The 72,089-nt window shown below is 32.3% G+C and overlaps 1 protein-coding gene and 1 long non-coding RNA gene across 2 annotated transcripts; one reads left to right on the plus strand and one right to left on the minus strand.

The window, feature by feature from the left end:
- Positions 1 to 5,248: 5,248 nt before the first annotated feature.
- On the minus strand, positions 5,249 to 5,853 carry LOC123302112. Its single transcript, XR_006535486.1, has 2 exons — positions 5,718 to 5,853; positions 5,249 to 5,464 (listed from the first exon to the last, which is right to left on the minus strand). It is a non-coding gene; the product is annotated as an uncharacterized LOC123302112 (long non-coding RNA).
- A 26,585-nt stretch (positions 5,854 to 32,438) lies between these two features.
- On the plus strand, positions 32,439 to 34,487 carry LOC123302537. The gene is made up of 4 exons (XM_044885507.1): positions 32,439 to 33,186; positions 33,246 to 33,547; positions 33,617 to 34,371; positions 34,466 to 34,487. Exons 1-4 carry the CDS (start codon positions 32,439 to 32,441, stop codon positions 34,485 to 34,487), a joined length of 1,827 nt encoding a protein of 608 aa, XP_044741442.1.
- The last annotated feature ends 37,602 nt before the right edge of the window (positions 34,488 to 72,089 follow it).

Here is a 72,089-nt window from a genome sequence, read left to right on the forward strand (position 1 = left end):
GACAATTGAAATTGTTTGAGAGAATTTAATTCCTTTATTAAAGTCGTGGGCGTAGTAGAGTTAAGCCGATCCTGGCACAAGCTTCAAGATTTGACCACCAGAGTTGTAAGTGGCGCTGCAGTCGCTAATATTGGTTGTGTCCTCGGGTAAAGTCCTCTGAAAGTTGAGGGATGGCGCTGACGTCGCTTATATTGGTTGGGCTTAAGTGACGTCATTAATTTGGGTGTGGATGTTTGAATTTGTGCGGGGAAAAATAGGGCGTAGTTGGAATGGGTGGGGGTGTCGATGTTTCCATCGGGTCCTAACTTGTTTTGAAATTTCGTAATTTTAATTGGATGAATTCCCAGAATTCAGATATCAATTTCCGGTCGAACGATAACATTTGTCTACAATTGGAAAAACCGTTGACTCTTATCTGCATAGTGATGCTTTCATCAAGTCCTAACTTCTTTGAATCATGATCTAAATGATAAGTCGACAAGTGTTGTGAGATTAGATACTAAATTTTTGGAGGTGGAGGTAATCATATAAAACTATTGTTGATCGTTGTCGGAGAAAACCGTTTTTAAATCATTCATAGTAGTTAATTGTAGAGAGCTTTACTTTGTGGAACTCCATAATTAGGATAAGAAATAAAATTTCCACTTTACTTTGCTAAGTCCACTTATTTTAATAATTTAAAATATTAAATAAATAAAACTGGACTTAGCAAAGTAAATTGGAAATTTTATTTCTTATCCCATTCATAGTAGATTTAAGTATCTGAATACCATTTATTTAAACACCCTATATACTTTATCTTAAACATTTTGTATATTTGAATTACATATATAATCATAGAAAAAAATTTTTTTTTAAGTTATATTGAACGTTCGGTAACGTATATTTTATTAATTCACGATATAACAGTGAGGGTATAAATTTTTGAATGTCATTGTGGAATTTAAATAAAATTGTTTCGAAATATGGATACATACGAGCAACATGTTATGTAGACGGTAAACGCTATACCCCAAGGTGGGAACATGGATATGATGAAGAAAATGGAGAGAGTGTTGAGGCTGATCAAGTCGGCAGACGAAGCTGAGCATTGGATAAGATTAAATAAAATAGATTTACGGTTATTTAAGCGTATACTTGTTTTAAAGAAAGAAAATCCTCTACGCCTTGATGCAATTATTAGCTTTTGTAAATCATACCAGCGGTTACTTCACCGATTACGTTAAGATTTAGTTAAACAAGGAGGTTGTGTAGGAAAGAAACAAAATCGACATTTAATTTGGGAGACAATAGAAACCACCACCAGGGCAGGATGAAAACTGGTATGATTACTAATTTGGATTACAAATATCCAATAGTCTTTTTCAACAGGCTTTCTCAAGGTAAGTAAAATTTATATTAAAATAGTCTAATGAGATCCTTAATTTTTTTTCAGGTGTATATTGTGTTTACGGGTAATTTGATAAAGCCCATCACAAAAGAGGAGGATGCGAAAACATACATAACGCCAGCCAAGGAAAAGTTACCTGTTGAAGAAATTCGAAGAATTTCAGGAACGAGACAGCGGATGGGCTCTTTATATATTCGAGTACACATGAATAAGTACACTTCAATCACAGCCGGAACATTTTGTGAATTACCCTCAGTCATCAAAAACAAAAAGGGTGTGATAAATGTCCGTAATTTGGATCACCAATGTTTTCTGTAATCCATAATGTCTGCATTATTCCCGGTTGAAAGAAATCCTCAACGTTGTTTTGGATGATTCGATGGACAGCCTGATATATGCAGTACGTAAAATTGATGTCTATAAGGTTATGAAGCAGGATATTGATCGTTTTGATACGGCTGACTATGCACCCGACAACGTCTATGGTATACCACTTCGCAATAAGAAAGTCAAAATAAAAAACAGCCTAAACGATCCAAGGGTCTCAAAAAGTCAGCTATCCGAAAACTTACTTTTGAGGACTATAAACGCAGTTTGCGTGAGAATCTCAACTTTTATTACGTTCAGCAAGGTATCCGATCAAAGCGACACCGGATACATAAATCATCAAACAGCAAAAAATCGGCTTATCACCATACGATCAGAAGCGAAGTATTTGTACGTATTTTTGTAAATTTAGGATAATATTAAGCGGTAATATTATATGAGATGCGGGTGTGTAAATTTGGTAAAAGTCCTACATGTTGATGCTTAGTCCCAAAATCTATAAGAAAACCCATTTGAAAGTCTGGCAGAGTGAACCATACTGTATTTAAGTTTAAGGATAATTAACATAAAAGTGGAAGGTAATCGCTGCGCCCGCCCGATTCGTTGCACAGGTTCGTAAATCTTTTTTGCTTAGCGCTTTAAAGATACATATTGGATCTGAAAGGATATATAAGAAAAATAAGACTAAAAATATATTTGATTGTCACTATACTGCAACAATAATAATTTATTTATATGAGAAAGCTCTATCAACTTATTTTGGCTTGTTTTATCTTTTAAACAAGCAAATATTAAATATAAAAATAGTTTTTTGAATTCAAAAATACAATATAAATACATAAATAGCGTACATATATTATTATAATCTATAAATATAAAATATTACATTTCGGTGGACTGAAGACAGTTTACACTAAATTTAGATATTTGTATACCAAATAACACATTAAACGAATGTCAGATCATCTTTAACCTCAAAATAAATCTATATACATCAAAAACAACTATCCGATATAAAAAGTGAAAATACATTCACAATATTAAATAAATGTAAGTAAATAAGTAGAAAATTAATTAAATTATCAAAATAAGAATGATGTACTTAGAATCAAATAAAGTTTCATTTTAACATCTCTCGTAAAAAATCTCAAAAATCAAAAATCTTTGAATATTACAGGATTCGGGTATATATAAAAAACCATACATCGTGTATAACCCCAGATAAAATTCAATAATAATTGCTTTCGACAAAACAAACAATGTTAAAAGGATTACTAAATTAAATTACGACAAACCATAATTGATAAGTTAAAATCTATATCGATAATTATTTAACCATACTAGAAAATATCTTTTGATTAAATAATTCTAACAATGTTTTGATTATTAATACGATTAAATTAAATTAAATTAAATTAAATCGCAGAAGCTATTTGCATAGTAACTGTGTATAATGAAAATAGTTTTATTTTACTAACCTTGATTAATTTCAGAAAATTATTAATGAAATCCAAAAATAAGATAAATTGAATACGTACAATTTCAAAGATGGATGTAGTTGATAGGAATATCGAATTAATAATGACATAATTTAAATATCCCAAAAGGATACTTGATCGAATCAAAAACGTGGTACTATTTACGAAAATATTTTTGGTTGTGGTATTAAAATTTACAATGATGTAAGCATTCGAAGCTGTTCTTACAATGATGATGATGTTACTAAATTTCGATGTTGACCCGATCAAGTTCCAAATTAAAGTCCGTTAGGATTAGTGCGCGTAGCAAAAATGTACTATAAAAATAGAGAAGTTACGCACTATATTTTCTATCTTTTACTAGGTAGTGATTTATGTTAGTTTTTTTTAATTCAAAATTCCACCAAAACATAACGAATTGAACATTGTACATATTCATTTTATTGTTAATGTTGTTCATATCTATCTAATTTATTATTTTTAATTGTTTTGTGACACAACCATTTATCACATTTAGCTAAGACACTAACCATTATTTAATAATTACTTTACCGACACACAGATGTCAGATATATATATATATAAGTTAAATTCTTTTTCTTAAAAAAATCCTTATAATTATGTTTTATGAAAAATATTAACATTTTCTATTTTCATTTTCAATTTCTGAAATATTAAAAATACTTACAGTAATTTTGTATGTATTATATTTTGCATAAAAAGGAAAAAAATAATTAATTGTTGGACAAGGAAAGATGTATACATGGTTAACATATAAATAATAGAAATAGATATTTAAATTCAGATATAAAAGCTAGTCACTGAATATCATACAAGCAGAGAGGAAAAAATGTCTTCAGTCTAATTTAACTCAGCAGTAACCAAAATCAACACCATGGAATAGAGGAAACTATATATACATCTTTCTTCGAGCAACAAGGATATGTATAAACTTCATTTACTTTATATTCTATTTCAAATGTAAAGGTGAGAAACAAAAAAAACATGCATTAAATATTTTAATTTAATTTTGAACTTTATCTTATTTTATTTAATAAATTTGATAATAGTTCTTTTAATTCAATCTAAGTGTGAAAATGATTATTTTATTGATTAGTAAGCTACTTTAGATAGATGATATACGATTATTATTTTATATAGTACGGGAAGATTTATGTAACTTTTGGGTAATTCATGTGTTCTTTGGTGTGTGATGAATTTAACACTCCAGTAGCGCGATTCACAAACATTCGTGATAATTACCACAAAAATGATACTTATCATTTTTTGACGTTTGCACTAACGCCTTAGTGATTCACAAACACTCTATGTTAGTGAAAAAAACGTTAAATTTCTTATCGACTTTATTCACAGACTTCTATATGTATTAAAAAATTATTAAATAAAAGTTAGTTACTTTTTGTTACAAACCAACAAAAATTACTAAAAAAATAATAATAACTACATTCACATTTATTTTCAACTAAATGTCAAAAACCTAATATAAAAATAATAATAATGATAATTTTTAAAATATACTATTTTTATTTTTAATAATCATTTAATTTCGTGTTTTTGTGCGTATGTGTGTTTTGTTTTATACGTTTTAGTTAAGTTTTGAAATTAATTAGAAAAAAGAACATAATTTTCACCAACTCATCGAGGAAGAAATAATTTAGAAAAGAATTAGATAAACAATAATGTTGAATTAATATATATTGAAATGTAAATATTTTTATTAATAAAGTTTTGAAATAAAATGAATTTTTTTAATTTAGTTGTAACCTAAATACCGGTATTATCATCGTCATTTCAAAAACCTAATTTTACGAATCGATTATTTATATCTATCAATTAGGTTAAGACATAATCGTCTGTGATATTTTGAAAATGAAATATAATTTATTAACCACGAGTTAAACTTAAACATCCGAAAACTTTTAACATTAAGGGCAATTTGAGTTTTTAGCTCGATGTATCTGTAAGTATTCTATAATCATCAAAACAAAGATAATCTAATTGGTTGTGGGTTGATTAAAAAAAAAAACAATAGTTGGAAAAATATGAATATTTATTATATGTATTAAAAAATATTATAAATATGATGCATCCTACATCTCTCCCATAATCAAACGATTTTAAACTGACACTGCCACATCATGAGGGTTGTTATATTATACCATCATCTTCGTCATTATCAATTAAAATGTACCCTGACTCTTATTATGGAAATCGAGGAGGTCCGCTGCAGCTTCTGTGTAAGCCATTGCTATAAAGATCAAAAAATTTATATCAAAGAAACTTTAAATATCAAAACTTTTTTAAATAAAACAATTAGTCTGCAAATATCATCTGCAAAACCATCTTGCAAATATCAGTAACATTTTTTATAAACAACGCTTAAAATAACTTTAAGAAATTTTTTTGTAATTTAAGAAATTCTGAGATAACAATATACATTGTTACTGAAATAATATCATTTTAAGAATACGAATAGAATATAACGAAAGAAAATTACTTACCTAAAATCTAACTATCAAATAAGAACACCACACAGCACAGAAATAAATAAAGACCTTATGCTAAACTAATTAATTAAAGTATCTTTTTAATATTAATTAAATTAAATATTTAAATTTGAGAAATTTTATTATGCACTTTGCAATTTTAATAGAAAAAAATAAATAAATAAATAAAATCAATTAGTATGGTTATAACATTTATTTTGTATTCATATTTGACATTTGTTTACTTAAAATCTTGTCATTGCGCAAGCGTCAGAGACGTTACATACTTACCACGAGAATAAAATTTGTTGTTAAGTTAACGCCTGGAGACGATAAGTATCACACCGCCACCGTCGGTAAAAAATGTTTGTGAATCGCATTTGACGATAAGTACCGCTTTTTGTGATAATTACCACGAAAACGATAGATATGAATGTTTGTGAATCGCCCTACAGGATGTAGTTTAACATGAACTTTTTTTGTTGTTATATTGTTTTGTCAAATGAGAACATTATAACTAATATTTTTTTTTAATGATGTTGCATAAATCATCCCTGCTAATTTTTTTTCGAAACAATTTGTTTCCTTTAGATATGACTAACTCTTTATTTTAGACTATGTCATTTATATATAATTTTTTAAAAGTTTTTTAAATAAACTTTGGATTTTTCTAATCCATTTAATATATGGTTAACTCTCTTTATAGAGACGATATCATTTTGTATTTTTTGACCATGTCATTAATATGTATTTTTTTTTTTCTTTTAAAGTTTATTAAATAAACTTTGGATTTTTTCTAATCCATTTAATATATGGTTAACTCTCTTTATAGAGACGATATCATTTTGTATTTCTGACTATGTCATTAATATTTAATATTTTATAAAGTTTATTAAGTAAACTAAGGATTTTCTTTAATCCTTTTAAAATATGATTAACTCTCCTTTATAGGGACGATATCATTTTGTATGAACTAAAACGGTCGCTTGGTCTGACAAATTGTGTAGGTTAGGTATGCATTTATTGTAATATGTTTTTTTTTACTTAACTATTTTTGTATTTGTTAAATGCGATATACAATTTGTTGAATCAAGTCACTTGGATTTATAAATTTATTATTCTGTTCTTTGCTTTTGTATGGACTATCTTTTTGAATAATTGTGAAAGAATACTGGTTACGAAATTGAATTAGCTTTTTTTTTTATTGAAGAATAAAACTCAAAATTATTAAAAATTTAATTACTGATTTTTATTATTTTCTCTTAATTCAGATCTATATTTCAGATTAATTAATTTTCACGCTTCCACGTAAATATTTATAAATGAATTGAACTTGTTACATATATGAGATTGAGTACGGTTAACTCGTGGCTAGAGTAATCTAGTTCGAGAGAATATCTCGGTTAACTACCATTCTTATTAGTACTTGTTCATTTCACCCTAACACAACGTTTCCAAATTCATTACCCAAAGTCAACGTCTCAATATTGGTAGCAGACAAAACAAGATTTACACCTCTGAAATTCGTAACAATTTCTTTCATAATTTTTCTTAAACCTTAACAGGGTATTTAGACTATTGTTCACAGATTTATGAACTCAGATTCGGATAATAGTGTTGAGGAATTTTATGGATTTTCTCCTGAAGAGCAAAGGGACATCCAGTATAGATTCAAACAACTATTCAAAATCACAATGGACAAAGAAACTTTAGATGAATTATGGACAAATTTAGGAGTACAATTGGAGGAAACCTCAAATTTGATCCAGGAAACCAATGTGGTATTAAATCAAATTTCCGAAGCAACACTTCATAACACCAATCAAATTTCAGAGCTAAGTACCAAAATTACTTTAAAAAGTTCCATAGATGACAAATTTCAAAAAATTGACTTAAATATAATTACAAAAGACATCCCAGTATTAAACTTATTCTACCCTGACAGTATAGTTAGCTTCACTCTTGAAACTGACAATCTAGCAAAATTAAATCTCGTTTCAGAATATTTTCTTTTAAAATTTTTATTTACTAAAATACATAAAAATGCAAAAGATTTTTGGGCAAATTATTTAGAACAAGCAAGAACTTAAAGGTCCAAGTTAAAAAAAGATTTAATTGAAAACTATTTATCAACTTCTCAATTAACAATAGCAAAAGATCGTTTTGTTAACAGACGACAAAAAGATGATGAAACCTTCTCATCATTTATTACTGATATTACAAAATACGCAAAACTTTTACAACCTGAATCTAATGATTCTAGTATAATTCATATAATCTTTGCACATGTAAACGCCCAAACCTTTGAATTAATAAAATTAATGGATCCACCCGATTCAATCGTAAAATTAAATGAATTAGGAAGAAAAATTTCTGAAATCACAGCTAGATCAAAGTTTTATAAAAATCAAAAATCAAATTTACATAATTCTATTACAAATCCACAAAACACACAAAAAACAAACACCAATAATGGTGATAAACTAAAGCATAAAAGTCAGTATAACTGTACTCACTGTAAAAAAGCAGGGCATACAATTAAATATTGTTCTTTACTAAAAAACCAAAAAGTAAAAACTGAAAATACTAACCCCTTTGTAAATAATATCACTACCCTAGCTGATATTAACAAATCCGAAAGTGACATTTCAAAAAACTAGTAAATCTCACCAAACATTTGCCTGTTATAAACATTAACATCGGTAACTTTAAATTTCATGCATTAGTAGACTCAGGTAGTTCAATAAATGCTATTACAAAAAAGGCCTACAATAAAATTAAAAAAATTTTCGCAATTAAAATTATAAATTCACCCTTAACAGCATCCTTGCCAGGATCTAATAGTTTAAAAATACATAATAAAATTAATTTATCTTTTAAAATTGATCATCTAACTTGGAAACAAGATTTTTACATCATTGATTCATTACCATATGATATTCTTTTGGGTATACCAACACTACATAAATGTGGATTTTTATTGAATTTCAATAGTAATTCATTATCATTTCATCACTTTAATTATCTTAATATTCCATTTATTTATACTGAACCTAAGATTACCTTTAATACAATATGTGAAATTCAAATAAATTTAGATAAATTAAATCAAGATAAATTAAATGCATTATTAAATAAATATAAAATAGTTTTAACAAAAAAACCGGGACGTGCGCGTAATTTTGAATACACTATATTTATTAAAGACAATGAACCAATTCATAAGACTCCGTATTATCTACCACCAGATAAAGAAATACTACTGAAAAATCATATTAATGAACTGGTAAATCTAGATATTCTTAAACCGGCTCAATCTCCTTGGGCAAGTCCGGTATTTTTTGTCAAAAAAAAAACTAATAATGAATTTAGAATGGTGTCGGATTATCGTTTCTTGAACAAAAAGATTGTTTTTGACCCAATAAGTAATGTATCAATTAATCATATATTTTCAAACTTAGGAAACGCCACAGTTTATAGTTTAATAGATATGTCAAATGCTTTTTATCAAGTGTCATTAGATGATAGCAGCAAACCTTATACGGCTCTCATAACACAATTTGGTCAATTTATGTTTAATGTTATTCCGTATGGTCTCAGTATTTCAAGTCAAGCCCTTTGTAGGCTCTTACTAAAAGAATTTGCGGACTTAATAAATAAAATTATGGTAATCTATTATGATGATATAATTATTTTTTCGGAAAATATTCAAGAACATCACAAACATTTACAAATAGTACTAGTAATTGATCCAAAAACTAACGAATTAACTAGAACACATGTCACACACTTAAAACGTGCTGAAGTGTTATAAGATGAACTTTTTTTAGAGGTGGTGAGTGTGACACAACCATTTATCACATTTAGCTAAGACACTAACCATTATTTAATAATTACTTTACCGACACACAGATGTCAGATATATATATATATATATATATAAGTTAAATTCTTTTTCTTAAAAAAATCCTTATAATTATGTTTTATGAAAAATATTAACATTTTCTATTTTCATTTTCAATTTCTGAAATATTAAAAATACTTACAGTAATTTTGTATGTATTATATTTTGCATAAAAAGGAAAAAAATAATTAATTGTTGGACAAGGAAAGATGTATACATGGTAAGTAATGTATCAATTAATCATATATTTTCAAACTTAGGAAACGCCACAGTTTATAGTTTAATAGATATGTCAAATGCTTTTTATCAAGTGCCATTAGATGATAGCAGCAAACCTTATACGGCTCTCATAACACAATTTGGTCAATTTATCTTTAATGTTATTCCGTATGGTCTCAGTATTTCAAGTCAAGCCCTTTGTAGGCTCTTACTAAAAGAATTTGCGGACTTAATAAATAAAATTATGGTAATCTATTATGATGATATTATTATTTTTTCGGAAAATATTCAAGAACATCACAAACATTTACAAATAGTACTAGCGCGTTTTAAAAAACTTAACCTAACTATTAATCCTAATTAAGCAAAATTTTTTATGCAACGTTTGAAAATCTTAGGACACGTAATTTCTTCCGAAGGTAGGATACCTAATCCTGAAAAAGTAGAAGCTATTAGAACTATGCCTATTCCTAAAAACCTTAAGGAATTACAATCATTTCTTGGAATGGTAGCCTTCTTCGCTAGATATATACAGAATTTTAGTACTATAGTGGCACCTTTAAATGCCTTAAAAAAGAAAGATGCTAAATTCATTATAACGCAAACACATGTGGATGCTATTAATAAACTTAAAACAGTGCTCACTACGGCACTAATTTTACGATTCCCTATTTTTGATGACAAACATCCTTTCATAGTAACTACAGATGCAAGTTCTATAGGTGTAGGTGCTTGTCTAATGCAAAAATTTGAAAACAAACTACATCCAATTGAATACTGTTCGCGAAAACTTAATCCAGCAGAATCTAAATACCCAGTATACCAACTGGAATTATTGGCTGTTTTACATGCATTAAATACATTTAAAGACTACCTTTTAGATCGAAAATTTATATTACGTACTGATTGCAACGCTTTGGTGTATTTATTTAATACACCACAACGTTTTAAAAAACTTTCCAGATGGTTATTAACTATCTCGAAATTTAATTTTACAACTGAACATATTAGAGGCACAGAAAACGTAGTAGCCGATTGTTTAAGTAGATTATTTTGTGAAAATGAAACAAATATTGAGGAAAATATTCAATCAAATAACATAGAACCAATTACACTTCTTAATCAGATATTAACTGATCCCAAAGGTTTTTTATCTATAAAAAAGGAACAAAAAGCTTCTCCAGATTGTAGACACATTTACCAATTAATTAAATCCGGTTCAAATGTACAAAATTTTGCAATTCGCGATGGCTTATTAGTTCGTTTTGTTGGGCGCAATAGAAATAAACGTATTGTTCTCACAGATTCTTTATTGGACTATGTATTGGATTACTTTCATTCCTCAGTATTTGGATATCATTCAGGCGTCACGAAAACTTTTCGTGAAATAGCTAAACGTTTTACATATCCTGACTTATATAAAAAAACTGTAGATTATGTTAAAAAGTGTAGTGTTTGTGCTACCTGTAAACCAATAAACTATAAAATCTCAGCACCTGATGCATCAATTAGTGAAAAAAGTGTGTACAATAAACTATATGTAGTAGGACCCCTAATACCTTCTGCAGATAATGGCTTCAAATATATTTTTGTTATTACAGATGCTTATAGCAAGTTTTGTTGGGCCTACCTCACTAGGAAAGCAACGTCAGCAGTGGTAATTAAAATTTTACATCAACTCTTCATGGTATTTGGATTTCCAAAAGTTTTAATTAGTGATAATGCTAAAAGCTTCAAGTCCAATAAATATACACAATTTTTATTTTTAAATGGAATTCGCATTGGATATACCTCAGCATACCGTCCCCAAGGAAATATCACAGAAAGAATAAACAGAAACATAAAAATAAATTTAACCTGCGTAATTAAACAATACCAAATGAAACATAAGGACTGGAATAAAATACTGCCATTTATAATATTCAATTACAATTCGACATATCACTCAGTTATTAAAGCTTCACCAGCAGCAGTTTTTTTGGGTCGAACTTAGAATCAATCATTGGATTTATTACTAAATACCACGGATATTTTGGCTATGGAAAAACCTCCTAGTGTGGATATGGTCCAGCAGGCACTGCATAAAGCTACTGTAATGCGAAAAGCACGACAACATCAAGCTCCAACTGATGTTAAATTCCACGTTAATCAACTTGTACGGGTTAGACTACCACCTACAACATCAAACATCAACGAAGACAGAAAATTTTCACCTCGATTCAGTGATGTTAAAAGAATCGTCCGTTTTACAACTCCAGTTAGTGTAGAATTAATTGATCCAAAAACTAACGAATTAACTAGAACACATGTCACACACTTAAAACGTGCTGAAGTGTTATAAGATGAACTTTTTTTAGAGGTGGTGAGTGTGACACAACCATTTATCACATTTAGCTAAGACACTAACCATTATTTAATAATTACTTTACCGACACACAGATGTCAGATATATATATATATATAAGTTAAATTCTTTTTCTTAAAAAAATCCTTATAATTATGTTTTATGAAAAATATTAACATTTTCTATTTTCATTTTCAATTTCTGAAATATTAAAAATACTTACAGTAATTTTGTATGTATTATATTTTGCATAAAAAGAAAGAAATAAATAATTGTTGGACAAGGAAAGATGTATACATGGTTAACATATAAATAATAGAAATAGATATTTAAATTCAGATATAAAAGCTAGTCACTGAATATCATACAAGCAGAGAGGAAAAAAATGTCTTCAGTCTAATTTAACTCAGCAGTAACCAAAATCAACACCATGGAATAGAGGAAACTATATATAATAATAATAATAATAATAATAATACTTTATTCATTCTCTTTCGATATACAATGGATACATAGAATTCGTCAAAAAAAAAAAAAAAAATATAATAATAATAATAATATTAAAAGATAATGCGGTGATGGCCGACTTTTCGTAGACTATCCCGGTATTCACCTTAAACATCGTGGAAAACCATCAAAAACTCACGAGTAGGATAGCTGACATCCTTAAAAGTAAGAATGTCTAAAATAAATAAATATGAAATTTGTTTACCTAAAAACAAAAAATAATATATTAATTAAAATTCTTTTTCCGGTGATAAAAAAAAAATCTACCGGAAAGTGTCAAATATTATAAAAAATAAATAAATATTGATACCGGTGTATAAAAATTTCCACGGTACATGTTATATAATAAAAAAGAAAAAAAAAATGATTACCGGTGTATAAAAAATTTCCACGGTAAATGTCATTTAATTAAAAAAATATTGATACCGGTGTATAAAAATTTCCACGGTACATGTTATATAATAAAAAAGAAAAAAAAATTGATTACCGTTGTATAAAAAATTTCCACGGTAAATTAAGTCATTTAATTAAAAAATAAATAAATTAATTAATAAATTAATATAAAATTATCGAATTCCGGTGATTAAGATCAACACGGAAAGTGTCAGAAATTAAAAATTATAAATACAATTACTTAATACACATATTAAGTTTAAAAATTACTTTTTAGTCCTTCCTCCAATGAATAGAAACACTGCTGTTGCAGGTACCTACGAACTGCATTGATCGGAGCCATTCTATTATCTCTCATAATGTCATTAACGGTTGACCCTTTACTGATTTTACCATAAAAAAGAATTGCAAGATACCTCGTATTTTTTTAAAAAAATGAATATTTACACCTGGGATTAACATATTCAGATGGATTTCGAATCATATAACGATTGCCCTGATTTATATTAATTTCGAACACATTTTTATTTTGGATAAAAAATTTGTAGATTTCAAAAATATAATGAGAGTGAAATGTCAGTATTCTGTTGTTCAGAAAGAATATTTTACAACTTTCAGTTCTTTTTAAGTTAAAAATAATTCTAATTGCTCTTTTCTGTATTTTAAATATTTTTGAGGCATTTACTGAAGCACCCCATATTACTATGCCATATGTCATAATTGAAGCAAAATTTGCATAGTAAACTGACAGTAGTGTCTTTTGGTCAACTCTTGATCTTAACGCTCTTAATTGAAAGCACACTCTGCTCAATTTTACACATAAGGTGTCAATATGGGATTTCCAATTCATTCCTGAATCTATTTCAACTCCTAGAAATGTCGTTTTACTTACAAACAGATTATGAGTAAAGGCGACTCCACTACCAAAACACACAATTGCTGTTTTGTTACGATTTAGAAGCAAATCGTTTTCATGGCACCAGCTGTCCATTAATTCCAGTACATTGTTAATGACTTTCATAAGCTCATCGGTATCTTTATGTGAAACGACGATGGTCGTATCATCGGCAAAGAGTGCAACTTTACAAAATAATTTACTAAATGAATTTGGCAAGTCATTAATAAATAGGAAAAACAGCAATGGCCCAAGAATAGACCCTTGTGGGACCCCAGACCTGATTGCACCCCAACTTGACTTGAAAGTATTTCCGTTTATGTTTAATTCAACAAATTGAGGTCTATTAGATAAATATGACTCTATAAGTTTATAACATTGGCCACGAATACCATATGCATAAATTTTGGAGAGGAGTAAATTATGATTCACGCGATCGAAGGCTTTAGAAAGATCAAAAAATAAAGAGGCTACTTTAAAGCCTTCATTAATTTTCGTGAGAATATGATCCGTGACGGCAAAAATTGCATTTGTAGTTCTTGTATTCTCTCGATATCCAAATTGATCGGGTGGCAATATGTTGAATCGAGTTAGAAAATTTGAAATTTTATTAAATATAATTCTCTCTAGAACTTTGCTGAAGATAGGTAAACATGATATCGGACGAAAATTACTGACATCCATATTATTGGGTTTCTTTTGAAGGGGTACTATTCGTGCTAATTTGCCACGATCAGGGAAGATTCCCTCCCTTAACATACAATTAACAATTTCGACTAGAGGAGCCAATAAGGTTTTTGAAACCGATTTTAAAACATTACTGGAAATGCCTAAGTAGTCCATGGAGTCTTTGGATTTCATATTTCCAATAATTTGTTCTATGTCACGGGAATCGATTTCATCAATAAAAATAGTTTTTTCAAAATTTTTTATTTCAATTATGTTTTTGGCGTTATTATCCTGACCAATAGCAGAGCCCAAATTAATAAAACACTCATTTAAAGTGTCGACCATGGACATAGGGTCGCATATTTCAATATTATTTATACTTATGTGTTTAATGCCCCTAGATATGTTTAAAGTTTCATTTTTTATAATGTTCCATACAACTTTGGGATTGTTATTCGTGTTTTTTAATTTTTTGATCAAGGAAATTTTCTTGGCCATTGTAATAACTTTCTTGTATATTTTTTTGTACTTTTTGACATAATTTAAGAAATTTTTATTTTTTGCCGTTTTTTTCCGAATATTGAGTACTTTCAAGTTTTGGGACGATTTTATGATACCAGGGGTGATCCATTCAGGTCTGGAATAATTAAAAATTCTAACATTTGAGGAAGGACATGTCAAATCATAGTAGTACACGAAGGTATTTAAAAAACTATTCAATTTATTATTAATATCGTTACTCTCAAAGACTAGCTCCCATTTTTCCGTTTCCAAATGCCGGTTGAGTTTAACAAGATTTTCCTGAGTTATATGACGCTTTTGAATTATTTTACATTTCTTAGATTGTGGTTTCAAAGCACTAAATTGCAGAACAATGGCGTCATGATCGGAAAATATACATCTATTCTATATACATTTACATACTATTCTGTATACCTCTACAGATATACATCTTTCTTCGAGCAACAAGGATATGTATAAACTTCATTTACTTTATATTCTATTTCAAATGTAAAGGTGAGAAACAAAAAAAAACATGCATTAAATATTTTAATTTAATTTTGAACTTTATCTTATTTTATTTAATAAATTTGATAATAGTTCTTTTAATTCAATCTAAGTGTTAAATGACAATCAAAAATGATTATTTTATTGATTAGTAAGCTACTTTAGATAAATGATATACGATTATTATTTTATATAGTACGGGAAGATTTATGTAACTTTTGGGTAATTCATGTGTTCTTTGGTGTGTGATGAATTTAACACTCCAGGATGTAGTTTAACATGAACTTTTTTTGTTGTTATATTGTTTTGTCAAATGAGAACATTATAACTAATATTTTTTTTTAATGATGTTGCATAAATCATCCCTGCTAATTTTTTTTCGAAACAATTTGTTTCCTTTAGATATGCCTAACTCTTTATTTTAGACTATGTCATTTATATATAATTTTTTTAAAGTTTTTTAAATAAACTTTGGATTTTTCTAATCCATTTAATATATGGTTAACTCTCTTTATAGAGACGATATCATTTTGTATTTCTGACTATGTCATTAATATTTAATATTTTATAAAGTTTATTAAGTAAACTAAGGATTTTCTTTAATCCTTTTAAAATATGATTAACTCTCCTTTATAGGGACGATATCATTTTGTATGAACTAAAACGGTCGCTTGGTCTGACAAATTGTGTAGGTTAGGTATGCATTTATGGTAATATGTTTTTTTTTTACTTAACTATTTTTGTATTTGTTAAATGCGATACACAATTTGTTGAATCAAGTCACTTGGATTTATAAATTTATTCTTCTGTTCTTTGCTTTTGTATGGACTATCTTTTTGAATAATTGTGAAAGAATACTGGTTACGAAATTGAATTAGCTTTTTTTTTTATTGAAGAATAAAACTCAAAATTATTAAAAATTTAATTACTGATTTTTATTATTTTCTCTTAATTCAGATCTATATTTCAGATTAATTAATTTTCACGCTTCCACGTAAATATTTATAAATGAATTGAACTTGTTACATATATGAGATTGAGTACGGTTAACTCGTGGCTAGAGTAATCTAGTTCGAGAGAATATCTCGGTTAACTACCATTCTTATTAGTACTTGTTCATTTCACCCTAATACAACGTTTCCAAATTTATTACCCAAAGTCAACGTCTCAATATTGGTAGCAGACAAAACAAGATTTACACCTCTGAAATTCGTAACAATTTGACTGTCATTGTTTGAGCAATCTTTCTATAATATTTTGACATCAGATGAACATTGTGATTATGTGCAGGTGAAAGAAATTGTTGAAAATTATCTAATAAAGGAAGATGAAGCTGATGAAGTTTTTGTTTTGGAAAAAGCAGAAATTACTGAACAAAAATTATACATGAAATATTTAAAGAAAATAATATTATAAAAATAATAATAATAATAATAATAATGATGTAAGGAAACTGGTCTCCGCCACTAGGTGCAGAGCGTGCAAACCTCAGAAGAAGACGCTGATGCACCTCATCTCGGCATGTCTTTATTATTCCTACAACACCTATACACATCGCCATAACGCTGCTCTCCACGTGCTATACTACTTTCTGAGACACAAGTATGAAGTGGACCCTACGCCATTCCTACCATTCGATCAACCATTCGAGAAATGCATTATATCTTGGAAAAAAATGCAGGGATGGAGCCTGCTTGGTCAGGACGTAGGAAACTACGATCTCTCCTGCTGAGCAACCAAATACTGGTTTGGAAGCGTTAAAAAAACAGTTTCAAAATGCCCTGTTAAAAACCCATAAAAACCTCTCTAAACGCAAACGCCACAAGGATCACAAGACGTTTCACAAAGCACAAGACCCTGCTTTGATCAATAAAATCTATGCTGCAAAGTGTGCTTCACCTCCTGTCCCCACGTCTACTAAGACAGCTGAGGAGAAAACATGCAAGCGTGCAAAGCAACTTGACACCCAGTTGCTCCTCTTAGACAGAATGTATCACGTATTGAATGTGTGTTAGAATACCAGAAAGGCACCAACGCGCGTGAAGTCAGGCACCAACGTCAGACACACAACAAGGGTATCCTGCTCACCATCAAGTAGAGAGACATTACGAAAAGTTACATGTACTAGTTCTCGCCCGAAAAAAACTTTTTTAGCGTGAAAAGTGTATTCAAAACAACAGATCTCCGTATCAAATCCTTCTCGATTATTTGCGAAACTCCCTTCTCTCGTCAAGATTCCACCTTCAATAGAGCAAATCGATAGCTACTGGCGTGATTTGTATGAAAAGTCGACTAGTGTAGAAAGAAATATTAAACCAATCAAACTGTTTGACAGGTTCTGCAACGCACGCTTAGCAGAACAAGCGTTTCTAACATCTGTAACCGCAGATGAAGTATCTCTTGCTTTCAAAGGCAAGACGAACCATTCGGCGCGTGGCATGAATGCTGTGTCCAGCTTCTGGTGGAAACGTTTAACTTCCAGACACACACATCTTGCAAGGCACTTTTCTTCATATATCCTTGGATACGGGGCCTTTCCAACGTGATTCGCGGAAGGGCGAACAGTTTTGATTCCCAAGAACGAAAACCTTTCAGTTCCGAGCAATTATTGTCCGATTACATTTCTCAACACCGTATACAAAGTGTTCACCTCCATTCTTAATGAACGCACACTCACAACCATAAAACCGTTTTGGCAGATGATCTACGAGCATCGCGGCTCCAAACGGTATATCAGGTTGCGAAGATAGTCTTATTGCTGACAAATGTATCTGCCAAGACGCTTATCAATATCAACGTGGCCTTAGTATGGCCCTGGTGGATTATAGGAAAGCATTTGACACTACCTCACACCTACTTATATTGGTGCTGCTTAAATGATTGAAAATTAACCTCGATATCATCAAATATATCGAAGAGCTGTTATCTTTGTGGCGGTCCAAGTTTATCATTGGATGTGGTAAATGTACTGCCTCATCAGAGATGATAACGTTGAAGAGTATCAAGGTGTGTATCAAGGCCACAGCCTAAGCCCGCACCTATTCTGCATATCGCTTATGCCCCTTCCTTTCACTTGAAAGAAGAACCTGGTTACCGTTGTGGTTCTCCGGCAGATAGGAAGCATCTGGTAATTCATCTTTTCTATATGGATGACCTTAATCTTTTTACTTCTTCTGAGGGCACTCTATCTCAAGCTTTCAAAGCTGCTGACACCAGTACACGAAGGCCATTGGCATGGAATTTGATCTTGATAAATGTGCGGTCATTCATTGTTAGCGGATTCGTGTCTCTGACTGCGATGCAGACGTCCAGCTTATAGTTGGAAGCATCTTGAAACATCTCGATGAAGAGGGGCTCTACACATATTTGGGTGTCGGTGAAAACCACATTCAGAGTATTTCTACTGTCAAGATTAGAATTTTTTGGGATCCACCAAGGTCCGAGCTACTAATATGCTTGCACCACTCCTTCTTCTCTTTTCTTTTGCTTCCATCAAATAGACAATGTAGGATCTCAATCACCTTGATACAGGCACTCGCAAACTGATGAAAATTTGTTGTAGTTGTTACCCACGTGCTTCTCTGCCCCGTCATTACCTTCCACGTCAGCAAGGAGGTAGAGTTCTGTATTTGTCGATTGTCTACTTGATAGAGTAGTTTTAGGTAAAGCTTGTCAGGTGGTCATAAATAGTTTTGGCCCTTTAATGGAACTCGTGCGCGATCACTAGTTGCAGGGTAAAAGCATTCTTGTTCCCTGCTGCACAACACGCACCGTCGAAATTGGACCTTGCTTTTGTTATCTTGATGATAACGTGAAACGAGCTGAAATACACTCCTTCTTTGAAGATAATCGGAATCGTAACCAACAGGGAATGTTCTACCGTTATCTAAACATCTGTGGTCTTTCCGTTGATCTTACGTTCTCTTTCCTTCGATCATCTGGCCTCAAGTCCGTAACAGAAGGTTTATTCATCGCTGCCTAAGATGGTGTGAAAGCCGCTCTAACTCACCAAAGCTATGAATTTAAGGAAGCCCTCTCCACTTTGTGCAAAGGGTGCACCTCATCTCGGCATGTCCTTCTTATGCATCGAGCCCCTATAAACAACGCCATAACGCTGACCAACGCGTGCTGTACTACTTCCTGAGACACAAGTATGAAGTGGGCCCTACGCCAGTCCTACCATATGCTACAGGCGACATCGACCCTGTAGTCAAGAATGAGAAATGCTTTTTCTTCTGGAATTTCTCGTTGACAACTACCAGGCAGCTCTCCACTATTAAGCTTGATATAGTGCTCCAGGATATCTCATCTAAGACTATGTACGTCATCGAGTTCTCTGCGCCTGCAGAAGCGAACATAGTCACCAAGGAGGAGCAAAAACGGACTAAATATCTTGATCTGTTACAAAAACTACGGCAACTTCACCCTGGTAAAAATGGTTGTTCTCCTTATCGATTGCGGAATTCGTCCCACTCTGGAGAAGAATATTTATCAAATTCCGGTTTGTGTCTCGAGCAAGTGATTTGCATACGCTGAGTTCGAGTTATTAAAGATGAAATCATCCATATAACTTCTTCTTGTTTGCTCCATGTATACACCTTCACAGTCCTTCCATGTCAATTTTTATACGCCTGATTTTACGCCTTCCTTAATGAATTCTAAAACAAAAGAGATTTTTATTAAAATTGTAATATTTTGACAAGTAACACTAATTACTATTTTTGTTTGAATTGTTTACGAGTAAACTAGAATATTCAATTTTTTTATCATTGTTTTTTAATAGTTTTCGATGTATTTGTAAAATTTCATACAAATAGCGGCAGGATATCGTGTATTCTTCACAGTATGCAGATGGGCTAACATCCAAACATATGTCTTGTAATTAAAAAAAAAAGTTTTAAGTAAAAAAAAGCTAAATTCATTAATTTAAATATTTCAAAATAAAAGAATATTGTTCGGCTTATTAAGGGCTTTAAGTTTCTTGTAGGACGGTTTGATTAGAGTTATTAGTTTATTCTAAAATAGTATATGGTAGTCAGTGCCCTTTTTTCTGCCTAAAAGATATTATAATGTAGATTTGTTAATTGATCATCGTCAATCGTCATCGTTGAGCTGTCTACTTCAAAAATAAAATTTGTTACAGAAATACAGAACAGTTAAGTGATTACGTGTGAAATATATATTGTAAACATATAGTGAATAACGTGTAATAAAAGTGCAATTAACGCTCTCAAACTTAAATTACTTAAACCAAGCAAGATTATCCGAGAAACTTTAATTTAATTTTAAACTTCGTACTAAAACAAGATTAATAGGACAAAATTTATGATTTATTCAATCATGTTTAAAATTAACAGTATTTCCAAAATTTGTGAATTTAAGGAGTAAAATGATTAACAATACTGTGATAAAAGTTTTAAAGCAAGCCAAGATCTTTAGATTGAAAGAGGAAGCAAGAATGTGGTTTATAAAACGGAACTGTCTGTTTCATTATTTAAAAGTGCTGCACGATGAATTAATATTCAAACTTAATTATTTGGAATTTGAAGCATTCAATGGAAAATGTAGAAACTTTAACAACATACTTATCAAAAATAAATATAATCAATAAAAAACCAGCTGAATAATTTAATTAAGGACAAAGCTCGCAAAGAAATAATGAAACCTGCACCAAAAATGAGTTTTGAAAAAAGAACCATCTATATGCAAAGTAGAATTTGACGATAATCAATTACAATTATTGAACAAAGGATTAAAATATGCCTCACAAGTAAAATTTAATAATGCAAAAGAAAACTTAGTTATTGACACAGAACTGGCATTGAAGAACAAAAAGGACAATTTAGCGAAGGAATTAATAGGAGAACTCATTTCAAAGAATATAAATATTCCATGAGAGCCCACTATTACCAAACTAATTAAATCAATTAAACAAAAAATCGAAGACAATAATTTAATTTTGACAAGGGTGGAAAGAGGTAATTCTATTATCATATTAAAAAAAACAAGAATACGCGAATAAAATAGCGCATTTTAAATACCATGAAAAAATTACTGGACTGAAAAAAGATCCAACTACAAAATTTGAAACTGTCTTAAAAGAGGTTCTCAAAAGCATTAATACATAATTCTCTAGCTAGGAAATGTATAATTTACCTGAAATGAATCCTAGTGCATGGACTTTTGAAAATTCATAAAGAAGATATTCCCATTAGTCTAGTAGTTTCACATGTAGGAAGTTGTGTACATAAATTAAGCAAGAAATTACATGCTATCATCATATCGAAAACTGGGTTCACGAGCAAATATGAGATAAAAAACTCAGTTGAACTTACAAAGCACCTCAAAAAGTTCAAAGTGAAGACTGGTTATAAGATTGCATCTCTAGATGTTACAAAAATGTTTGGAAACATTTCCGGAAAGGATTGCGTTAAACTGATATCAGAATTAACTAGACCAGAATCTTGTAATTCCTTTAACTAAAGAAGAAATACTTGAGTGTCTTCAATTATCATTGGACCAAAACTATTTTAAATTTAACAATAAATTCTACCATCAAAAAATTGGTTTATAGGTAGTGCCTTGAGTCCCTTACTTGCAAAAATATATATGTCTTCTCTAGAAGAAAGGATATTAATGCCATCTCAGGCAAAACAACACATCATCCTTCGGTTCCGGTATGTATGTATGTATGGTTCCATATCCCTTTAAGGGATGTTAGTGACTACTTTAGTCCATGTTTTTCGCTTTTCCAGAGCTCTGCATATTTCTTCTAATGTCATTCCAGTCCAAGCTTTTAGATTATCCATCCAGTTAATTTTTTTCCTTCCAACTGCTCGTTTAGGTGGAACTTTACCAAATAAGGCCACTTTAATCATGTTATATTTGTTCGATCTAATAATATGCCCAAAGTAGCTTAATTGTCTTTTTTTGACGGTCTTGCTCAGTTCTGCTGAAAGTTCAATAATTTTAAGCACTTTACTATTTGTTGTGAATGTGCTCCATGAAATTTTTAGAATCTTTTTATAGCACCACATTTCAAATGAATTTATTGTTTTTATTATATTTGTTGACAAGGTCCACGTTTCACAAGCATAAAGAAAAACTGACCAAACGTAACATTTTAGAAACCGCACACGTATACTTTTGTTTATTTTTTCGTTCCGTTAAGAACTTTTTTAGCTTCAAAAATGCATTCTTTGCTAGAACTATCCTTGATTTTATTTCAACACTATTCTTATAATTGTTGTGAAAGAGTTTCCCCAGGTATCTAAATTCACCAACTTGTTTAGGGTAAACACCGTTACACTTTATTTTAATATTTTCTGTCACTTTTTTCCGTGTAAATACCATTACTTTAGTTTTCTTTTCGTTAATTTTAAGGTTCCACTCTTCACTTGCATTTACTACTTTATCCACTTATATTTGGAGATTCTGGGTAAAGAGATTCTAAGATAAAAATTGCTTCTCTCGTTCCCATTCCTTTTCTGAAGCCGAACTGATTATCGCTTAGCTGATTTGATATTTTTGCTTGCATTCTATTAAGAAGGATTTTTAAGAATATTTTCGATGTATCACTTATTAGGCTTTTAGTGCGAAATTCTTCCCATTTGCGGGAATTATTTTTATTAGGGATTGGTATAAATAGGGATTTGCAGAAGTCGTCCGGCATATTTTCTCTTTCATATATATCATTGAACGTGCTAAGAATGATATTCAGATTATTTTCATTTAAGGCTTTTATCATTTCACATGATATTCTATCATATCCCAATGCTTTATCATCTCCTATAGATTTCATTGCTCATACCAGCTCTTCATACAATATTTTTTCTGGCTTATTCTGATTCTCCGTTCACCTTTAAATTTCACCATGATATATGTTTCCCAGATTTTTTTTTTCATCTTTTTCATGGACTAATTCATTATTTTCGTTATACAAACAACACAAGGCCTTTTTGTTATCCAAGTTACAGTATCTTTTTATTTCTTGATACACTTTCTGGTCGTTCTTTGTTGCTATGAGTTGTTCTATTAATTCGCATTTCTTACTAACCCATTCTTCTTTTGCGTATTTTATTTTAAGTTCGATTTGCTTTTGAATTTCATGGTATTTAATCGGGTTTGTCTCTTTATGCATTTTTCTTTCCGCCATCATATCGAGTGTTTCTTTTGTCATCCAACTTTGTTTTTTGCTTTCTTGTGGTGCTTGGATTGTGGTGCTTGTTGCTATTTTTAAGCTATCCTTAATATTGATCCAAATTTCGTTCATGGACTTTTCATTGCCTCCTTGAATGTGATTTTTTTCATATTCTTCGTTAAATATTTCATTATTTGACTTTTTTTAGCTCTTCCATAGGTAGCTTCGGATTACTTTGTGATTTAGAAACTTCTTTATGCTTATTTCTCATGCGCGCAACCAAAATGTTATGATCCGAGTTGATATCTGCTCCAGAGTATGTTTTAATATTTAGGATATTGTTTTTGTATCTGTTGTTAATTAATATGAAATCTATTTGGTTTCTAACAATATGCTTTTTTGAATCAGCTGATGATTTCCATGTATATAGACGTCTTTTGGGTTGTTTGAACCAGGTATTAGAAACTGTTAAATTGTACTCTGTGCAAAAGTGTACCAGCGTATTCCCTCTCGCGTTTCTTTTTCCTATCCCAAACTGTCTAATTATATTTGAAACTCGCCCACTTCCTATTTTTGCGTTGAAATCCGTTTAAAATTTTAAGCCTTTCTGGGCTATCAACCATTTTTATTACATTTATTAGTTCTGTATAGAATTCTTTGCATTCCTGTTCAGGATGCGTTGTTGATGGTGCACACACCTGCACTAAACTTGTACTATTGCATTTTGTGTTTAGTTTCATTATTATAATCCTTTCCGATATTGGAATACAGGCTGTTACTAAATTGTCTTTTTCTTCTCTGATAGCGAAACCTACACCGTTGTGATGTGATGAACTGCCTGAATTGTACACACTATAACCGTTATTTAATATCTTACCGCTACCGGTCCATCTCACCTCACTGTCCCGCTATGTCTACTATCTAAGTTTTCAGCTCTTCTATTAAATTTTCCAACTTTCCACTTTCGTTAAGGCTTCTCACATTCCAGATAGCAAGGCTTAGAATATTATTTTCATTACTTTTGGGAATATTTTTATTATCTTCATCGTTGTCCTTTTTCATTTCGGTAGTCTTCTTGGGCAGCGTACGATGGTGGGTTGCCGTTGCCTTCCATCGGACGTTACCTCTGTGCTTCTGGCATTCCTTTGTTGACTTAGTTTTCTTGAGTTCCAAAACCGATTTGCCGTAAAAAAATCCGTTATTTTATCTGGTGTTTTATAGTTTTTGGAAATTGTTGCTTTTCTCCCCTTTTTTGTATTTATTCGAGTTTCTCTTCACTTCTTTCTCTTTTATTTTGTGTTGAATCCTTTGTGGTATTTATTTCTCTCTTTAGGATTTCTAGCTCATCTTTGTTGTAGTATTTTCCTTCGTAAAAAAGTTTACTTCACCTTATACTTGCTTTTTTCCCATTTGCTCTAAGTCGAATCATAGTTCCTATTTCCTTCCTATCCTCTCTCACTTCCTTGAGGAAGTCTTGTTTCATAATAATCGAGGAAGTTTTTAGAAGCCATTTTTTTATCAAAAGTTCTTTTTTTAATCTCCAAGTTGCACAGCCCACTAATACTGGCCTTGCTCGGTTCCCTCTTTCTCCTATCCGTGATACAAAATTAATATCTGTGTTGTTTATATTTATGTTTAATTTATTACCAATAATGTCTCGTATCGTTTCTTCCAATTGAAGATTGCCCATTTCTTTTTCTTCTAAGCCAAGTACTACGATGTTATTTTTTCTATTTTGACTATCTAATCAATTAATTATTTTCTCTTGTTCGTAGACTTTTTCTTTCAGCATTTCATTTTCGATTTTCAAGTCTGACAATTCCTGTTGGTTTTTTTGTATAACTTCTGAAATATGTTTTACACTCTCATCCGTTATATCAATTTTCTTGTTAAGTTCTCGCATTTGTAAGAGGATCTCATCTAATTTAGCATCCATTTTTGGTGTTTATTATTGTTTTTTGTTTTTGTGTTTGTTTTTTTTTTTTTTTTTTGTTGTATGTATATTATTTATGAATGTAATTTATGTTATGTTTTTTGTTTGTTTATAAATAAATGTTTTTGGCTGTTGGAATTTGTTTTTTTTATATTTGTTGATATTTATATATTATTGTATTGTAATTACTATTCAGCAACACTTCTGTATTATCGATAATTTAACCAGATACTGTCCTAGTAGATGGCGCTTCACGTTGCCCTTAAATTTTTTGGATTGAAAATTATCTAGGGCAGATGACCATTTTCTCTTTGATATTTATAGAAAACCAACGAACACAGATACCACGTGCTCCAGTGGATTCTCTCCACCCACGTGCTACAAAATGGCTTCTATTAATTCAATGATCCATAGAGCTCTAAATATCCCACTAAGTGATAAAAATTTGGATAAATTATTTACTACAATAAAAAACATCGATGCAAGTAATGGATTTGAAGATTATGTAATAGATTCTCATCAAGAAAAAGTTAAATAGCTTTGCAAAAAGCACTTTGTACAATTCAGGTACAAAAATTCAACGAACCCATAAAACCATTTCGTTTTATGGCAACATATCTTATAAAAATGGTAAAGTTTAAAAATCACATGGAGCTAATGTAGCTTTTAAACCGTTTGTGAAGTTGTCTAATTTCTTGTTGAATAAACCTAAAGACGCCATGGAAATTTTACATTTTGCTCAAAAAGGTTTATGAATGAATCCACTAGAGACTCTGGAAATCCATAAATATAGCAGGGATGGTTTCTTAGCTCTAAACGATCAAATGATTCTTTCTGAGTCTATTTTATTTTTTTAATTATAGAAAAATGCCTTCTAGTCAAATTACCATTAGTTTTCATTTTATATTTAACTGTATTTTGACGTATGAAACACACATATAATTGTTTATTAATTTACTTTTAAACTTTGTAACCGTTTTTCTGAAAAACACAAAATTTTGACTGGAACTTTATGTCTCTTCTGACAGCAGTCAGAAGAGACATAAAACTGTCCAACATTACAATCTCAACACAATCTCAAAGCTGTCCAACATTACACGAAGGTCATTGGCTTGGAATTCGATCTCGATAAATGTGACGTTATTCATTCTAAGCAGGGTCGTGTAAAGCTGAAATACGCTCCGTCTTTGAAAATCATCGGAATCGTGACCATCTGGGAAGGTTCTACCGTCATCTAGACACCTGTAGTCTTTCCGTTGATCTTACGTTCTCTTTCCTCCGATCAGCTGGACTCAAGCCCGAAACAGGTTATCATCGCTACTGGTATGATAGCCACGCTTACTCACCAAAATTATGTATTTATGGCAGCAGTCTCTACTTCTATGTACAGAGCGTGCAATTCTCAGCCGAAGACGCTGATGCACCTCATCTCGGAATGTCCTTCTTATGCCTCGAACACGTACATACGCCGCCATAACGCTGCCCTCCGCGTGCTGTGCTACTTCCTGAGACACAAGTATGAAGTGGACCCTACGCCAATGCTACCATATGCTCCAGGCGTTTTCATGTCCGTCGATAAGAACTAGAAATGCATTATGCTCTGGAACTTCTCGTTCCCAACTACCAGGCAGCTCTCCCCTACTAAGATTGATATAGTGCTCCAGGATATCTCATCCAAGAGTATGTACGTCATCGAGTTCTCTGCGCCCGCATAAACGAACATAGTCTCGAAGCAGGAGTATTCAGTCAAAATGGTTTTTCTCATTTTCGGTTGCCTTGACGGAATTCGTAACTCTCTCGAAACGAGTCTTTCTCTAATTCCGGTTTGCAAGTCTCATCTTCGTCACCTCATCTCTTTCATGCAGAGGCTGTCATAATAGGCACCCTTTGTACATTGAAATCGAATCAGACTGTTTTAAAGTAACATCCCTTGAAGTTTCTGTTATTTTTCTTTTAGTAGGTTCCACATCATTGCAGTGCAAGGACGGAGCCTGCTCGACCAGGATATCAGACTGACTAACGTGTCCGGAATCGGAAAATAGACGGACCTGCGGACGATGGTGGACTGTTGGACGTACAGACTACACGGCCACAAGTCAATGAGCTTCCTTCAAAAGACTTGTGCTGAATTGTGCAGGTTTATGTCTCTCAAGGAGATGGGTAGCTCCGGGGTGTAAGCCGTGTATCTTCTCTTCCCCCTTGGCAGAAATGAATTTGTTAAAATATCAAATTTAACAATGATATTTTTATTTGTAGCAGACCATAACATTGGTATACAAATTGTCACATTATTTCGTCACGTATTTCATTTTTAAATTTATTATATTCTCAATGTGCACATAGCTCTTTAATACTATGAACATAAACTTATCTTTTTAGAAAAATTGAAGTCATGGAGTTCAATTTCTAAGAAGCGTTGTTTCAATTTTAGTTTGAAACATGCGGTTGATTTTTCACGTTGGGTATTTTTCTGTAGTCTTTGGAAATTTCTATGTATTGAATTACTTAAATTACAGATTTCAAAGAGTTGAAACGAATAATAATAGTCTTTCTTTTAATTCCGAATGGAGAAAATCAACAAAGACTGTATCACAGGGTAGTATTTTAGGGCCTTTATTGTGAAAAATAAAAATCTTGCATGTGATTTATTTCTTTAGGCGGATGCCATCACAATAATCGTTCATAGCCCAAATGAGAATGAACTAAGCAGAATGGTTCGCTGGTGTATAGTTAATGGGTTGTCTCTTAATCAAATTAAAACCCAAATTCAAAAATTTCAAATAAATAACATTAAAAGTGGGTTGGACGTTGTTCCTGGGCTTTCAAATACTATTAAGTTTTTGGAAATCACTTTTGATGGTAACATTAAATGGAAAGCTCACATCGATTTGTTATGCGCCACACTTAATAGAGTTTCTTATCAAATCAGAGTGATGACGGGAAGAGTTGATATGAATATTTTGTTACTTATATATTATATAAGCTTTTGCTCGATTATGTCGTTCGGGATTATAGTATGGGGCCCAAATAGTTACGCCGAAAGAGTCCTTAATTAAAAAAAAAAAGTTTTAAGGATTGTATTTGGAATTAAAAAAAAGAAAGTTGAAATCCCATTTTTAAAAACAAGAAATTTATGAGATGCCATGGTTTATATGCACCGGCAATGATCAAATTTGTAATAAAAAATAAAAACTACTTTCTCCAAAATAAAGTAATTTCAAATCGTTTCACAAGGCAAAAGCGTGGCTATTTTCCCCCGCGTTGCAATTACAAATGTATAGATGAAGGACCTCATAAAACCATAAAAATATATATTTAATAAGTTCAGAAACTGCAAAATTATTAACAGTTTTATGGAAAAGGTCGGAGCGACTTTTGTGACGGCCGTAAAAAAGTACCTGACTGATAAATGTCCATACTCTATGAAAGATGTTCTTCTATGAGCCTGGAGCACAGTATGCGGTCACTAATAGCTCATGATTTGCGACTTTCGTATTTGTACGGATTTTATTTTTTTATTTATCGTATTTTAAATTATTTTGGCTTTGATAAAATCATCATCAATAGGCAGGTACTCCTTTATGAAAGAACAGAATTAATGATATATCTCAGTAGCCGGCTGTCTGAGAGTTTATCGATATATTCCCTTGTTCTTGCGTATGACCCCCTCACTAACCCTGATTCGGGTATGCTCCCGACAGTGGTCACTATGTCCAGATACTGCAAATCCCACGTGCCATCCGTGAGAATATCAGCATCTGAATCCAGCAAGCACCTCAACTGCTCGAAACTGAATGTTTCAGTACGGGCCTCTGTAGCGAAAGCTGTTGGCTCCGCACTTGTAGTTTTGATGTACCCGAAAGACGCCGACATGGAAATAAGCGAAAGAAACTTTGGTGTTGCAACCGAAGGCCTTAGTAGAATTTGCTGTTAAGCAGTCCTCTCAGGAGTGGCATCAGTCGCTTAACGACTGGAATCAAATCCTTCCTGATCTTCGTTTCTGGATTTTTCCTCTTTGGAGCAACAGAGATTTTGGGACCCTCTGTTGTAGTATTGAGAGCCCTTACTTTCTTCTGTTCCCTAACTCCTTTTCTGTGCCAACTTGTGTCGGTGTCTATCCCTTGAGTGGCCGCTATTTTTGCTGACGCCCTTTCTTTTGTCTCGTTGCAACTTGACCTGCAACAGGGGTTGCATGTATACGCTCCTGTGGTGAGAGATGTTGTTTCACTGCTTTGACAGTCAGAGCCTCCATATATGCAAGCCCTTCTTTCACCTTAAGCCGCTGAACAGCGGCCTCCTGCTTGTAAGTCAAACAGTTTTTATTACGAACGGTGTGTGCACTTTTACAGTGCACACACTTCAAAGGTTGGACACACGGTTTGCCTCTGTGCGGCGGCTTACCACACACAAAAATTTCCTTCCTTTTACATTTAGATGCCTGGTGTCCATATCCTTGGCATCAAAAGCAGCGAAGCGGTTCCGGAACATAAAGACGGATCGGAACATACTGGTGAATTCCAATCCAACATCGATGTGGGATGGAAGACTGGTTCCATCGAATGTAGATTGTAATATTGGTTCCACCAATGCTCCACCCTTTCTCCACTTTATTCGTTGGACCGCGATGATACCTTGCGTACCCAGCTCGTTCGTGATCTCCTCAAGTGTACAGTTGAGTTCACTGCAAAAAACAACATCTTTAGTGTAGTTCAAGATCGGATGAGGTGTGATGTTTCGATGTTTACCTCATCATCTTCCAACCTTGACACAACCAATAACTTTTCGCCTGCTTGGCAGAAAAAACCTCAATTAATAGGTCGCAACGAATCTTCTGGACGCCTTTGTTTGTCCAGCCAACTCGTAGACAACCTTTGCGATAAGGAAGGGGCTCGATCTTTCGAAAGACCCTTCCTTCTTATTCACGATGAAGAACCTCTGAGGGTTCCTCGTTAAACCCCCGGAGACAACCAATGACATTGGCTTGCTGCCCTTAAAAATTTTTTTCTAGGGGGTTTGGGCCCCCTAACGTTTCAGAACAAACCGAGACGCCGCTCGAGGCCCGTAACGTGGGGTCGCCCGGTTTCGGATGGGACAGGAATAGTGTTCCACCAATAACACCGACCGGCACTGGGGATCCTACCCCTGCACTGTAGATTTTAATTTTTTCCTTTTGTACTATCAAATATATAAATTAGATTTTAATTTTTCCTTTTGTACTATCAAAATTTTGTTTTTTGGTTTGAAGGGGTTTTCCTTCCCCACGCACAGAAGAATTTGATCCGGGAGGAGCTAGGTCCTTACGTAGAGTAGTGAAAACTGATGAACGTTCCCCTATCCGCCACCTGGGGACCCGCCCAGTAGGAGTTGGCTTCTCCTCTGTACTGCAGCAAAATGCAGCAATCCCCAGTGCTGGGGATATCTGCTATTTATTTTTCATTTTATTTGTTATATTAGTTGTTATTTTTTTGTTATTTACTGTTATTTATCTGTTTTTTTTTTTCTTTTTTTGTTATTAAAAGTATCACATGTTCTGAAAAACAATGTTTTGTAAAAAAAGAACGAATAAATATTGAATTGAATTGAATTGAATACAAATAAATGCGCTCATAGAAAGTTGTTCGATGATAGAAATTATATTTATGTTCATCGCGTGTATTGTATTGGCCTGTTGAGATTTCGTCTGTTGCTAGCATATTTTTGAAGTGCACGAATACTAGAAGCTCATCAGCTTAAATAACAAATACAGTAAAAATGGAATTTTAACGAAAGCTGCCTTAGTTTCTCTATAGATCACACAAGGCAATAATATAGTAATATCGCTTTGAGCCATGAATACTCTACCTGTTTCCGTACTTTTGCCCCAAATTTTAATACCGTAAATCATAATAGAATTGAATACAAATGGCCATAGTAAAACATCATCAATTCCTGATAGTTCAAATAACTTTTTGATATGCGCAATTGAAAATATGTTTTATTAAGCTTTTTTCGTACATTGCTTACTTGTTCTGTACATTTTAGATCACTGTCAATGTAAATACGAAGAAAATTTGTTTGACCAGTATTGATAATGTTCGTAATCGTAATGTTCTCGATATGTAATCATTATTTCTTGGTTAGCTGAATATGGGTTTAAGTGCATAGAATTTATTTATTTTCTCGATGTTGACTGTTAAGCAATTTTTATTGAATCACATTTGGAACTACCGAATTGTGTTTTGTGTTTTTTCTGTTGCTTCAGTGAGAGTAATTTTCGATACAGGCACTGATATATCATCGGCAAACATAATAAGTTTTCCGGTTGTAATATGTTCCGGAAGATCGTATATAGAAACTGCAGAGTAAAGGGTACAATTTATTCCTTGGGGTACCGATTTTTTTATCTCATTTTATGTTGAATGTCATAACTGATATGCCCCTTAAAACTGTAAAAACTACCTGTTTTAGAGATAAGATTGTACAAACTTATTTGACTGATCTCTTATTCCCATAATTTTTACTTACCTTTCAGAAACTGGTGATTTACTGCATCGAACGTAGCACTCAAGCAAAAAAAAAGTCTTAAAACTTTGTCTCTGTTATCACTTTCTTTCGATATGTATTCATATAGATCAAACACTGCAGATGTAGCTGAATGCATTGTTCGGAAGCCATGTTGTGATGTATTCAAAATACCATCCCATTTGATCCCATGTCTCTGGATCAAATTAATAAATTTGAAAAGATGAACCCGCAGCTATCGATTAACGTATACGGCTACAAAGATACGTTTCTACGTGGTTTGGAAATTTTCCCTGTACGCGTTAGTTCGAACACTGCGGGGCAGAAAATTCATCTATTGGCTGTGGAGAATGGGAACAGTCACCACTTTTGCTGGATAAAAAATTTAGCAAAGTTGAGTCGATCGGGTGTAACAAAATACAAGAATAAAATTTATTTATGCGATCGATGTCTCAACTATTTTGCTACAGAAGTCAAACTCCAACAGCATTCAGTAAATTGTGGTGAAAAAGAAGCGGTGCGGGTACGAATGCATGAAACTGATGACGAGCGGTTCGTTGAGTTTCAGAAATTTTCTCATCAAGAACCAATTCCATATATTGTATATGCAGATTTTGAGGCGTTATTGGTACCACAACATCATGAAGACATGGAAATGGATCATGGGTCTTATACGCAAAATATTCAAAAACATGTACCCTACAGTGTAGGTTACTATGTTCATTGTACCCATGATCCCAACCAATCGTTTTATAAGACATACCGTGGTAATGATTGCGCAAAATGGTTTGTTAAAGAACTGGAACAGGTTGCGTATACATTGGAAAAGAAAATTAAACACGTTGAACCAATGATACCGCTCACCATCGAACAAGAAATGGAGTTTCTGTGTGCAGAAAAGTGTCATATTTGTAAAAAATCTTTTACACCAACAAATAGTATCCGTGTGCGTGACCATTCACACATCACAGGTATGTATTAATATTTATTACTGTTAAAATTTTATCTAATTTAAATATTTATTTTACAGGTTATTACAGAGGTCCAGCACACCAAATTTGTAACTTAAATTATCAAACTTCAAAGGTGATACCTGTTGTGATGCATAATTTAAGCGGATATGATGCACATTTTATAATAGAACCTCTGCTAACAGAATTCGATGGTCATGTTGATGTGTTGCCCATCAACAAAGAAAAGTACATCAGTTTTACCAAACACGTCTCGGACATTCAATTACGATTCATTGATTCCTTTAAGTTTCTCTCTGAAAAATTAGATAATCTGGCTTCCTATTTAGATAATGATAAAAAAACTATTTTACATAGAGAGGTAAGTCATAAAAAAAAATATAAATAAATAAATACTTTATACAGAGCCGTGTCTTTTTTTTATTTGCAGGTCAGTGATGATGATCAATTTCAATTGTTAACAAGAAAAGGTGTATTTCCTTATGAATACATGTCTAGTTGGGAACGTCTTGATGAGGTAAGCTTACCCACAAAAGAGGCGTTCTACAGTGCATTAACAGATGAGCACATAACGGATCAGGATTATAATCATGCTATACAAGTATGGAATACATTTGGTTTACATACACTAGGTGAATACTCTGACCTGTATATGAAAACTGATGTGTTTCTACTTGCGGACATTTTTGAAAATTTCCGTAAAACTTGTTTGCATAAATATGGCCTTGATCCAGCTCACTCTTATACACTAGCTGGCTACACATGGGAAGCCATGTTGAAATACACCGATAAGAAACTGGAATTGTTCACTGATGTAGATAAGTTTCTGTTTATCGAGAGAGGAATCAGAGGTGGTGTGAGTCATTGCTCTAATCGCTATGCAAAAGCTAATAATAAGTACATCACAGAGGGGTATAATCCAAATGAAACACAACATTATTTGATGTATTACGATGTGGTGAATGAATATGGAGCAGCAATGTCTACATCTTTACCCACTGGAAATTTCGAGTGGGTTGACACACCAGACGTCATGGAAATTGCAGACGATTCACCAGTCGGTTTCATTTTAGAAGTAGATCTGGAAATACCCCAAAATCTGCATGATTACTTTAGCGATCTACCACCATGTCCGGTGATAGCAAAACCACCAGGCTCAAAACAAAAATACCTGCTTACAACTCTGTACAACAAGACCAGATATATCGTGCACTATAGAATTTTAAAATTATATATACAACTTGGTGTGAAAGTAACAAAATACCATCGTGTGTTACAGTTTGATCAATCTCCATGGTTGAAATCATACATTGATTTCAATACCGAAATGCGTAAGAACGCAACGAATGATTTTGAAAAATCATTGTTCAAATTGATGATCAATGCAATATTCGGTAAAACCATGGAGAATATTAGAAAACACCGGGTTGTTTACATACGAAAAAATTGGGATGGAAAGCATGGAGTAAAAAAATTGATTGCTAAGCCCAATTTTCATAGTATGACAGTGCTCGATAATGACGTCAGTATTGTAGAGCTGAAAAAGACTGAAATATTTTTAAACAAACCAATCTATGTAGGCTTCACTATTTTGGATGTATCGAAGACGTATGTGTATGATTTTCATTATAATTACATGTACCCTCGATACGGTCGTGAAAATGTTAAGCTTTTATACACAGATACCGACAGTTTAGTTTATGACATATCAAATATTTCCGTCTATGACGTCATGAGGCAGGATATTGATCGCTTTGATACTGCTGACTTCGCACCTGATAACATCTATAAAATACCGCTTCGTAATAAGAAAGTAAAAGGTTTAATGTCTGATGAAAACAACGGTGAAGTAATGTTGGAATTTGTTGGATTGCGAAGTAAGATGTATACAGTTCGGGTGCAAAACAAGACAGAGACGAAAAAATCAAAAGGTCTCAAGAAGTCAGCAATTCGAAAGCTTACTTTTGATGATTATAAAAAATGTTTGATAGAGAATCGGAAATCGTATAATCATCAACAAAGCATTCGATCGAAGCGCCACAAAATTCATACCATCAAACAGCAGAAAGTGGGCTTATCACCATTTGACCAAAAACGATACATTACTCACAATTCATGTGAAACAAAACCATGGGGCCACTATAGCATTATTTGTTGAGTGTAAGTATTTTATATTTTATGTTTTTAATATTTAGCTAATTTTTGCTGTTGTTTCAGAAATGTGTCCTGCTGTTGTTGTGATGATCCTCAAAGTGGTTCGGTATTGTGATAGGTGTACAAACAATTGATAGAGTAGTGCGCATGAACAATTGATAGAGTAGTGGTGGGGGTGTCAAAAAAACTGATAGTTAGGTAGAATTATTGTAGAAAACAATTTAGTGTTAGTTTAAACATACAAAATGCAAGACTTTGATAATCATAATAGTGATAACAACTGTATTGTTAATATGATTAAAGATAATTGTAGTTTAAGTACTATAAACAATGTGTTAACAAAGTATTTTAAAACATTGGTTAATATGGCAATTAAATGTGGTCGACCGGAAACTTTAAACTACCTTATTGATAAGGTAGAACAAATGGGCTTAGAAGTGAAATTTTCCCCATCGTCAGACGATGAAGACAAACAAATTTGGAACTGGATTTTAAAAAATATCCACTCTGGACAAAAAGATGGAATTGTAGGACTATCCATTTTTGAACAATCTTACTATAGTGTATTTACATCAGACGAGTTATCCGACTATGTTCAAGTGAAAGAAATAATTGAAAATTATCTTATGAAGAAAGATGATGATGATGACAATGGACACTTTTCAGAATAATAATTATAATGTATTTTCGATAATTTATAAATATATATTTTTTAAATATTATTATAATACAACTCTGTTTTTATATGTTATAGATAAAATTTTACAATAAAAATAATATTTTTACAATGTGATATTTTTTATTTTTTTTTTATAAAACACAAATATGTTCACAAAAACGGTCCACTATAACAAACTTTTTATTGTTACAAGTATGTTCATAAAAACGTTCCACTATAAAAGGAGACTTTTTTTATCAATATATGAATCGTGTAAAGAGTCGAACCCTAACCACCAGACTTTAACTTTGGATCCATGTTTAGCTAAGACCTTTTCCACTAAATAAATGTTTGGATCGTGAACTTTTTGTAATTCTTCGGCATAGAAACCACCCTTTATATCTTCGTTGTTGTAATCCTTCAGTAAATATGTTCTTGGGTTTGTAAGTTTCACCTCGCGAATGGTGAATATTTCTGGTGTCCATGATGGATGAAAACCACGAGCAAACGTCGTTCTAAATTTACTTATCCTTACATGATCCCCAACTGTAAATTTTTGTTTTGGACCCACCATCTTAATATGATTGTATGAATCTTTTAAAATCCGTTTTTCGTTTCGTGTATTGACTTGTGATGGCTTCATCCTGATTGTCCGATGGTATGAATTATTGTACTGTTTAATCAATTCCGATAATACTTTTATCCATTTATAATTACCATACAAACTGAAATGTTTGTACATCATCGATTTCAGTGTGCGTATAAATCTCTCTACAATACACGCCTTTTTAGTTGAATATACAGAATAATGGTTTATGTTGTACTCTTTCATCAATCTCTTAAATTTTTCATTATAAAATTCCGTACCATTATCAGTTTGAAGGTTTTTCGGTGTTCGATCTTTTATAATCTGTTCCATGGCATTAGTGACATCCACCGCACTCTTGGACTTTAGTGGCATAGCCCAGCTATATTTGGAGAAGCAATCGATGACCACCAAAATATATTTAAAGTTGGTATTTTGTCTTGCATACGGGATCATTTCTACCAAATCAGCTTGAAATAAATCATTGAGTCCCTTAATGATTACACGCCTTCTTGGATAATTACGTCGAGCTGGTTTATGTAGCTCATTCACAACAATTCGTCTCTTATCCATCTATTAATTTATATTTTATACCAATGTCAACATATAGTAGCATGGAATCAGAGTTTGTAGTCATGAAACTTTTAGGAATGCCAAACGTTAAATAATCGTTTGATTTTAATGTATTAAGTTTATTTTTATCTATAATAGTATCGTTTTTGAAGACCTCACAGTATGTTGGTTTAATATCTAAATGATGTATCATCACAGAGAGTGGGAATCTAAATACATAAACTCTTGTATTATTTTCCAATATATACCATGCAAAATCAGTAGTTGGATCAGGATAAAATTGTGTTGGTTGTGTATTACGTATTGATATTCGAAAATAACCATTTAATTTTTTCAGACTCTCGTTAAATATTTCAGTAGTGTTATTGATTTTATCACTAACATGATTGATAAGGGTGTATAAATCCACAGCATCAGTTGAAAATTCTGGACTTGCTACATTACTTATTTTTTTATTTTTTGCGTCAAAGTATGATTCTTTATCATCTAATGACAAACACTGTCCAAGACTTTCCAAGTTCACAACATCTTGCTTATTTATAGGTTTCCCAACATTCACAATTCGTCTTTGTTTTGCATCAAAGCAATTATTTCCGCCATTACATCGAAGTATTGATTCATTATGTGATGTATATGAATCTTGATAATTTTTGAAGAGAGGACATCCAAATTTATCTATACCGTTCATACTGAGTTCTCAATAGGTTATGATGTAATTTAAATAATTACATATAATAAATATAAAATCTAAACAGGTCTAATAAGAAACAGCTCGGTTTAATACTGGTCTGTATCTAAACACGTCTCTTTCTAAACAGGTCTCTTTCTAAACAGGTCTGTTTCTAAACAGGTCTGTTTCTAAACAGGTCTCTTTCTAAACAGGTCTGTATCTAAACAGGTCTGTATCTAAACAGGTCTGTTTCTAAACAGGTCTGTTTCTAAACAGGTCTGTATCTAAACAGGTCTCTTTCTAAACAGGTCTCTTTCTAAACAGGTCTGTTTCTAAACAGGTCTCTTTCTAAACAGGTCTGTATCTAAACAGGTCTCTTTCTAAACAGGTCTCTTTCTAAACAGGTCTGTATCTAAACAGGTCTCTTTCTAAACAGGTCTGTTTCTAAACAGGTCTGTATCTAAACAGATCTGTATCTAAACAGGTCTGTATGTAAACAGGTCTGTTTAATACTGGTCTGTACCTGTTTAATACTGGTTTTAACCTGTTTAATACTGGTCTGTATCTGTTTAATACAGGTTTTGACCTGTTTAATACTGGTCTGTTTAGAAACCGGTCCGGTTTTTAGTATATTATATTTTCTTCCCTTAACTCTTGTATCAAACTATTGATTTCATTTTGATGGCTGAAATTTCCCGCGTCACGTGATGCGCATAACAGCCGTAATCTGTCACAAAGTTCGTCGATTGTATTCCAGTACACATAGTCTATGGGATTATTAGTTACTCGTGATAATGTTAGAACGCTACCAGAAGCAGGAGCCGATGGGTATAGATGTTTCTTAATGATATTTTTATACTTAAAACTTTTAGTTCCTTGAATTTGACCCTGAGAGTCATAATTCCGTCTATTAGCGCTTGTTGATGTTACAATTTCTAAATAGTTACGCATGTCTTGCTCTGAATAATTTTTTGGTATCTGTTTTACAAAAAGCTCATATAAACCTGATGTTCCGTCATACCATTTTTCGTTCACTTGTATATCGTTGTGCTTAATGTGAACAACTGAATTACCTACATATAATCTATCAGCAGCATTATCATAACGTAATCCGTAAATATTATCGATAAGCTTATCATCTTTATTCGATAATATAAAATAAATGTATTTACCAGCCACATCTCCATAAGTCTTTGTAAAATGTTGAAGTGCATGATGATTATTCTCTGGTGATTTTATAATCTCCCTAAATACAACATCAGGAGTGTGTAATGCCTCATCCTCGTAGGTGTCTGATAGATTTTGTATTGTGACTACTGGAGTATCTTCAAATAATTTTCGAGCCTTCATTGGCGTATAATTTAATAGTTCATCTTTATTGTCTTCTAAGGTATCATCTTCTATCTTGCGTTTTATATTAATTCGAGTAAAATCGTTTTTGTTCTCTTGTTTTTCTACTAGCTGATTCAACGGATCAGTGATGGGCTTAAATGTTTTTTCTAATGAAATGGTCGCTGTTTGTTCATCAGCTTTGAGTGCGTTATACTTTTTCTGTATAATATCGCTCAACTTAGCTAGCTGTTTCGTTGTCTGAAGCATGTTATCACATGAAAGCTCACAAGTTAAATGATCTATACAGTTGATAAACAGCGCTTAATAACCTAACAAGCATCATCAATCAACCTATATAATATGCTCTTTATAAGGAATAATAAATCAACTTGTACTACAGATTAGATTTTAAAAAAATTTTATTTAAAAAAAATTACAATTTTAGATTAAAACAAAATACAAAATATGAATAAAGACAATTATTTTATTTTTTAATATTATTTATTGTTATAACTTTTTTAATCATTAACACTAATTTATCAACAACAAGCACCTCCGTATAAAGATCTATTAAAAAAATAATGTAATAAATACATAATAATATTTGTGGTACAATGTTTATGTTGATAGATGCATAGAGCTTTTGATACACTGTCATTCTTATGAAGTGGTTTTCCACCATCCAAATTTTCAATGTGGACTGCCCTTGTTGAATTTCGAATTAATTTTTTAATCCAAATTTTCTTTTCTTCACCTTTGCAGTATATTACATTATAATTAGCAATGTGTGTTAAAATGGCTGATAACTCGCAATAATCGGTGGCTCCTTGATTCCAGTATAAGCCATGGTAATTATTTGAGAGCCAAATTGCTTGTTTCTTATCCGAATCACTTAATGTGTTAAATGGAAATGGCGGTTTGAATACATAATGTCCAAAGTGGTTACCATTTGTATCCACAAAACTAAGTTCTTTAACGATGAATTCATGGTTTACTTTGAAACCCTGTACGTCCACTATGTACGCCATTTTAAACTACTCTATTCACAATATTCGTAAGTGGATTGTATTTAAATAATCGATCATGGAACACTATACAATACGCACGACTCTGGGTGCTTCGAACAGTCAATGACAAATAGAGGTGATTTATTTATAAACGTTTCTTTATCTAGCAATGGTTCTGTTATAGAGCGTCTATAGTACGATTTTTGAAAATTACAATACATTTCATACAGTAACGCTGTTTGATTGTTTGTGTAATTTAGATTCAAATTCACATATGGGTAGGCTTCACCATTTAAATAGACTTTCAAATTTGTTATGTTACAATGGTCAAACTGACTGGAATCTTTTAAAATGTTGCGGTCACGATTTGTTTGGAAACAGATAACAGCGTAGTTAGGACATTCTACACTAGTTTTAACACTCCATACATGTCTATCAGTTAATGGTAGTTCTGGTATAAGTAGACATTCCATTGATCGAAACCATAACCTCAAATCATCATTTTGATTGACTAAGTTGTATAATTTGACTCGCATTTTATCAGACACTTTAACGTATGGAACACACCATTCTAATTTGTTGATTTTAATTTTAGGTTTGCTTGTTGCGACAGTTGAGGTAAAACAATTAATATCATCATTTGCACGAACAATAACGATTTCTTGCTTCATGTTTACGAAAATTTTAGGATAATCTTCAAAAAAACCCATATACATTTTCAATGGAATACGAACATTGAAGTAACCAGCAGCATTCTTTTTAAAATTTTCACCAAAGCCAGCATTCTCTAAAGCTTTACTTTGATTTTCGTTTAGGGATAGATAGTTTTTTATAGTGCTAACGATGCCTACGTTATTAATCACATCAATTACCTTACCACCAATTTCATAACGAATTTCATGAAACATAAATGATATAGCATTCGATATGAAGCTGGCTGCATTTGTAGCATCATCCTCAGTCACTTGACCTTCGATATTTAAAACACTTTCACTTGGTAATGTGTACAAGTCTTGTGATTGAATGCAAATTCTACTCTCATCGCTTGATTCAAATTTCGATGAATTATAAGCTTGGTGGTTGTGATACTCTAGTCCTGTAATAACATTATCGTACTCAGGTACATTGGTCACTTCTAGTATTTCTGCCATTCTTCTTCTTCTTCTTAATACAATTGAATTTTATTCGTATAACTGATTTCTTTATTTTAAACCAGCAACTAAATTTTACCCAACAATTGACCGTTTTAATTTTAAGCCAATTGATTGAAGAAATTTTCTATTTTCGTATGATAACTGTGTGTGATTTTTTATTCTATTGTTGCTCGATTGAGGTTGTTTTATGAGACGGTTTGTAGAAACACTGCCTCCGGCATAACGTGTAGGATGATTAAATACAAAACCCATTATATCTTTTTCAAGTGTAATCCAATTGTAATGTTTTCACCTCGAAAGTTAACTAATTTACCAGTTTGGTCCACTAACATGAGCGTAATGTTGCTTATAGTTTGACAGTTGATTGGTAAATAAATAACATTCATAGGATGTATCACAATTTTATAACCTGGTGGTAGATTTGGTGAAAAATGAAACAATGTGTGACTGATTTCATTGTTATGATATGATCCATTTGTAATATTACATTGAACATAAATTGTTTCTACAGGTAAAATATTAACTGTATTGTCACTTTCATGCCTTTTATTTGCATCTAGTTTTCGTTTATTAAATCCCAACATGCGACAAACAGAATCTGATGGTTCACAGTTTATTATCACAGTACACTTTATTTCACATTTTAATGTATTTGTATTAGCATTTATTTGTAGTGTCACCTCATCGCCTACAGCTTCTTTTAAATAACGTTCAATATCTTCAACTTCATAAGATCCTGGTGGTATTTCTATGACTTTATCATCGTAATAAAACATGTTATTGTGGCTGTGTATATTAGGTATGGAATTGTACCCTTGTAAATCTACTAGACCCATTTCATAATTTTCATTTTTATCTAATTCAATTGGTGGAGAATAGTCTGTTGTTAAAAAAGAGCTATTCCCTGTAAAAGTAAGCATGTATGACATCTTGATTTTGAATGAAGTGAATACAAGACTTGCTGGTTTATTTATTTAATAAAAATTGTATACATAGATGTCCACAAATCGGAGTATTAAACTGTTGTTGCCTATCAAAATTATATTGAATGTCACATCCGTTAAAATATTTAATGACTTCCACTGGCGGTCTCAAATTTCCAAAACTATCATAATAGATGACACTTCGATTGTACTTTTTATATGCCGTCCAGTGTGTGCCACTATTTTTGGATACATCATGGTTGATAATTCCTGTTTCATATTTATATGGTCTTTTGGGTAGGGTGTCACGCATAAAAACACCACGAAAATACGGAATTTTAAATTGTTTAGCATACGCACGTAGCTCCGTATCGTAAAGTGCTCTACGTGGTAGCGTTTCAATTAGTTTTTTGCTAAATATAATCCCATGCCTTTGTTGTATGGTATTAAATACAAGCCTTTACCCATTGCTATAGCTTCCATTGTTTTGTTGTGTCTTTGACTCTCATTAAGTTGATCACGAGCACTTTTATAATTTGTAACGGCTTTAGCAATACCCGACGCTCCACCAGCCAAAGCACCTAAAGCAGAGAGTCCTGCGAATATTGGAATTAATGGAAGTAGACCACCAGACTTTGGAACTGGTATTACACGTGTGGGTGCTTTAATACGTTGACCTCGCACGGCTGCTTTTGCTATTTTTACAGCTGCTTTTAAGTCCGTTGGTTGTGATTTTTTCAATGCATTTCGTGCCTTTCGCACTGATGCTGTAAAGTTTATAGTTTTCTTTGTCTTTTTCGTCTTTTTCTTTTTTAATCCCATACCAAGTGAAGTTTTTGCCTTCATGGCGCCTGTAACGAATAAAGCGGATGCTTTTTCACCAATTGTTGAATCAGATGCTTTGGCACGTTTCCAAGCGGCTTCAGCTAATTGTTTATCTGCTAGATGACGCTCCTTTAAGTCTTTACTTTTTGAATATGCTATATCATGTACCATACAAGCCTGATCCAATGCGTTTTTTGGTTTATCACCACGCGCTAATCGTTCTGCCAGCTTAGTTCCAGGTCCACAATATTGATAAGTTGGTATGTGTAACTCAAACGGTAATTTATTTATAAGTGTGTTAACAATACCTCTTCCTTTGTGTTGTTGCTTCTGATGTGACATACTACTAAATGATTTAAACAATTAAGTTCACATATATTTAAATGTTTATAAAATGGGTTGTATTGAAATTTTAGTCTTAGTTACATTAAAAATGCGTTTTCATAAACAACAACCCGCTCTGAGTGTTGAAAATTTAATACCAGAAAATACAGACACACAAACATATCATGGTCCTCTATTTTCAGATTCACTACGAACAATAATATGTGGCCCTAGTGGTTGTGGTAAAACCAATGTTATGTTGAATTTAATTTATGATGAAAACGGTTTACGCTTTGAAAACATTTATGTGTACAGTAAATCTCTTTACCAACCGAAATATCAATTACTAGAAGAGACTTTAAAATTAGTGGAAGGGGTTGGATATTTTCCATTTAGTGATACTAGTGAAATTCTTAGTCCGAATGAAGCTCGAGAAAAAAGTCTTTTCATTTTTGATGATGTGAGCTGTCATTCACAACAGAGAATTAGAGAATACTTTAGTATGGGCCGTCATCGAAAAATTGATTGTTTCTACCTATGTCAGAGCTACGCACGTGTTCCAAAGCATAGCATAAGGGACAATGTTAATTGCTTGGTGTTATTCAAAACGGACGAAATGAATCTAAAACACATATTCTACGATCATGTTGGCTCTGATATGAATTTTCAAAAATTTCATGATTTATGTCGACATTGTTGGATTTCACCAAATGGATTTCTTGTAATAATGAAAAATTTCTCTTTGAATGCAGGTCGTTATAGGAATGGATTTGATGAATTTATTGAACTGTAGTGTCACCAATACTTTATGTGTTTTTTCAGATTCATAATAATAATTTTTTTCTGTAAATTTTTTTTAATGTAAATTTTAATCATTAATAAATACAAAAAAAAATTATTTTTAAGATTTTTATTAACTAAAACCTTACATTACATCGTAAACAATAACAATAAAATATATATATCTTGTAGTAATAAAATTCAATATAGGAATGATTTTAAAATAATGCTTGACTTTCTTCTTCGATGTCAACACAATCTTCGTTAACATCATCTTCGAATAGGCGCAGCGTTAATTGGTGACTTCTTCCAATTTTCTCCTCCACCATTAAATACCCCGGTTTTGTGTTAAATAATTTAATCATGTTGTCCGTCAACACTGCAAACCTAGATGGTAGAAAAACTCCCTCGTTTTCTGTACCATCTAGGCTTATATCCAGTGAAACTTTTATTGATGGCCCATGTTTCGTTAGAATCCGCTCCATTTTTAGTATTTTTAATTTTTTTTTCAGTGGTAAGTCGTCCATTTTTATGCATGGTCGCACTAATCAACTATCTAATAATTTTAAATCTGCTCTATTCATTTTGATTAATATTATGAATATTTAATGAAAACTGATATTACCGTAATGTCGAGCGCCTTTTTTATATGATTACCACCACTCCAAAAATCCCCCCACCAGCAGAAATTATTATCTAATCTCATAACACGTGTAAAATTATTTTAAGATCTAATGCGATTCAAACAAGTTTAAACATGTTCAAACAAGTTTGAACATGTATTTTTATTCAAACAAGTTTGAACTTGTAGCAGGATGATGATATCATATTTTTCAAGGTCAAGTCTATTTCAACATATTCTTGAAAATTGCTGACTAATGCACACGTGTAAAATTATTTTAAGATCAAAGTCCATTCAAACAAGTTTGAACATGTATTTTTATCATGTAAATTTCAAGTGTCATATTACATCGCTGATTCAATAAAAAAAATATTAACATCCGGTCACGTGTCTTGACACATGTAAAATTATTTTAAGTCGATTCAAACAAGTTTGAACTTGTAACAAGATGATGATATCATATTTATCTAGGTCAAATCTATTTCAACATATTCTTGAAAATTGCTGACTAATGTACACGTGTAAAATTATTTTAAGATCAAAGTCCATTCAAACAAGTTTGAACATGTATTTTTATTATGTAAATTTCAAGTGTCATATTACACTGCTGATTCAATAAAAAAAATATTAACATCCGGTCACGTGTAAAATTATTTCAAACAAGTTTGAACTTGTAACAGGATGATGATATCATATTTTTCAAGGTCTAATCTATTTCAACATATTCTTGAGAATTGCTGACTAATGTCAACGTCCCGCCCCCCGTTCACTCTCCGCCACTATTGGTCAAAGCCAATGACGTCATCAATGCTTAGGCAGCCATTATTCTCCTCCACCACACCTCCCGACGCCATCTTGATTTACTATTGGTCAATGACGTCATCCAACTTCCGAGGTTTCCAACATTCACCTAGGTTTGCCCTTTTTTGAAAAGTGTACCATCCAACTGGGCCAAAACGTACATGATGTCAACGTCCCGCCCCCCGTTCACTCCCCACCACTATTGGTCAAGCCCCGTTTATGTCATCCCTCACCCCCACCACACCTCCCAACGCCATCTTGATTTTACAGCGCTACTATTGGTCAATGACGTCATCTATCCCCTCCAACTTCACATTCAACCGAGGTTTCCAACATTCACCTAGGTTTGCCCTTTTTGGAAAAGTGTACCATTCTTTTGTGCCAGGATCCCTGTGACTATACTACTTCTATAGTTGTCAATATCAGCAAGAGTTGTTTTTGTTATTCTTTTTATGTATTGGTACAACTATTACTATTTTTAGAACATTTGGGAAATACAGTATTCTATGCTCTTATTTATTTTATCACTGAATTATTGAACTACCAACGGGTAGTGCATTAAAGCCTGTCAAATATTTGTTTGGTAATTTAGGTATTTTATAATAGATTGCGTATTTATCTGTTGGCAATATGAACATTGAATTTACCATATATACGTCACAAAAAAAAGTAATTAAATAAATAGCTTTGGTGGGCTGGTGTAGTGCATGGTATATGCATGAAGGAGGTGCACTCAGCCTCTGCAAATAGAGGAGCTGATAAGAGAAATTATCAGCGGAAAAGGTAGTATACCACAAATGTGGTATCAAAATGGGCTCTATAGTGTCCTCCGTGGACAGCCAATATAACTTTACTTAACCTTTTAACCCCAGGTTGTAATTACGAGAAAAATTTACAAATAAATTCACCTAAAATGAATTGAGTAACGTAGAATTTAAAATTTATAATGAGTCGGAATTATTTTTAATATAATTGGCCTTATTTCCACTTTGATATTTATGCAACTTCATGTTTGTGTACAGTTTACACAGAAGAATATGAACGTGTACACATGTTTAAACTATAGAGCAATTACATAGTTTCTTTGGTCGTTATTTATGTTTAAACATTTACTTTATTCCAAGTTAATCAAGCGCAATTAATTATTCCAAAAGTTTTGTATATTCGTTCACTTTTGCGTGTACCATAACGCGTACAGACTTTTTTGTAGTTTTAATTTAATACTTTTCGATATTGGAAGAGTTTCTCCGGAAGTAAATGTCATATTGATGTTGCTGTATAAGTACGGGTACTAAACTTGCATCATCGTCTCTAAATTAACATTGCGCCAAAGGTTATACATGCATATTCCTTCAACATCCATATCGAGTTTGAAATTATATTAAAAAGGTTTGCCGAATGTACTTTAAAGTTTAGGTTCATAAATAGAAACAGCCCCTACAAATTATAGATGATCTGATACATTTCTAATGAAGATGTAGTGAACAATTTATATCACAAAAAAAACTATTTGTTGTAGTGTAATCTATTGCATATATTTTACTTGTATATGTTTTCTATCTCTGTTTGAGTAATATAAAACGATATTGGTTTTTTTTTTTTTTTTTAGAATTGTCTAGAATTCTAGAAAATTCTATAGTATTTTAAAATTACATTTGTTTTTAAGAAAGTTCTAGAGAATGATCAAAGGTTGTTGCTGTTACCACAGTTGCCCTACATATACCCCCCTCCTAGCGTAGCGATTAAGAAGCAAAATAAATATATTCTTTGAAACGCGTTGGAAATGCGACGTGTCGTCCTGAACGTGTCTTTTTCGTTTCCGTGAGTTCTGGTTGTGTGGCCGTTTGTAGGGGTGTTTGCGTTATTGTAAGTTGGATCTCTGTTCGTTTGTCATCTTTCAGTGTTGAATCGTCGTGAAAAATATATGCTGGTTTGATGCGACCGATTGCAATCATTTTGTCTTGTCCGTTGAGTGAAATTTTGAAATTCTTTTTGTTCGCTCAATTACTGCGTGTGGACCAGAATATTGAGGTTCGAGTGGTTTTTTAGTACGATCGATTCGGACAAAGACGTGGCTGCACGTTTTTAAATCAGGATGCATGTAAATGTTTCTTTTATTGTCGTGTAGAGTTGGTTTAATTTTTATCTTGCGCATGTGCTCTTGTAATTGCCGTATGAATTCGATTGGTGAATCGTTGTCATTTCGGGACTCGACTATGAATTGTCCCGGAATACGAAGAGCAGTTCCAAAAGTTAATTCGGCGGTCGACATGTTTAGGTCTTTTATTGTAGTTGTGCGTAATCCGAGTAGAACGGTTGGTAGAATTGAGCACCAGTTTCCATTCAAGTGGCATTTGATAGCTGTTTTTAAACTCCTATTCCATCGTTCTATTTTACCGTTAGATGCCGGATGATACGCCAATGTTGGTTTATGTTCAATCCCAAGTAGTCGGGTAAGTTCTTTGAATAACGAACTTTCAAACTGTGAACCACGGTAGTTATGGCCATACCTGCTGATCCAGTAGGTGTAAATAGCGTTTGCGACGGTGTCTGCGTTGATGTCTGGCGTTGGAGCCGCTTCTATCCATCTTGATGTACGGTCTATCATAGTAACACAGTAACGATTTCCTTGTGAGGTTGGCAGCGGTTCGATGATGTCTATATTGACATGTGAAAATCTTGTGTCTGGAATTTTGAATTCTGTTGGTGGAGAGCGTGTGTGTCGATGAACTTTCACTTATTGACAGCTGATGCAGCTTCGAGCCCATTCAGTGCAGTCTCTTTTCATGTTTGGCCACACGAAGCGTTGACGTACCAGTTTGGAGCTAGCCGCGATACCGGGATGTGATAAATTATGCATCGCGAAGAAAACGTTTTTGCGTAGTGATTTTGGAATGTATGGCCGTACTGTCGGTGTTGATGTGTCGCAAACTATTTGGGTGTCCCACAGCGGAGTACTCTTTTTCTCGAGGACAAGAGATGTATTGTTTAAAAGGAAAAGTTTTTGTAGTTCCGGGTCATTTTCTTGTTTCCGAGCGAGTTCATTGTATGGGACTGTGCTGGGTAAGATTATTTCTTATAGCCTTGATAATATATCGGCTACAATATTGTCTTTTCCGGCATCGTGACGAATGTCTGTTGTGAATTGGGAAATGAATTCCAATTGTCTTGTTTGTCGTGGTAATGCGTTTTTGCTAGAACTTTTGGTGAACGCGAATGTTATCGGTTTGTGGTCGGTATAGATAGTAAATGTGTGGCCTTCTAAGAGGTTTCGGAAGTGCTTGATTGCCTGGTAAATTGCTGTAAGCTCTCTGTCGTACGCACTATACTTGATCTGTGTTGCGTTGAATTTTTTTGAAAAGAACGGTAATGGTTGAAAACCCTCTTTGTGACGTTGTTGGAATACAGCACCCATTGCGGAATTGCTTGCGTCGACGTGAATGGAGAATGGTTTACACGGATCAGGGTGTGCGAGTGTTGTACAATTTTGTATATCAGTTTTAAGTTGTGCGAAGGCGTTATCGGCGTCGTTGTTCCAAGTGATTGGATGGTTGTCGTTTTTCTTTGCGTTGCACGTAAATTCAATCAGTGGTGCTTGAGTTGATGCAGCATTTGGTAGCTGTCGACGATAAAAATTGATCATCCCCAAAAATCGACGGAGTTCGGCGATAGTTTTGGGTTGAGGATAGTCAATGATAGCTTGAACGCGTGCTGGATGTGGTTTTATGCCGTTTTGTGATACTAGGAAACCGAGGAATGAAACTTCACTTTTCCCGAAATCACTCTTAGCGATATTAATTGAAATTTTTTGCTCGTTTTCACGTTGGAATAATGCGTCGAGATGCTCCATGTGTTGTTCTTCGTTATCGCTGGCGACCAGGAAGTCGTCGATATAAGTAAAGACGAAATCTAAGCCGCGTAAACATTCAGGTATATAACGTTGAAAGGATTGAGCAGCGTTGCGGAGTCCGAATGGCATAACGGTGAACTCAAACAAACCGAAGGGTGTCGTAATAGCTGTTTTCGGAACATCGTCGGGATTGACGGGAAGTTCGTCAAATCGTAAATATGTGGGATTGGATATCGATCGGGTATTGTTTTGGCATTCAATGCTCGGTAGTCGCCGGTAGGTCTCCAAGTTCCATCGTTTTTCTGGACCATATGGAGTGCGCTAGCCCATTGACTTTTTGAAGGGCGACATATTCCCAGTTCCATCATCGTTTGGGATTCTTTTTGTGCCATTTTTAACTTGTCAGGGGCAAGACGTCTGGGTGTAGTTGTAATAGGTGTGCCACGGGTGTCGATGAAGTGAAAAACGCTTTCGCTCACTGCGATTCGCAAAATTTGCCGGTTTAGTTATGCTGGGATATTTTTGCAGAAGAACTGCATATCGATGGTTGCGATCAATAGTTGAGATGGCTGAGGTGATGGCCCGGGTTTAGCTGCGTAGTTTTGTGTCCAAAGCTGTTATTGAATCGACAAGTCTACGATTTTTGATGTCGACCATGAGATTGTGGAAGGAGAGAAAGTCAGCGCCGAAGATTGGAGCGTCAACGTTTGCAACTGTAAAAGTCCATTTAAATGTTCGGCGAAGTCCCAAATCTATCTGTAAGGTCTGTTCGCCGTATGTGTTGATTGGTGTTCCATTTGCTGCGTATAGCTGGAATTCGGCTGGAGCATTGTCTGAGACTTTGTTTTTGGCTGGTAGTATGCTGATGTCTGCTCCTGTGTCAATCAGGAAATTGTAAGCGTTTGATCGCTCGAAAATAAATAGGCAACGCTGAGGTTTGAGGCCTGGGTCACTGGCCGCCTCTAGTGACTGGCTTTCTCGTTTTTCTGATTGCTGTACTTGACCCGTAAAGCGACATGGTGATTGGCATTTTCGGGCTTTGCTTCTGAAGTGTCTGTGGTAGTATTTTAGATAGTTATTGCGTGAACGAGGTCGTGAACTACTTCGATTAAATTTTAACCGTCGAATCTCAGCTGTCAATTCGTGTATTTGCTGTCGTAAATCGCCTGTGACCTCTGAGCTGCTTGTAGTTGGACTGTTAGTAACGGGCGCTAGCGAATGGTTGACTGGTGCAGCGTCGAGTATTTTGTCCGCCATTTCGGCGATCTTATTTAGGCTGTCTGAGCTGATGGATAGAATTTGTTTAGCTGAACTTGGAAGTCTGTCGAGGAACATTGGTTTGAGGAATTCGTCGCTGATGTTGGCACCTGCTAGGGCACGCATTCGTCTTAACAGTACTGTGGGTTTTTGATCACCCAGCTCCAGTTCAGTAAGAAGCGTTCTCACCCGTTTGTTGTCTGAATCCGAAAACTCATTGATCAATCTTTGCTTGAGGGTTTCGTACTTGTTTGTCAGTGGTTCGTTGTCGCAAAAATCCTGTATACGCTCGAAAACCGATCCGTCGATGGCGGCGACGATGTAGTTGAACTTGCTCAAGTCGGTTGTAACACCGGCCGTGAAAAAAGTTGCCTCTACTTGCCTGAACCAGATTTTGAGGTTTTTGTCCCAAAACGTTGGAATTTTGACGGAAGTTTTGGCCAGGACGTTCGGTTCTGTTTCGTTATGTTGTGGTAAATGTACTGACGCATTATTTAACTCAGTCTGATTGTTCTCGTCGTCGGGCATTGTTGTCGTTATTCGATTCGGATTGTTGCAGCTTTAATTGTTGCGCTTGTAGTAGCCGGGGTCACCAATTTGTAGTGAACTATTTATATCACAAAAAACTATTTGTTTTATTGACGTTTAACATATTTCACTACAATAATTGATTCACAAGAGCTTGCACTAATTTTGATTGTTGACTTGATTAAAATGAACTTATATATTATACTGTAGTTAACTTGAAGAGTCTGTATTGTTATCTGGTCGTATCACGCTGTGTGTCGTTTATATAATTACAGTCAATTATTACCGTAGAGTCTAGCAAATTCTAGAACATTCAAGTGTAATCTATTGCATATTTTTCACTTGTATATGTTTTCTGTCTCTGTTTGAGTAATATAAAACGATATTGTTTTTTTCTTTTAGAATTGTCTATAATTCTAGATAATTCTATAGTATTTCAAAATTACATTTGTTTTTAAGAAAGTTCTAGAGTAGGTTGTTGCTGTTACCACAGTTGCCCTACAAAGAGTATGTTTCTTTTTCAAGATTTAATTGCTGGGCGTTATCTTTAAATTATTAATTAAAACAAGAAAATGTTTCATCAAATTTAAATTGAAGTTCAGCTTTAACTTTTCTGTGAAAGAATACTGTTGTATCATCAGAATATTGCGTTTTGTTATTTCTTGTGACCTTTGGAAGTTTATTTACCTACAGGGCAAAAAGCAACAACTCCAATATTGATCCTTGAGGTATACCATGTTTCACCGTCAAATAGTTTGAAAATATTTGATTTTTTGTATTAGCATCAGTTGAAATAATTTTGACACATTGTTGTCTATTTGATAAATACGACTAAAGCAATTCACAAGCCTTCCTTCTTATTCCATAAGAGAATAGTTTATGAAGAGAGCAAATTTGTGTGTAGTAATAATTTATATAAGAATTATATTAAAGAATAAAAATTTACTTTGTAAGCATCTGGTTGATTTCCAAATACAAAATTATTATGCAAGAAACATACAAATTTTTGCATATATTTAGTTTGTTTTCATATACTTGTTGGAGGGACGTTTCAAAGGTAATAGAACACATACATCATGTCCAGAAACTTAAATTTAACCACTTTTTATCAGTATCTTATGTAAATTTATTGCTGTATAACATTTTTTGGAATTTTCAATAGAAAACAGTTCAAAAACATACTATACAGCTAATAAAATAGTTGAAAAAAACACTATCTGTCGGTATTTGTGGCTCTTTTCACATAATCTTAAAGTGATTTATAAAAACTTTATAATACTTTTTTGCCTTAAAATAGTACTATAAAACACAGACAATAAAAACTTATTATTAAATTATGAAAACCAGCCTCTTTTCAAGTTTCCATCTTCGAAAATTGAATTTAGGAGAGATAAAACTCTAAAATATTTGTTGAATAGCAAAAATCAATTCGCAATGAACCACCGTAACCACAGAGCTACTACCTTATAATTTATCGAATTGTTGCTTTAATTTTTTTAATAAGACATTTTATAAAATCGGTCCTTGGGTAAGATATTCTTATTGAATATAAAATGTAGAAAAAAAGTTCATTTTGTAATAAAAATAAATATTTCATTTAATATTTTCTTCAAATCTGGATTGCATTATAATACAAAAGTTTCAAAATTGTATTTTCTTTGTTTGTAAAAGTTCTAAGATATCCGAATATTGTAATCCACCAACGATATGCTAACTACAACTAATCATTGGAAAGGAAAAAATATTCACGCTCACATTGGAAAGCAGCAGACGGGTAACGTATAGTAGTTGAAAAGTACGCTAAATATACGCACTTCAGCGTTCGTTTTATTGAATGCAGCGGCACACGCCGGTCCGTATGACGGGCCGGCAGGAACCAGTGTTTTCTCTTATTATTAATTATATTTTTTATTCTTTTGCGGTTGTTATAATAAATTTCGTTTTCTATTAGTTAAGTAATGATTGTCAATTTGTTCAGTCATTGTTTCTCATTTTTTTCATTCCTAATCTGGTGAAGCCGAAAATTCTTCGAAAATTACAGAAAATTATGGACTTAAGGCGACAGGAAGCAGTTACAATAATGTGCACAAAATAAAGAATACCAGAATGCAAAAACACTTACCGGTTTATTTTGTTTCCACGTGGCTTCGATAGTTTACCGCCTCCATAAAATTTAGGAAAAAAGGGATAATTTTGGGGATTGGCGACTGGTGGCTGGTGTCAAAGCTGCGGGATCAGCAGGATCCGAACTAAGCACGTATAGTGGCCTTGGATTTAGTAAGGCTTATATTTGTGCCAAAACGGTGTGCCTTTCACCTGGTATAAATGATGCTTTACCCATTTTACCGCGAATTCCTGAATTCCACCGAAGTGTGGGCTTAGTGCTGGGTTAAATTGCCACTTAATTTTCTAATTAAGTAGCTCCTTTTTCAGCGCATCATTATAGTCTGATGATTCTATAAGTTTATATACTTTTTTGAGAACGAATGAGCACCTACAAAGTTTGTTCCTCGGTCAGAGTATAAAACTGAAGTGGGTCCTCCTCGAGCAAGGAATCTTTTTAATGCGACAATAAAGGTTTCAGTAGACAAATCTGAAGCAAGTTCTAGATGCAATGCTTTAGTTGTCAAACACACAAATAAACATAAATAGGCCTTTTGATTTCTAACTCCTCTGTACCTACTTAATGTTATAGTAAAGAGACCAGCAAAATCAACACCAGAATGGTCAAAGCTTTTACTTTGAGTCACTCGAGGTGCAGGCAAATCTGCCATCAGCGGAAAAACTGGTTTTGATTTCAATATGAAACAACGATTGCATGCGTGTACTCGTTGTCGAACAATTTGGCGAGCAGAAAGTATCCAATACTTTTGTCTCAAAATTGATAATAACAGATTAGGACCGGTATGTAAGTTTTACTCATGAGTATAATCAATAAGAAGATTTGTATTTGTTTGTGTTGTGTTGGTCCTTTTTTGGTAATAATATAGGGTGTTGTGCATCAAATCCAATTGGAGGGTTAGTTAAGCGTCCTCCAACGCGTAAAATCTTTTATTTAAAAATGCAAAATGTATATTCTGAATGACTCGAAATAAATAACTGTCTGCAGCTTCTAAATCTTCATCAGTAAATTCATTTCTCCTTAGAATAATTTTTAGAAAACGCAAGATATAGATCATAGAATGCGACAACCTTGACCAAGAAGAATGCCTGAGGAAGTTCATTTATTGCATTAGGTAGATTTTGAGACACATGTAGTGATATTGATTTTTCTACAATATATTCTACTTCAATATCGGGAATAAATTAAAGGCCAAGTTTCCATAGGCTTTATAAATCATGAGGGGCCTGTTAACCAAGATTTATGGTTTATGAAAGCAGGGGGTAATAAACCCCGAGAAATACAATCTGCAGGATTTTCGATTCCAGGGATGTGGTACCAATGTGGCTTTGCAACAAATGTTTTACGCAGATGTGATGACAAGTGAATCCAACTCAATACAACGGTTGAATCAGAAAAGGGGGAAGTTTTAGAAATACTGTGACGATCAGTATAAGTTTTTACTACAAAAGAAATTAATCTTGCAAGTAAAAGAGCGGCACAAAGTTCCAATCGTGGTATTGCCACTGTTTTCAGATTGGAAACCTTGAACTTTGAGCAGAATAAACTGATATTAACGTTTTCATCATTTATGGTGCGAAAATAAATACAAGCGCCTTAGGCCGTTTCACTTGCATCTGAAAAACCAATCAATATGATTGGATTTTTTAAGTTAATATGCAGGTGGCGAGGAACATTAAACTGTTCCAATAAATGCAGTTATTCGGTAACAACAGTTCGCAACTGCAGACAGTATATTTCACTTCGAGCACTTTTTTGACGAAACATCAGTATTAAACGAAAACATATCTACTCTAGGATTCCAATTAAATCCCAAAATTTTTAAAGATTCAGTATCAAAAGTTATTGACTGAGACGAACGAAGGTTCTCTGGAATATGTTGAAGTAACTCGGTAGAGTTGAAACACCATTTAACTAGTGAAAAACCCCTAGAAAAGAATAACTCCACCATTTGATTATGAAGAGTGACTGCACTATTAATATTGGCAACGCTGCATACCAACTCATCAACATAAGAAACACGGGTTGCAACCGCAGAAGCTAAAGGATAATTTTCAACTTCATCTTTGGCTAGTTGATCCTATCGTCTAAGTGTATCCCACCCCGGGACAGCCACTCTAACCTAACCTTATCTTGATTAGTTGATGAACTGTTCGAATGGCTAAATATGAACTTGGCTTTACTCCAAAAGAAACGATTTTCAGAGAATAAACTGATAATTGAGTTCAGCAGAGTCACGCCACAATACTAATTGAAATTTACGATTCTCTATGCAAATATTTATTTGGCGGTACATTTGTTTAATGTCTGCAGTCATTGCAATAGAGTGTATTCTAAAATCCAATAATATTTGTTGCAGATCTGATTGAAGCTTAGGACCCGTATGCAATAACTCGTTCAAGGAAACTGAAGTACTGGACTTAAATCAAACACTACTCTGAGTGGAGTAGTAAGACTATCAACTTTGCGCACACAATGATGGCAATAAAATAATTAGGAGAAGTCACATCATTTAAAGGAACCAGTGGCATGTGATTTTGTTGAATGTAATCATGAATGACCGATGAATAGGTTTCTTGTAACGAAAGTTCAGTTTGGAACCGTTTCTCCAGATAAAAAAAAGCGTTGTCGTGCCATATTATATGAATCTCCTAGTCTTTGAGGATGCTTAAAAGGTAAACACACGGTATATCGCCCGGAATATTCTCTAATTATGGTTGAAGTGATCATTTTTTCACATTCCATATCTTCAAGATTTGGACAATGGGATTTTGGAACTTCTTCTGGTTCCCATAATCGTTTAACTAAAGTTTCAACAGGAGTCGTGAAAGCATAGAAGTTTTGAGTATTTCAGAACATGTAGGTACTTCACCCTTCACCACGTATACCAAGCAGGTATGAACAGCTATAGGACTGAGCGAAGGGCCAATAACTTTAGCTGTTCCTAATAATTGTGCAAAAAAGGATGCACCTATTATTCCATCTATAGTTGAGAGAACATGGAAAGTATCATCAGACAAACTAATAAATAACATTTAGTAGGATCAAATCTAGATGATACCGATATATTGGTTTGACCTCTAACTGATTTCGTATGCGATCCAATACCTATGACGGATGTAAAAACTTTTACTTTTGGTAAATATAGAAGTTGACAACATTCAGAAGTAATGAAATTACTTTCAGATGCAGAATCCAATAAGAACCTCAGCTTATGAATACTTCAAAATTTATTTTCAACATGAATATTGCCGTTGATAATAATACAGTTTTAGTCACTACTGTGTTTCGAAATGCAGAGCAAGCAGTAACGTTGGTATTTGTTTGTGATTTTTCGACAACATTCAAGGCATCAATAGACGAAGAATACACATTGGGTTTTGAATTGGTTGACTTTGTATTGTCAAAATGAAGCATCGTGTGATGTTTTAACTTGCAGACAGAACATAATTTTTCAGATTTACAAGCGTTAATTTTATGTTTGTCGGATAAACAATTTAGACATAAGGATTTGTCCATAGCGATTTGTATCTTTCCTGTGGGGAAAATTTTCTAAATTGACTACAGTGATATATACTATACGAAACACGTTGAGTGCAGGCGGGGCATTTAAAAGTGTCGTCTTTTTTGTCTTGTCAGTGGCATGCACAGAGTTTTAAGACAGGGTAGGCAGAAATTTTTAAAAGCTACTATATAATCAACAATACTTTTTGTTGATTTTGCTTCATCGTCATGGTGAGTAAATAATGATGTAGGTATTTGTAACCACAAATATCCAAAGATTGGCTGATCTTTAAAGATTATAATTAAAAAATAGCAGTAAAAAGATTGTTAAAACCGGTATCGTTCCAGATGGGTTTATTGTTGGCAAATAGTAGTCAAGGGAAACAAAACAAGCGTTTGAGGGTTTGCACCCCGCTGTGACCTTATCTTAAGTTTGTATGAATTGAAAATGTGGTGTACAACGACCTTTCACGATCACTCGTTTTTTGTCATCGACAGATAGTTTTAAGAACGCATAATTTTTTTTTCGATACATATACTATCTTAACAAGTTTGGCAGTGAATATTATTCATTTTTCTCTATTATCAACGTTGAACAAACAAACCAAAACAATCAATATTCGACTCGACTCAGTATAAAAGCAATAATACGAAATCGTTATAAGTTATGGAGATCAACTCACAAGTGAGCATTCAAATACTTGTAGTGTAGGTGTATTTAAATGAATGAGAAACGAAACTACTTCGGTAAATGTCGTAATTTGTCGTGTTGTAAAAAGACGTTGTCTTTCTATGCGTTCTTATGTGTGTCATTTTATTGTACTTATACAAACGGACAGAATACACGTATATAGTGCACACATACATATAAACATATAAGACAATAATAGTGTATATCTTTGCCTGAAGGCACTCAGCAAGAGTATAAAATTATAGATGATGCCCGTTAAGATTTTGTGTTTATTGATAGTACTCGTAGATGAATAATATTAGATATCAGAACAAGATTATACATATTTGTCGGAATTATGTAGGGTAGGCTGTGTCTTTCTGTCCATATGGAATTCACGCCACTGAAAGCTGTGTGTGCTTTTAGCCGATTTTTGAGGATTATTTGAAATAGTTTTCTTAGCATTTGGAGTTTGAGTTTTAACTGAATTAACCATAAAATTTAGGAAAAAAGGAATAATTTTGGAGATTCGCGACGGTTAAAAAACATTAGCAGGAGCACTTATCACACAAAGTATTTTTACACGATTTCTTACAATATTTTACATACATTAATGAAACTATTTAAATTTACAAAAATTTTTAGTTCACAACGACCCGGGTGTGTTATTTTAATTTATAAATATTTGAGCACACAACAACGGGTGTATACTCATGCAGCGCAAAAAAACAAACTATACATGTTTCTCTTGGAGGTCAAACACTAAGTGTCTCGAACTTGCTTTTACAAAATTGCATAATCTGTTTTTTTTTTTTTTTTTATATATATATATAAAAAATAGTTATAAATCTATAAATAATATTCAATTATCTAATGTAAGTAATGAATCAGTGGCGTTTCCCGCTTGTTTTATCAAGTGTAACGAAAGAATTCGAATCAATTAATCCAAAGTGTTTCGATAGTTTCAACCTATCGAATTTATATTAAATTAAGTATGTGCTTATCTGAAACCACGATTCTAAATTTTCTTTTTTCCTTGCCTCTCCTGTGTTAAGTTTTACATCTGTTAAAAGCCGTTCAACATCACGTGGTAAGTCACTAAATTTTTTGCTAATTGTATCTCATTTCTCGTCTGTCGTAGAACGCATTTCTTGGTTCAACCTAACCATAAATTAATGGAAAAACACTAAATTGTTATTTTTATATCCATATTTTTTTATTTTTTTGTTTGTTCATACTTTTCTTAAAGATGAAGTCCATACACTCCCATTCATGATATTCTGATTTTTTTAAATCAAAATACGATTCTATCTAAAAAATTAAGTAGAAATTATTGTTTGGTTTAAGATTATTACGTAATCAGATATCATTCTATAAATACAAATTAAAATTAATGTCATTAATGTTAAGTAATAAATCTATACTTCTTCATTACAAATTTATTTATTTTGCTTTGCGTTTCACAATTTGACATTCATTCATTATTTATACACAACATAAATTAATATTCATTTGGTTGTTTTAACTTACAAATCTTAAAGTTGTTATTCAAATAAAAATATTTTTTGTAGAATTCAGTCAATCGTTTACCCACATAATTGATTTACATTGTAAAATTGCATTTTTTTTTAAATTTAAAAGTAAAAAATAAAAAATTCATTTATTAATCATTCTTCGAACTTCATTCAAATGTAATCATAACCATAATCTCTCGTATCATTAAATACAATTTCTTTTATCGGTTTTTTATAAATTGCTTATTCATTTACTCAGGAAAATTTACTCGTTACACGGGGCATTTCTAAATTCAATGCTACTCAAGACAAAAGAAAAAAAATCGATCATGCCATCTCTAAAATCTCTTTCAATCAATTAATACTTTGAAATAAATTGCATTAAAGTCAATAAAAAGCTTTAATACCGGAGAAGATACCAACCAATGCAGTTCAGGTTTTGATAATAAACTGTTTCACGACCATACGTTTCCAAGTAAAAGCTATCCCAACATTTTCTGGAGACGTCGATAAATGGCTCGAATTTATTTCAATACTTGACATTCTTGTTCATGTCGAGCCATTGAACCAGTTAAATAAATTTCGATATCTCAAGGCGTATTTTAAAGGAGATTCTGCGTCAATAATTTCCGGTTACATCATGACCCATCAAAATAATTTATTCGCATACAACACCCTTCGGTTTCGATATGCAAAGAAGCGTCAAATTGTAATATTCTATTTTCAAAAAATGCCTGAGTTCAAATATTTAAATATAGCAAACGTTAACCATCTAAATCATTTTCTCACCACTAACAAATCTGCAGTACAATCGGTAACGAGCATACATTTAAATGATTTAACAGACTTTCTTTTCTTTACTTTTTTATGTCAATAAAAATTTTGGATGCTTGAACTAGAAGAGAATTGGAGTTACTGGTTGCTCAAAATCTCACAAAGCTCATAGTCCAAAATTATTACATGTAGTGGTGCTCACTCAATTTAACATTGTCCCTCGTTTCTGAAGCTGAAATTGAATGACAAATATCAATTCATCAAGTAAAATCAAAGACGTTTCAACAGTTTAGGAAATCATCATAAATCTCGATGCGCTTCAGATAGCGAATGCAAAACCTGTGATGCTAATAATTATCACGCTTTATTATACCCTCGAGTTGTACACTCGCAACCACTGGTCTCCTTCAATACTGTTTCAACTATAAATAATTCTCTATGTTTCATCCCCAACAGTTTCCAATAAAAAACAATCTCTATATTCAGGTCAATTTCTCAATGATCACGACATGGCTGGATCTTACACATACAATTCATGGGGAGCACATGGGCTACTTTTGGGCACTGACCCAATCAAAGTAGTTGAAAATAAAGGGACTTATTTTTAATTCGAGCGTTGGTTGACTCAGAATCACAAATATCCATAATTACCTTAAATTGCTGTCGTTGATCCTCTGCGTTGATCCTCTGCATTAGATGCAGCTCCACATATATTTCGGGAATTGGTGCATCTACAGCCACTTGACAAGGTATTGTGTCATGTACTTTAAAATACAAATATTCTGACCTTTCAATTTCTACCTCCGCTTATGTGATGTTCTCAATCTGCCTATTGCTCATCTGTCATCAAAAATAATAAATTTTCTTTCAAATAATGATTCACAACCCCATTCATAGCAACCCGCCCGCCATCAATAGTATTTTTGTATGGCCCATCATTGGACCTGTTCAGGATCAATATTCGTCACAATTAATTTTTCACTTCAGCACTACTTCTATTAGTGACCACCTTCAAAATTGCGGGGAAATGGAAGAAGTTTCCGTCTCAATTCCTGCTTATCCACAAAATGTAACAGTGGCAAAGCATTTTCAAACACTTGTACTCGCTGTTCAAGTGGTCGATACATAGAAGCGTTTCCCTTTCGTGATGATTTTCCATCCCCTCTATTCAACAAAGAGCGCTAGTGTGTCTCTCTCTTTAAATTGGAAAACAAATCGTTAAAATCACCCGACAAATATCTCGTGCACCGGGAATTTATGAACGAATATATCTCCTTAGATCACATGTCTTTGTCGCCTCGTATTTCAGATTACTTGATTCCTCGTCACTTTGTATCCAAGAAAACCAGTACCACCACTAAACTACGCGTAATTTTGAACGCATTTGATATGTGCACGATATTGTTACAGGGTCTTAAATTAGAAGGTGATATTTCAAAAGTTTCATCAAGAGATGATTCGATTCTAGGATCGTTACATCCAACACATATTTTGTCGACCATCTTCAACTTCTGAACTAAAGCAATGTGAGATGAACAAGATCACGTATGGCCTCACACCTTCAGCATTTCTGGTCCAGCGTTGTCTTATTCAACTAGTTCAAGATGATCTCTACCCAATCGCCTAAAACGAGCTTCTTCACCATACATGTGGACGACATAATAACTGACGAATCACCAAGTACACTGCAAATCCAAATGTTTAACTTGATGTTTTAAAATAAAACACATTAATGTTTTTTATAACGCAAGTGTTTAGAAATGGAACAATTTAAGCGTTGTACTAATTATATCATACAATAGAAGTGTTTTAAAGAATAATATAAGAAATTTAAGCGTTTTATTGAAAAACATTTTACCTGCTTAAAAGTATCAAACACTTTGAACTGTTTTAAAATAAAACGTTTATTATTATACCAAATGTTTAGTTAAAAATTAAATGTTTTAAACCAAAACACATGCCACAAATTATACATTTGCTGAGAAAAAACGTTTATTAAATAAAACATTTGAATTATAAAACGCTTATATATAAATAATCATTTACGCATGCGTATTAATATAACAATTAATATATGGACGATTTTATACTTAAAATAATTAACAATAAGTATTATCCTATAAATTCTGATCTATCGAAATTAATAAATAGAATGAATGTTAGATTTTCTATTTTAAAACATGAAAGAGGGTGTGGAAAAATCAAATCATCAACATTGATAATTTTTGGTTGATCACTGGATGATTTTTAGTATCGATAACTATTCAACTTAGGCTGATAAGAAATTGTTTCAAGTTATCTGATTACTAATAAAATTTTACCATTTACTATTCAAATATCATTAATTTCTGCAAACAAAGGCATCATATCTTCGTTACATTTAAGTGAAATTATACTTTCATGACTATAACTAATGCCATGTGTTATATATAACTTTTGGAGACCTCATTACAGAGCACTTATTATTTTGGAAAGCATCAACCAAACCATCAAATAATTCCTCATATGGTCAGTTTATTAATGGTATACTTGGACCAGGTGTAATATGATCACCTTCATATAAAAAAGTTCTTGATGATTGATCACGGTCATAAAAAAGTCGGGAACACATACGCTTTTCTTCGCCAGGTTCATTGATATTATTTAACCTCTGAGAAAAAGCTGAATGTTTCCTAAATATATGTTGACGAAAAGATTTCCATTTTTTATAAGTCTCACCCACACCCTAGTTCTCTACAGGTCATTCTAAATTGAGGATCATACTGGTGATTACGAATTACATGATTCATTAGAGAATTGTTGAAATCACAAACAAAAAAGCACATTGTACAAGACAATATACGTCCACAAGTCATCATCTTATTCATATTATTGTCTAGTATGTGTTAAAAATTTACAACCGATGATTTTTACTAAACTTCGTGCAAAAATGCTATGAGATTTTGAATTTATAGTTAGAGAGCACATATATAACGTACACATATACTCTACTCTTTTAGTCTTTCATACGAAGTACAAATATGTTTATCTCTATCACAGTACAGATTATAAGTTTATTTAAAAAAAATTAATAGATGTGATCTATACATACGTACATATTGGCGCTGTCCGTCAACGGCTTGATAATGAAATAGTTAATGAAAACTCACTGAGAGACTCAGATAACATATTTACTAGTTTATACTTGTGAAGTGATTCGGTAGAGGTTGTGTAGTTGACTAATGCCAATATTTGTGATTATTTACAGATATAAGTTGTTATTAAAATTCAAAAGTATTAAAATTTTAAGTATAGTGATTTATTGTGTGTGTTGTAACATAAAAATTTTTTGTGAAATTCAAGGACGGAGTAAATGTATCAAATTTGTCTCAGTTGCAGAAAAATCATATTTGAAAATATTAACAGAAAAGATCTATGAAATTTGTCAGCGTGGTAGTTTATTAAAAACTGAAAATAAAACATTATTAAAAAAAAAATATTATGATTTGTATTGCGAAATTGAAGAAGATGATACAATAAGCGAGAAAGACAAATTAAGGGTTATGTTTTTGAACAATACCACATGTTCATCTTTTTCAAACATGGATTCAACACAAATTGGAATATTATACACCGAACCCGAAGGTGATTTTATAATATCTGATGACAATTTAGAAAATGTATCGATCGATTTTAGTGTATCTGGTGTTATTATTAATAATGGGACTGAATCGCATAAAAGTAACAATATGGTAAGTTGTGTTTTATAATTAATGTTAATAATTTAACCTCATTGTTCCCCGTTGTGGTTATTGGCTATCAAAATTTGTTAAACTAATAATTTTTTTCAGATAAAACAAGTACCAACTAGGCCTGGACCTGAATCTATTACAATGTCGGCAACACTTCCGCCATTGACATTCGATTTGAACAATAAATTAATTTAGCAAGGTGTCCTTAAAGTACAAGCGAAGCTGATTTATCATTGTGGAATGTATTTATGGCAGATGACTGCAGGGCAGCCATCGAAGAGAGACTATCAAAATCTAGCCAGTTCAATAGTTCAAGCTTATCCAGCATTAAAAGGCGGTGCATCCAAAAATAGTATTGTTAGATCGCAGCTGAGCACATGGATCAGAAATCATAGAATAATACTTAAACATCAAAAAACTGCAACTGCGCAAAAAAGAAATTCTTAAGGATAATTTATTAAGCCTGCTACTTCTTTAGCCAAACTAATGCCTTGTGAAAGTTGGACGTCAGTAGAGCATTGATTGAGCTTGAAAAAAAAAAACAAGGGAAGGAAGGAGGCACACCTCATGTTAAAAAAATTATAAAATTAACGTTTGACGAACGAAGAAATTGGAATAAAAATGGAGCTAAAGCTATTTATGAAGTTGTTATTAAATAGCCACATTTAAAAGATTGTGAGCCGCTATTAAACGATTTTTATCAATTAAAAAATTTAACTGCTGAGGCTACTGAAAAAAATATTAATGAAATGTTCACTAAATAAAAACAATTTTATGAAGTTCAGCAAGACCAAGCTAATATTGAATGTACTATACTAATGAAATTACAAAAAAGTTTGACAAAAATATAACAAGAAGTTCGAAGCCATTGTTTATTTTTCACGAGGTATAAATAAACTTTTTACATTAAAATATTTAATTTAATATATATCGCGTCAATATTGCAAAAAAATATGTTCGGAGTTCTACGCTTTTTTTGACATTATTATTATTATTGTTATTATTTTTTTTTTTTTTTTTTGATTTATGGCTTTTTTGATTTTTAAACAAAAAAAAAATTACATGTTTTTTGGCATTAGTGACGAGATATAACAATTTTCATTATAATGAACCATTTGGTATTTTTATTTTAGGCTCGTTCAAATTCCGGTTCCTTAATGACAGAAAATGGTGATTCTCCTCGAGTTGTCATTTACACTGAGAATGACGGAATAATAAGTGATGCGTTTATTGTTGCTGATAACAACATTAGAGGGAAAGTTGAAAATCCAACAATGCAAAACGTGGTTACATGTTTGTTGGCATCTTATTACGTATGGGACACTATATTTCGCAAAGCATATGTAAACTTAATGCAATATATTGACAATCAAATACTGGGATCATGTATAAAAAACAACAATGTTGTATTTAAGTTCATTAGACAAATAGATGACGCAATACGCTTGAATCCATATCTCTTAATTTTTCAAACTATCATTTCATTTCTTTGGAATTTTTATACTTATTTCTTTCTTTTATAATTTTAATGGTAGTATAGCAGTATTGAGACGGGAAACAGTTTAGTCAAATAAGCAATCATTTTTGAATTGTTGTTTTTAAATTAATGATACAAAAAATTTATATTTAAAATAACACGATATAGTATTTTATTGATTATTAACTGTTATTTTTTGGATAATTTAAAAAAAAATATTGCCAGGAACCCTCGATACTGCAATACTTCCTGAAACATCATTTATTATTTTATATAATTATTTAGCTATATTTAACCCTAAAAGTTTTTTTTATAATAAAAATGAATGTTGAATAAATATTTAAGTATTAAAAATTATAATGTCTATTAATTTTTTTAAATTATCTGAAGAAATGAAGCATTCCTTTATAAACTTTATTTCGCATAAAATAGGGCTTAATTAATTATTGAAATATTAATATAAAAATAATATTGGGCAAATGATATAAAACCAAAGGAATTTTCATTTTAGTAGTTTTCATTACATAATAATTGTGGACTAGATTAAATTTCCATTTCAACAATTATTTATTTTTGCATATTAATTTTTCATTAAAATGAAAATTTCTCTTGTTAGCTTTCATGGCTTGAAATTATTTTTATTTTGTAAGTATTAATATAATTAATTAATTATACTAAACACTTAAAGTGTATTCATATATATAACACATTACACGCACTAAGCACTAAAAGTGTTTTAATTAAACACCACATTGTGTTTAGTTGGTGACTACAATCGTTTAAGCGCTTAAAATGTTTTAAAATAAAAGATTTGAGTTTGCAGTGTAGTCAAGCTAAATCATTAGTGACACAACTAAAAGCCCTAATGTCTATAGGTGGTGTTCAATCTTTATAAACATACTTATTTTGTCATAATAAGAATAATTTTGTTTACGTATCTTTTTCAATAATGCTAGTAAAAACATGTTTTATATTAAAATAAGTGCTAGTTTAAGCTTGTAAACTCGAAATCAGCGACCCCAAAAACCTCTTTATATGTCATAAAAATTCTGATTTTGTAAAAAAATATGAAAGCGGATGAGGGAGGGGAGTGGATGTAGTAAAAAGGGCTATATTAATAAAAACATGTAAAGTTTTGGGTTACTCTAGCATTATAAACTATTTTGACATCTTTTTAAAATCTTTTAAAATACATGTATTCCATACAACCCTTCCCCCTAATAGCGCGGGGGTTGAAATTTGGCTTTAAACCTTATAGACCTATTTTAAAAACCCCCCAAACAATTATTTCCAGAAAGTGTTAAATTTTTCGTTTTTCGCAAAAATATTTATGAAGGAGTCATTTTACGGTTTTGCAACTTATTACAAAATCGAAACATAATAGAAAATGCTACAATTTTAAAAAATTTAACCCCGTTGGACAAAATGGCATAATGTGGTAGCCATTTTAAACAATTCACTAAATTGGAAATTTTGGCCGAATGCAAGAAAAATATTGAAATAACTATGAATCAGACAAACTTGTAAGTTCGTGAGGTTTGAAATACAGTGTAAATGATTATCTTAAAATAAATGTACCAGAAATGGAAACACTTGATGTATTAACAAAACGATTAGCCTTATCTTGTATAAGTAAAATTTTTGATCCACTAAGATATATTGGAATAGTTATTAGAAAACTGAAATATTTTATTCAGAAAATTTGGACGTTGAAAAATTTGAATTGGGATACTCCTATACCAATAAATTTACATAATGCATTTATAAGTAATTTTTATGACATTCACTTACTAAGCAAAGTGAAAATTCCAAGGCATTATTTTCAAAATTATGTTTTAGCTAAAAGTCATACTTGACATGGGTTTTGTGATAGTAGCAAATACGTATAATGTGAATCTTGGAAATAAATGACAGTTTTTGAATAAACACTTGTGTTGCTCTGAAAAGAGAAACGACAATAATGTCAATTCTCACAATGACATTTATTCCCTCTCGAGTTATCAAATTATATCTAGTTTTTATTATGATGTATACAAATGCAAATCTATAGTAACAACAATTAACATACGAACATACCAACCCGCGGTCAAGTGAGCGCTGGGGTAATTAATTAAAGAAATGCATTTCTTTACATCTCCCCCCTTTGGGTAAAATTTTATGTATTTAGTAAAATTTTAAGATATTTCAATGTATAATACTATATTCTATTGATTCTTAATTTTTCTTTTCATCTTCTTCATATTCTACATCTTTTGGTATTAGTTTAGTTATGTGAAAAAAATTAGATTCTAATTTTCCACGCCCTGTGTTTATTTTGTAAATGGAATCAGATATTTTTTCCAGTATTTGGAATGGTCCTATTTTCAGTTCATCTAATTTTTTTCTGTTTAGTTTGTTTCCATTTTCTATGTAGACCAAATCTCCTTTTTCAAATACATGTTGCTTTCTATGTTTATCAAATTGTTGTTTGTTATATTTATGTGACCGAATTGTATTTTTTAATGCTATCAATCTATCTGATATCCACTCTTGTTTTGATTTATTATGTTTAAGTTCATCTGGTAATATCGATACATCTGTGCCATTCAACAGGTATTTGGGGGCAAATCCTGTAACTGTATGCTCTGTTTCATTGTACCTTTTTACGCATTCCTGTGCGATTGATGTCCATGCTAATTTTTTTTCTTTCTCATTTATTTTACATCTTATTTTGTTTACTAATGTTTGATTTAATCTTTCGTTTAATCCGTTTGAAAATGGTGAGTTTACTGCCGTAAATATTATAGTTGTATTGTTTTCTTTTAAGAATTTCTTAAATTCTTTTGAATTTATTCCTGGATATTGATCCGTAAGGAGTGTTTCTATTTTTTCGGTTTCATTAGTATTTTTAATTAGTTTTATAAAGTCATTTGACATTTGGGTTTTTGATGTTGCTGTAAATGCATACCTTGTAAAGTGATCCACTAAAAGATGCAAGTATTTCTTTGTTGATCTAGATCCACCAAAACCCCCTATTGTATCAATTGATACTATTTCAAAAGGTCTGGTTGCCGGTCCCAGATGTGACATTAAACCATACTTTTTTGCGCCTCTTGACTTATTTTTTATACAGATCTCGCAGTTGTTTATTATTTTTTTAATATTTGTTGTCAAATTCCTTGCTGTATATGTTGTACCAATTTTTCTTTGGGTTTGTTTAATGCCTATGTGACACATCTCTTCATGGATCTGTTTTATTAATTTCTTACTAAAGTCTTCCGATATTATTATTTTTTCTGTTTTGCTATTTATCTTGTAATATACAGGTATCAAACAAAGAAGTATTTGACGCAATTAATAAATTAAAAAACACAAACTCCACTGGCATTGACAACATTCCCTCGAGAGTATTAAAATACACAACTAAAACAATAACGGTAGTGCTTCAACATCTTGTTAATCTTTCTTTTGAAAATGGATATTTTCCTGATGTGTTAAAAACAGCAAAAGTTAAGCCCATCTATAAGAATGGAGATTATACATGTGTCAATAACTACCGCCCTATATCATTATTATCGGTGTTTGCTAAAATTTTAGAAAGCTTGATGTACAACAGACTAATGTCGTTCATTACAGAACACAATCTTCTGTCAAAATGCCAACATGGATTTCGACCAAAATTTTCGACATGCACGGCGTGTATCAACTGCACAGACTATATTTTAAGAAACTTAGACGATAAGAACTACGTTTGTGTGCTTTTCTTCGATCTAACAGCAGCATTTGATACTGTTAACCATAATATCTTATTAAAAAAAGTTGAGAAGCTGGGTGTAAGAGGAGTTGCTCTTAAATGGTTTGAGTCGTACTTAGAAAATAGGAACTTTGAAGTGGAAATTAATAATTGTACATCTCATAAATATAAGAGTACTGTCGGTATACCGCAAGGAAGCAATTTGGGCCCAGTACTCTTTTCGCTTTATTCAAATGACCTTCCAGATCATGTTGTAACTGGAGAAGTGATTATGTATGCAGATGATACATCAGTGCTCATATCTGCAGATACGTCAGAGAATCTCAAGATAAAGATTGATAAGGTGCTAGAAGAATTCCATAGCTGGTGCTACAATAATCAACTCATTATCAATTTATCAAAAACTAATTTCATTATTTTTGAACGAGGTAATAAAAATATGGATGATATAAAGATATCATACAACAACATTGAAATTGAAAAGGTCATCCAAACGAAATTCTTAGGAGTTATTATAGACTCAAATATGAAATGGAATGCCCACATCGATTGTGTCTGTAAAAAATTAAACAGTCACTATTACTACCTTAAGTGCTTGCGCACAATTGTTGATATCGACACCTTGCTGTGTTTTTATTATGCCTTTTGTTATAGCACCATGAAATATTGTATTGCTCTATGGGGACATGCCGGAGAATGTACTAGAGTATTCAAAACCCAAAAGCGAATATTAAGATTAATTTTTAATACTAATTATAGGGAATCGTGTGTTCCATACTTTAAAGAAAAAAAAATTATGACCTTCTACGCGATCTACATATTTGAAGTACTGAAATATACTAAACAAAATCTAACAAATTTAAATTTAAACTCAGACATATATGAGCATAATACAAGAGCTAAAGACAAAATTCATATTCAAAAGTATCGAACAAAGAGATATAGCAATAGTCCGATATGTAAAGGTAGTACATTATATAATCAGCTGCCTGCCGACATTAGAGCAATACAAGATTTCAACAGATTCAAATGTTGTTTAAAAAATTATCTAATTGATTTGTGTCCGTACAAGTGTGATCTATTAAATGTACAAATATGATTTTCTTTTCTTTGTATGACATATTTATACTCTTATTGAGTCAAAAATAAATTGATTATTATTATTATTATTATTATTATACATTATTTCTTAATATTAATTTTTCTTTTTTTTGTTGTAGATCGCCATTTTGTTCTTGATCTATTATTATTTCATTTAATGTTATTAAATTTACAACTTTAAGTTGTTCATCTTCATTCGCATTAGCTTCTAATACTGGGTTTCTGCTAAGGCAATCAGCTTCTACGTTACTTTTTCCAGGTGCATATTTTATTTTGAAATCATATTGTGATAAATAGTACGTCATATCTCCCAGTTCTTCGTCTGGTCTTGATCTTATGTTTAGATCCTCTAGAGGTTTATGGTCTGTGATTACCAAAAACTGTTTTCCGATCAACCAGTATTGCCAGTAACGCAAAGCTTCTTTTATGGCTAAACATTCCAAATAGATAGCTTTTTTTTCTTTTGAGCTTCATTTAATTTCTTTGAGAAGTAAGCTACAGGCTTTTCTTCACCATTCTGTTGTATCTGTTTAAGTGTTGCTCCAACACCTAGTAGACTTGCATCTGTGTAGATTTTTATTGGCAGTTCATTATCAAAGATTTCCAGAATTGGTTGCGAGCATAACATTTCCTTTACCTTATCAAATGTTTCTTGACATTTATCTGACCAGATAAATTTTATGTTTTTCCTTAATAAATTATGCAATGGATCCAGAAGAATTGCGCTCTTCGGTATGTATTCGTTGTAGAAATTCTTCTTGAGTCACAAATCCCGTTTTTTTTTATCCCCAACTCGTAATGGTATACACCAAAAAGCAGAGTTTATGTCTAAACTTGAGAAATATTTGCAATTTCTTGTCTTTACCATAAGATCTTCTATTATCGGAAACGGTTGTGCTTGAGGAACAATTATTTTATTTAAATCCCTGAAATCTATGCACATTCTTGTTTTACCTTCACCTTTTTTTTCTGCTAGTGTTACCGGAGCCGCAAAGGGACTGTACGATTCTTCTATTAGTCCTCTCTCTAGCAATCTTGATATCTGTGTTTCAATTTCTTTTCTATCTTCAATCGAACATCTGTAGGGTCTTTTGCTGCAATATTTTTCTACCGTTAGGTCAATTCTGGCTTCGTATTCTTTTACTGTGCCTATATCATATTTTTCTTTTGCAAACAAACTTTTATTTTTATCGATTAGAAGTTTTATTTCTCTTTCTTCATCTTCTGATAAATTTTTGTCAATATTATATTCTGTATTTTCTATGTGCTCGTTAAAGTTCACTGAACTTCTTTTAAAACACTCTTTTTCTATTTTCTCAAAATTTGATGTAATATCTTTATTATCAATTTTCTTTACATCATCTTTTTCTCTTCCTTGTTTTATTTCAAGGTTTTCATCTTGAGTTAAATGAAACTCTTTTATTAAATCCAATCCGATTAAAAAATCGTATTTGAAATCTTCATTATCAATAATATGACAACAAACTAATTTTTCTATGTTAAATATTTTAATTTTTAATTTAGTCAAACCACAAGTTTTTTGATTACCATTAATTGTCTTTAAATTAATCTGATTATTATTATTTTTATTTTCTTTTATTTTTAATAATTTTGAATTAATGAAATATTGGCACCTGAATCATATACTCCTAGCACCTCTGTTATATCATTAATTAGTAGTTTGACTGCAATTAATGGCATTATTCGTTTTTTTGTTCTTCTTCCATTAATTCTGCATCAATAGCATTGTTTACTGTTTGAACTCTTTTTGTATAATCATTTTCTTTGTAGTAACATTTATTCTCTGGGTGATAACGTACTCCTTTTTTTAATCTATTGCATATAGAGCACGGAGTTCTCTGACCTGGTTCTTTATAATCTGATTTTGTTGTTTTTTGTTTCTCTGTTTCTCTCTTCCTTGCTAAGAACTCATACTGGCTAATCTCTTTAAATAAATCTGTGGTTGTCTTTAGTGATTCTTTTTTTATTTTATTCATAATATTGTCCGGTAATCCCATTACTATTAAGTATATCATTGTAGAATCGTCTATGTTTCTATTCACTTCAAGAATCAACCTCTCCTTCTTTGTTGCATATTCTAATATTGGACCCGTTTGGTATCTAAAATTAAAGGCATATTTAACTTGTGACCAACCTTTAATTTCATAAGTTTCAAGAAATTTTGCAGTCCATGTGTTCCAATTGGACTCTACGGTATATTTTATTGGCATGC

Source organism: Chrysoperla carnea, chromosome X (assembly GCF_905475395.1).
Source record: "Chrysoperla carnea chromosome X, inChrCarn1.1, whole genome shotgun sequence".
NCBI classification, from domain to species: Eukaryota; Metazoa; Arthropoda; class Insecta; order Neuroptera; family Chrysopidae; genus Chrysoperla; species Chrysoperla carnea.

What these genes read in the sequence shown, in the direction of transcription:
- LOC123302537 (XM_044885507.1), top strand. Translation starts at nt 32,439, where the DNA reads ATGAACCCGCAGCTATCGATTAACGTATACGGCTACAAAGATACGTTT. An exon ending in TGACCATTCACACATCACAG is followed by an intron (nt 33,187 to 33,245) that starts GTATGTATTAAT and finishes TTTATTTTACAG; the next exon opens with GTTATTACAGAGGTCCAGCA. An exon ending in AAACTATTTTACATAGAGAG is followed by an intron (nt 33,548 to 33,616) that starts GTAAGTCATAAA and finishes TTTTATTTGCAG; the next exon opens with GTCAGTGATGATGATCAATT.